Below are 72,089 nucleotides of genomic sequence, written 5' to 3'. Positions count from 1 at the left end.
CATCAGAGAACCATCATGAATGGTCGACCTTGTATCCCCTGACACTACTGTATACCAGTGAGTAAGTTCTTTCCATCGGTTTTTTCCCCTTATCCTTTTTCCGTTTCTTTTTCGAAGAAGTTGCAAGGTCAGCTTGGGGGCTCTTGCTCGGAGTTTGGTCATGCTGGCCGTGTTCTTGAGACTTGGTGGGAGTCTCGACGTATTCCTGCTGAGCAGGAGATTGAGGGTTTTCATCGGAGCGGTTGTCGTCGTAACCGGCACCGGAGATATTTTGTGAATCGTTTGACATGATTCTTAGAGAGATTTTGAGAGGTTTTGGGATTCAAGAGAGAGGGATTGAATACCAGAATTTCTGTGTGTAAAGAGACACAAGTGGGAATTCGTCCACTATTTATAGGGGTATCGAGTTGATCTGAATCGTTGGAATGGCGGTTTGACCTCGAGATAATCAACCGACAATGATTCTGGCATTTATGACACAATCAGCGCATGTGTTTTCTAATTATTGTGATTACATCATCCTAGGTGGTTATTTAATACGCATGCCAGCATTAATTGTGCAACGGATTTTTACTCAGCGTTAAGAATTTCAAACGTTTGAAATTTTGAGTAGTCAGTTTTACGTAGGAGAATTATTCGTGTGCTTAGTAACTTAGCTCAAGATAATCACTCAGTATGTAAGTCTACTCAGTATGAAGTGATTTTATATTATGTTTGACTCAGTATGCAATAGTTACTAATTTGGCACAAATCACTCAGCATGGTAATCACTCAACATTCAATTTAAACATAGAATTTTATTGAAGAGGATTAGACATACCAATTGCTTCCCTTAGTATGTTGAATTGCTCACGAGCCAAAGTCTTAGTGAAGATATCCGCAAGCTGTTCATCTGTTGGTACGTAGGTCAGCTTGATCTTACCCTTGAGTACATGATCTCTGATGAAGTGATGCCTTATGCTAACATGTTTCATCCTGTTGTGTTGGATTGGATTCTTAGATAGGTCAATGGCACTCTTGTTGTCACATTTGACCTCTATTATTTCCGTTTTGACTCCATAATCCTCTAGTTTTTGCTTAATCCACAGGACATGGGCCACACAGCTTCCAGCAGCAATGTACTCAGCTTCAGTTATAGACAGGGCCACTGACGATTGCTTCTTACTTAACCAAGATACTAGACAGCTTCCTAGGAAGTGACATCCTCTTGAAGTGCTCTTACGTTCTAGCTTATCTCGTCCATAGTCAGCGTCAGTGTATCCAATGAGTGTGAAGTCATTTGTATTTGGATACCATAAACCTGTATTAACTGAGCTCTGCAAATATCTGAAAATTCTTTTTACAGCTATAAGATGAGATTCTCTGGGGTCAGCTTGATATCTTGCGCAATAACATACTGAGTACTGAATGTCAGGTCTACTAGCAGTAAGATAGAGTAGAGAGCCTATCATACCTCGATATAGCTTGCTATCTACTGACTTACCTTTCTCGTCAGCACAAAGGACAGTGTCAGTACCTATTGGGGTTGATATGGGCTTACATTCTTCCATATCGAATTTCTTTAACATTTCTTTGGCGTACTTGGACTGACTAATGAAGATGTCGTTCTTCCCTTGCTTGATTTGTAAACCAAGGAAGAAGTTGAGTTCACTCATCATAGACATCTCGAACTCAGTTTGCATCTGTTTACTAAATTCTTTACACATAGATTCATCAGTAGAGCCAATGATTATGTCATCTACGTAAATTTGTGCCAACAGGGTATTTTTACCCTTTTTCTTAATGAATAAGGTTGTGTCAGCTTTGCCTCTGATATAGTTCCTGGTCAGCAGGCGATTGGTCAACCTCTCGTACCAAGCACGTGGTGCTTGTTTCAGGCCGTATAGGGCCTTCTTGAGTTTATAAACGTGGTTTGGAAGTTTTGGATCTTCAAACCCTAGAGGCTGACTAACATAGACCTCTTCGTTTATAAATCCATTAAGAAAAGCACTTTTGACATCCATTTGATATAGTTTAAAGTTCATATAGCTAGCATATGCACACAATATTCGTATAGCCTCTAACCTAGCAACGGGAGCAAAGGTCTCACCGTAGTCAATGCCTTCTTGCTGACTATAGCCTTGGGCTACAAGTCGGGCTTTGTTTCTGACCACATTGCCTTGCTCATCTAGTTTATTTCTAAAGACCCACTTAGTTCCTATGGTCTTTTGATTCCTAGGTTTTGGTACTAGATCCCATACCTCATTTCTTTTGAATTGATCAAGCTCCTCTTGCATAGCATTGATCCAATGTTCGTCATGCTCAGCTTCTGAGAAGTTCTTTGGCTCATGTACTGAGACGAATGCAACATTGCCGAGATACTTTCTAAGCTGGTCTCTTGTCATCAGCTTGTTGTCAGCAGCATCAAGAATGGACTTCTCCGAATGTCCTCTTGGAATTTTTATTTCTTTAGATAATGTTGAGTTGTCTGGAATAGGTGTTTCTACAATATCTGCAGGAGTAGACTGGTCAGTAAAGGTAATTTTGGTTTTGTTTTTACCTTTGGTCAGCCCTTGTATTGATGACTCAGCGGCTCTTGTTTGGTCAGTGGAAGTTGAGCTTGATTCATCTTCGACGGACTGTGTTGTCTTTCCTGCAGGGTCAGTTTCATCGAACTCGATATGGACAGACTCTTCTACAACTTGAGTTTGTTTATTATACACCCTATATGCTTTACTGTTAGTTGAATACCCTAAAAAGATCGCTTCGTCAGCTTTAGCATCAAATTTTGCAAGGTTATCTTTTGTATTGAGTATAAAACATTTACACCCAAAGGCACGAAAGTAGCCAATGTTGGGCTTTCGTCCTTTCCAAAGTTCATATGGGGTTTTCTTAAGAATAGGTCTAACTAAAGCCTTATTGAGTATATAGCATGTTGTGTGGACAGCTTCACCCTAGAAATACTTTGGAAGCCTATTTTCGCTCAGCATTGTCCTAGCAATTTCAACTATTGTTCTGTTCTTCCTTTCAACAACCCCATTTTGTTGAGGTGTCCTAGGAGCAGAAAAGTTATGGTCAATACCACTGACTTCACAGAATTCATCAAACTGTTGGTTTTTTAATTCTCCGCAATTGTCACTTCTAATATGAGCTACTCTTAGGTCTTTGTAATTTTCAAGCTTTTTAATCAATGTTGTGAACATCTCAAAAGTTTCATCCTTGCTACTCAGCAAGATGATCCAAGTGTACCGAGAGAAATCGTCTACAATGACTAAGGAAAATTTCTTACCTCCCAAGCTGAGTGGCTGGATAGGTCCGAAAAGATCCAAGTGTAGTAATTCCAATGGTCTCTTGGTTGAGACAATATTTTTACTTTGAAAAGACTTTTTCGTTTGTTTACCTTGCTGACAAGCATTACATAATTGATCTTTTTCAAATTTCAATTTGGGCAATCCCTCAACTAATTGCTTTCTAGCTAATTTGGCAAGGAGGTCCATGCTTACATGATCAAGTCTCCTATGCCATAGCCAGGAGTTATCCTCTTTAGATACTAAGCATATATTTTTTGAAAATTGTTTTTCTAAACTCAACATATATACGTTGTCAACACGAGGGGCAGTTAAAATCAAATTGTTTGTTTTTCCCTCGAGTATCCGACACTGAGTAGCATCAAATATAACCTGTCTACCACTGTCACACAGCTGAGCTACGCTCAATAGATTGTATTTGAGACCCTTAACTAAGGAGACTGACTCAATAGTGGGATTATCTCCAATAGTACCTGATCCTACTATCTTTCCCTTTTTATTGTCTCCAAAGCTTACGTTTCCACCTCGTTTAAGCTCAAGTGTGATGAACTGAGTTTCATCACCAGTCATGTGCCTCGAGCATGCGCTATCAATATACCATAGTTTTGATTTCTCCACGCATCTCAGGCTCACCTGCATTTTAAACTATTCATCTTTAGGTACCCAATTCTTTTTGGGTCCTCGTTGGTTAGCATAAACAGGTGCTATATCATGTTTTAGTTTGTGACGACATATATTTATTGTGTGGCTAGCTTTACCACAGAAGTCACAAAATGTTACCCTTTTGGGGTGACTTTGTTTTTGGTCAGCACCATTGTGGTGAGCATGCCAGAATACCTTAGTAGTATGGCCTTTCTTTCCGCAGAAGTCACATTGGACAATCCGCCGATTATACCAGCACACATCTATTGTGTGACCTTTTTTCCCACAATAGTCACACTGAGTGGACTGTCTACGCTGACCAGTACCTGAGTACTCAGCGTGGGATTTTTTAGTTGAACCTTTTATTTGGTTCTATAGGGTTGTTGTTGGAAATTAGGCTAAGGTATAGCAGCGGAAATATAAATTTTTTAACCTATTTCCATTTAACCACAAGATCTGTTAACCGTTATTTCATATAAAGAAGGATAAGAAGAAATACCTTTTAGAAGTTCTATCTACCGTTGCAAACCCACAACTTTAAAAGAGATAGAAACTGTCTACCAATCTTCCCCTATCCGAAACAGACCTTCCAGACCTCCGAACGACAATCCCTTCGGTGGAAACGTGGAAGAATATGTCTAGAAGCTCCTGTCTAAAAATTGCAACGATCCGACGGTTCAATCTCCGGGAATCCGCGAAATCGTGAATTGACCTGATGTAGGAGTAGTAAAACGAATTTCTCCCTTTTGTTTGTTTTTCTTCTTCGAGTTCCCAAACATGAAATAAAACACGGGAAGATTAATTTAGTATCAACCGTTGAATAGCAACCAAAGTAGATTGCCTCTAATTAATCAACACAAGATCAAGGATAAAAGAAATAGATGAAAATCAATTGATCAAACGAAGCCGTAGAGAAATCTCGTCCTCGAACTAGGGGTGTCGAATTTTCTCTCTCTTGGACTAGGTGAATTTCGAAAATCACAAGTAGGGTATGGCTTGCTTGGATTTCGAAAATCTCAAGGGAATGGGTATTTATAATCTCTTGTATCTAATCCCTAGTTAGATAGAATTAGGTTACTGAATAGGAATTCCATTCGGAATAGAATTCCTAATTATTATCTCACTATATATCTAATATATTAAGGATAATAATAATAACCTTATTGGATAATAATAGGAGTATATTAATCTAATTAAAACTCCTAACTTAATTATCTCTTAATTAATTTAATTCATATTCCTAATCTAATTAGGATTAACAAAATCAAATTAATTATTCATGTATATCACTACATGAATTTCGACCCCCTTATGTCCATGGGCCTTATTGGGCTCAATTGGGTTTCTATCAATTAATTAACATATATCTCTCTTTTAGGTTCCAAGTCTTATGTGTGATCCATTAGGTTCTTATTGCTTCTAGCTGTATGCAATGTTATTAAATTAATTTTCAAAGAATTATATTTAATCTTTGCATAACGGAATGATGTACAGAGTATGTGATTAGCAAGTCCGTAATCATTCCCCCGGAGCTATAAGAAGACAGGTTGATTATGTCGTTAACCTTTCCGTATTAGTTACAGTATAATTCGATCCTTTATCAACTACATCCTTGAACTGAATCTTATGACTATGGGTGATGTCAAGTCACATATAGCGAGCCGTTCGTTTTACTTGTACAGGCCGAGTCAACTCAAAAAGATAGGTTAAGTGAAATCTGTATTTCTTACTCTTAAGCTATCACCTTGCAATGATTTAGAGTCGAGTCTTCCACAAGCGATCCATGGATGTATCTCCCATTTATCGGGAGTGATAAATGCTCAATCCAATATATAACGACTCTGCAATTACTTCCTGTGATACCCAACGTCTACTGTTCACACCCCAAAGTCATCTCTGTTAAGGATCGTGTTACACCAGAGTCAAAGCATCATATTCCGTAATCAAGAATACCAATTAATATTCCTTTGAGTCTGAGGATTAGTTATACCTATTAATACCAATGAGATGAACAGGTGACAAGGATGAATCTACCCATCCTGTTATCTCAAATCGGATCCCCAATCCTAATGAACAACGTTTCATCGGATCTATGTAACTGTCCAGATATCTGTATATATGAAGCTTGTGAGATCAGTTTTCTATCGGACAGAAGACATTGTTACATACAAGTCTCAACAGTGATATGTCAATCCCAAACATATCACTTGACTTGGGGTGGTTTTAAGTTTATCAGTTTACTATAAAGTTTTGTCTCACTTCATGCTTGTATGAACACTTTATAATCACTTTAAATAAACTTACGGATTTCCTTTTATTAGACTTTATTTAGTGCTTAAAAGGGATTGCCTTTATATAGTTATAAAACATATATCTCATTAAACAAATGATATAAAGAACAATTCATTTACATTAAGTTTGTATCCTAGAACAATTGTCTATAGGACACTAAACCCCAACAGTTGTGACGTCCTTTCTCAGTTTCTTTGAATCTGGTTGGACTTCCGAGACAAACTTGTGCATAATTTCTATGTTGTCATGCAAAGTTGAGTTGTCTTGGAGAAGATATCGAAGGTCACTAAGTTTGACCTCTTCAATCTCGTCACAACGCCTGCTGAGTGCTTTTATTTTCTTATTACACTTTTTAGTCAGTGTATATAGATCACTCTAGGCGTTAATCATTTCATTTCTAAGCAAGTGTAAGGATGTTACCTCATAGGGGTTGTTCCTCTTCTTCCGATTCCTCTGAAAGGTCAGCTTGCTCAGATCGAGTGTGGTCAGCAGCGTCATCGGCCATGAAACAGATATTTGCCGACTCAGTGACTTTAGCTTCTGATGATGTTGAGTCATCACTGTCACTCCATGTGGCCACCATTGCCTTCTTGCTTCCCTTCTTTTCTTTCTTTAGATTAGGGCAGCTTGACTTAATGTGCCCAGTTTGATGGCACTCAAAGCATGTGACGGGCTTAGAGCTGTCCTTTTTGTATCTGCTGTCACTGGACCCAGCTTTGTACCCGTCGCTTCTTTTGTATGGCCTTTTGCTGTTCCTGTCATTCTTTCTGAACAACTTCTTCATTTTTCTTGTAAACATGGCCATCTCCTCATCGTCTGATGAGTCAGCTTCGGTCGAGTCAGCTTTCATGACAAGAGATTTTTGCTTCTTGTCTTCTGACTTGTCTTTTGCTTTAAAATTTTTCATGGAGATCTCATGAGTCAACAGAGATCCGATCAGCTCGTCATATTTATATGTGGTCAAGTCTTGAGCTTCTTCCACCGCTGTCTTCTTAGCTTGCCAGCTTTTGGGAAGACTTCTCAATATTTTCTTCACTTGTTCCTCTTCGGTGAAGTTCTTTCCGAGCCTCTTGAGCTCATTTATAATGTTGGTGAACCTTGAGTTCATCTCCGAAATGTCTTCGTTCTCATTCATCTCGAACAATTTGTACAACCTCATATGTTGGTTCACCTTTGATTCCTTGACCTTGCTTGTACCCTCGTAGGTTACTTCCAACTTCTTCCATATCTCCTGAGCTGACTCGCAACTTGAAATTTTATTGTACTCTGCAGCATCTAGAGCACAGTGAAGCATATTGATAGCCGAAGCGTTGTTTTGTAGTTTCTTAAGGTCATCTTCTGACCACTCAGTTTCACTCTTAACAACTTTCTCATTGTTAACAGTCTTATAAGGTACGTATGGACCTTGAACTATTGCAAGCCATGCACTCATGTTCGTGGCTTGAATAAAGTTCTTCATCCTATTCTTCCAGAATGTATAATCTGAACCGAAGAATAGGGGAGGCCGACTAATTGATAATCCCTCAGGGAGTATCTGTGTTGTTTGGTTCCCTGGAAGGAAACGAGTGTTGTTCTCAGCCATTTATCAGGATCAGCTCAAGATAGTTATATCTTTGAGTAGTGGACTTTATGGCTCTGATACCACTTGTTGGTCCCATGTGATTAGTTTCAGGGGGGGTTAGGAACTAATATAACTTTTTTTTTGCTTTAATTACACTGACTTAATTGAATTCCTAAAGTATCACAACTAAGCTTTGGTCAGCACGGCCGAGTGAGGCGCAAGACGGCTTTAGTCAGGTACTGACTAGAACTGTTTTACTTGTGAGTTGGGAAATGACACTTTTGTGGTCAGCTTCCAACTCAGCACTCTGATTTACTCAGTGTCAGTTCAAACAATTTATATACTGAGTAAATATAGCAAGCAACACATACAGATATATATTGAAAGAGAGTTAGAGATTACTCAGCACGACTTATCCTGGTTCGGCCTCTCCGCCTACGTCCAGTCCCCAGAATCCCTTCGGCAATCGGCAAAGGATCCAAGAAGTATACTTGTCCTTTTATAGTTGAAACCTATAGGCACAATCATTTGAATCCGGAATTATCCGTTGGATTCAAACGGCTCCTTTCGGTGACATGTTCTGGTCAGCTTCAGATTTACAGGCCAATCCTGTCGTCTGAATTCCACAGTCGTCAGGCTTGTCTTCTTCTTGCAGGTTTTGTCTTCTTATGCCGGTTTGTCTTTTAGCTAACAAACAGTTGACCCATGCATCTCGAAACTGTATCCATGCATAATTCCAAGGCTTCTGAATTGGTGCAGACAGTTGTCGGATCTTGTCTTTTAGCAAACAGATCATTCGCGCTGTCCTGAAGATCACTCAACTTGACTTTGATAGTTGTTGTCTTTGATTGTTGTCAATTCTGATATCGAGTTACCTTTCACTCAGCTTCCACAGTCAATTTCGTTCTGTAAGATATAGTTCTGAAGAAGACTTCTCTTCTTTTATGCTGAGTTGCTCTTCACTCAGCTTCTGCGGTCAGCTTCATTTGTAAGCTTCGGTTTTGAAGAAGACTTCTCTTCTTTTATGCTGAGTTGCTCTTCACTCAGCTTCTGCGGTCAGCTTCATTTGTAAGCTTCGGTTCTGAAGAAGACTTTCCTTCTTTCGTACTGAGTTATTCTTTACTCAGCCTGTGCTATGTTATCATGCTGACTACGTTCTGTCTTAATTTGATTCATGTTCTTAAATATTCTTATACTCAATATTGAACAAACGCATTAGTACAATTAAATCAAAGCACTTAAATTTAATTGTCCCTTAATCATGGATTATCTTAAATAATTTTGTCAAATCAAAATCATGTGGAAATGTGTTTCAACAGAAGCAACTGTAGAGCAAATTCATATTAGTCATTTGAATTTCCTCCGCAATTGCTTCTCCTGCGAAAGATTTCTCATGACTGCGAAAACAATTGAGTGGAAAATTACCTTTACAGTCTCAAACATTGCGAAGGAATTGCAAAAACTGTGAAGACAATTATCTTAACAGTTTTATGATATGTTTTACGGTTGCTTCAACTTCGAATAGTTTTAAGCTTAATTGATTTCGCAGTGCGAATGGTCTTATTAACTACGAAATATTTTTGTTTTTTTTATTTGTTTCTTTCACACTAAATTCCATTTTTTTATGGGAAGGTTTCAACCAAGGATTTTTTTTAAACTCTTGATGATAGTACTAAAAGCATCAAATAAAATAAGCTTGAATACAAAGGCATCAATTACATTAAGAGTCGGCATTGAGGTAATGAAGAAAGTCAAAAGTAAATTGTCAAAAGAGGAAATGGAATTGTTTAAGAGGACTTCTTTTGGGCATTTGATGGATATGGAAGTGTGCATGTTATCTATTCCTATATGCCATGGTGAAATAAGTAGACAGATTACTACACCAATCCTAAAACATCAAGAGATGTGTCTCAACATTAAAGGACTTGATTCAGAAGATATTATCGTCTACGAAAGATGGAAAGTTAGAGCATACCAAAACACCACTAAAGTTGTATGGGAGTTAACACTACTACATTCGGGCTTATAGTGGTTTCAGGACCTTGAAATATAAGGTATCTATCAAGAAATAGAGGTAAGTACACACAATCTTATATATGTTGTTTTGATTGATTATCTTCTATATGCAGTTAATTGATTTATCTTATTTTTTTTATTGAATTAGCATATTGATGCATTTCTTTGGTTATTAAGGCATTGGCCTGTTAATATTGATTTACCTACGAATTGGACTACAACCAATAGCCAATTCACTGGATGGATGCTCGATAAAGAACTTCAATTGATTTCTTTGTGGGAACCATCAAGGGCAAAGACTCCGATTACATAAAACCATGGAAGGAAGTCAAGAAGGTATACATGCCTATCAACGTCAAAGAAAATCATTGGATACTTAAGGCTTTTGATTTGGGGGTGATGCATCTGTTGAAAGTTTGATAAGTATAAAGCTGAGTCCAGCGACAGCAAATACAAGAAAGACAACTCAAAGCCCATTACATGCTTTGAATGTCATCAAACTGGCCATATCAAGTCAAGCTGCCCCACGCTGAGGAAAGATAAGAAGAACGGTAAAAAGGCAATGGTGGCTACATGGAGCGACAGTGATGAGTCTTCATCAATAGAAGCTGAGGCCACCGAGTCAGCAAAGATATGCTTCATGGCTGACGAACTTGCTGAGCCATGCGTCTCTGAGCATACTGACCCCTCCATTGCATCTGACGATGAGGAGCAATCAAATGAGGTAATATCACTTTCTCAGCTCAGAAACAAAATGGGTAATGCCCTGAGTGACCTCTATACAATTGTCAAAAAGTGTAATAAGAAAATTATAGCACTCAGCAGGCGCTGTGACGAGGTTGAAGAGGTCAAGCTAAGTGACCTCAGATTCCTCCTTCAGGACAACTCAACTTTGCATGATAATATGGAGATCATTTGAAGAGGTCCCTTATAACGTTACAAGTATAGTTCCAGGGGGGGGGGTAGGAACTATTTAAAAATTTTAAGCTAGGGCAGACTTCTTTTTCGTGAGAAAAAGGTTTGGACAACGGCGCTGAGTGACTAGCAAGATACTGGCTTAGTCAACTAGTGACTAGGTCAGTTTCTTTACTTGAGTCAGGAGATAGCACTTAGAGTCTATTCCTGAGCTCGGATATTCAACGCGCACAACTCAGCTTGACCTCTTTACTTGGTCAGTTTTTGTTTAAGCAAGCAATAAATATGTAAAGGAGTTAAAGGTTAGAAATATGTTACTCAGCAGATTTATCCAGGTTCGGCCTCCAAGCCTACGTCCTGTCCCCGGAACACGTTCCGAGATTTCGAATTCTCTACTGAGCTCTTTAACGGTAGAGCATCAAACCTTTTACAATCTTAGCAACTGAGTATAACAAGAGTACCTTCCTCTATACCTCTACTCAATCCTAATCTCTCGCTGAGTACTATAACCGAGTACTCAGCCTCTCCTTTCTAATCTCTAGAAATGATAAGTGTTTGTCCTAAACAATGATTGCTAAGACACCTTAGATGATTGAATAATCACTCTAAACTTTTACACAAAAGATATGAAATATAGTGTAAGATTGCTTTGCTTTTGCTTGGAGAACTTTGCGTAGAAATTTGGTCAGCGTAATGGCTTGATCAAGTTCTCTGTTGAATGAAGCAACTGATGGCACTATTTATAGAGACGTCTGAGGCATCAGTCATTTCGAATTTCGAAATAACCGTTGGAGGGAAACGGCTTCTTGTTGTTGTCATCCTGACTTGCTTAGAGCTCTCGGCCAATCAGATTTGAGTATCTTCTGTCCTCGGTCAGCTTTTGGTTAGCTCGACAGAGTGTCTCTCCATTTATGGTAATGTCAACTAGACAGCATACTGTGTCTTCTGAATTTTACCCAAAGTAGAAATACTTTGTCTGGAAGTTGTTCTTAGCCAGTTGCTGTCTTGTACTGTTTGTCGAATCAACTCAGCAGCTTCGTCCCGAAGTTGTTCCTTGAAGGTCTTCTAGATCCTTCTCTTGCTGAGCTGCGTTTTGTACATAACGACAGCGTTTTGACATACGCGGGCCGAGTTGCCTTAAACTGTTTGACTTGGGCTTTGACTTCCGTATTGGGCTTGGGCCTTTTAATCTTGTATCTTATAAACAATTTAACTCAACATTGAACAAACACATTAGTAGAATAAATCAAAGCATTTAAACTTAGTGTGTTTAGAATATATTTTAATTATACTTAAACAATTTTGTCAAATGAAAATTATGTGGAAAGGTGTTTCAACAAAGCTTGACATTGAGAATGTACAACATTATTTATGACAACCAAATACAACATTAATGATTTTCTAATTAATGGTATTGTCCCCCTATTTATTACCTTAGAATTGTAAGCTCAATTTATAATCTTTTAGGATTGTAAGCTCAATTTGTAAATCCTTAGGATTCGAAAATCAATTTGTAAATCCTTAAGTTTTTTTTTATTTCTTTAAGCATTCATTTATTTATAAACAATCATTAAACTTACAATTTCTAGAATTCATATAATCTAATGCCACATTAATGACAATAATAAATGTGTAATGTCATCCATTTAGATGTCATATCAAACACTACTCCCTCTATGCAATTGATTTATATCCTCACACAAACGTAACGTAACGTAACGTAACGTAACGTAACGTAACGTAACGTAACGTAACGTAATGTTACGTAACGTAACGTAACGTAACGTAAACATCACTGAACAGAAACATTACTGAACTCAAACATCACTGAACTGAAACATTACAGAACTGAAACAATACTGAACTGAAATATTACTAAACTGAAACATCACTGAACTGAAACATCACTCAACTGAAACATCACTGAACTGAAATATTATTGAACTAAAACATCACTCAACTGAAACATCACTGAACTGAAATATCGCTGAACTGAAACATTACTAAACTGAAACATTACTGAACTAAAACATCATTGAACTGAAACATTACTGAACTAAAATTTTAATAAACTCAAATATTACTGAACTCAAGCATTACTAAACTGAAACATGACTGAACTGAAGCATCACACATCTGAAACATTACGCAACTGAAGAATCACTCAACCGAAACATTACTAAACTGAAACATTACTGAACTGAAACATCACTGAACTGAAACATTACTGAACTCAAACATTACTGAACTGAAATGTTACTAAACAGAAATATTACTGAACTGAAATATTAGTGAACCGAAACATCACACTACTGAAACATTACTGAACTGAAATATTACTAAACTGAAATATTACTAAACCGAAACATCACTAAACTGAAATATTACTGAACTAAAATATTACTGAACTGAAATATTACTAAACTGAAACATTACCGAACTGAAACATCACTGAACTGAAATATTACTAAACTGAATATCACTGAACCGAAACATCACTGAACTGAAACATCACTGAATCGAAACATCAATGAACTAAAACATCACTGAACCGAAACATCACTGAACTGGAATATCGCTTAACTGAAAAATCACTGAACTAGAATATCATTAAACTAAAACCTTACTCATCTGAAACATTAGTGAACTGAAATATCACTAAACTGGAACATTACCGAATCGAAATATTACTAAATAAAAACATTAGTGAACTGAAACATTATTGAACTGAAACATTACAGAACTCAAACATCACTAAACTGAAATATTACTGAACTAAAATATCACTAAACTCAAACATCACTGAACTGAAACATTACTGAACTGAAACATCACTCAACTGAAACATTATTGAACTGAAACATTACTAAACTGAAACATTACTGAGCTAAAACATCATTGAACTGAAACATTACTGAACTAAAAAATTACTAAACTGAAACATTACTGAACTGAAACATCACTTAACTCAAAGATTACTGAACTGAATATTAGTAAACTGAAACGTTACTAAACTGAAACATCACTGAACTGAAACATTATTGAACTGAAATATTACTAAACTGAAACTTTACTGAACTAAAACATCACTGAACTGAAATATTACTAAACTGAATATCATTGAACCAAAAAATCATTGAATCGAAACATCACTAAACTGAAACATCACTTAAATGAAATATTACTAAACTGAAACCTTACTCAACTGAAATATTACAGAACTAAAATATCAGTGAATTGAAACATTACCGAATTGAAACATTATAAAACTGAAACATTACTGATTTGAAACATCACTGAACTGAAATATTACTAAACTGAAACATTACTGAACTGAAAACATCATTGAATTGAAATATTACTAAACAGAATATCACTGAACTGAAACATCACTGAATCGAAACTTCAATGAACTGAAACATCATTGAACCGAAACATAACTGAATTGAAACATCACTTAACTGAAATATCACTGAACTGAAATATTACTAAACTGAAACCTTACTCAACTGAAATATTACTGAACTAGAACATTACTGAACTGAAATATTACTGAATTGAAACATTACTAAACTGAAACTTTACTAGGCTGAAACATTACTGAACTGAAATAGTACTGAACTAAAACATCACTGAATGAAAATATTACTGAACTGAAATATTACTGAACGGAAAAATTATTGAACTGAAACATCATTGAACTGAAACATCACTAAACTGAAATATTACTGAATTGAAACACCACTCAATTGAAACATCACTAAACTGAAATATCAGTGAACTGAAACATTAAAGAACTGAAATATTACTAAACTACAACATCACTGAACTGAAACATTACTTAACTGAAACATCTCTGAACTGAAATATTACTGAACTCAAACTTTACCGAACTAAAACATTACTAAACTGAAAGATTACTGAACTAAAACATCACTCAACTGAAACATTACTGAACTGAAACATTACTGAACTGAAACATCAATGAACTGAAACATCACTGAACTGAAATATTACTGAACTCAACTATTACTGAACTGAAACGTTACTAAACTAAAACATTACTACACTGAAACATCGCTCAAAACATTACTGAACTGAAACATTACTCAACTGAAACATCACTCAACTGAAACATTAGTGCACTGAAACATCGCTTAACTGAAATATTACTGAACTGAAACAACACTCAACTGAAACATCATTGAACTGAAATATTACTGAATTGAAACATTACTCAATTGAAACATCACTGAAATGAAATATCACTGAACTGAAACATTACTGAACTACAACATCACTAAACTAAAACATTACTTAACTGAAACATCTCTGAACTGAAACATTACTGAACTCAAACTTTACTGAACTAAAATATTACTAAACTGAAAGATTACTGAACTAAAACATCACTCAACTGAAGCATTACTGAATTGAAACATCAATGAACTGAAACATCACTGAACTGAAATATTACTGAACTCAAATATTACTAAACTGAAATGTTACTAAACTGAAATATTACTGCACTGAAACATCGCTCAACTAAAATATCACTCAACTGAAATATAACTCAATTGAAACATTACTGATCTGAAATATGACTAAACTGAAACATCACTCAACTGAAATATTACTGAATTGAAACATTACTAAACTGAAATATCACTGAACTGAAATATTACTAAACTCAAACATTACTGAACTGAAACATCACTGAACTGAAATATTACTAAACTGAATATCACTGAAATGAAACATCACTGAACTGAAACATCACTGAACCAAAATATCACTGAAGTGAAACATCATTGAACCGAAACATCATTGAGTTGAAACATCACTTAACTGAAACATCACTAAACTGAAATATTACTAAACTAAAACCTTACGCAACTGAAACATTACTGAACTTAAACATCACTGAATTTAAACATTACCGAATTGAAATATTACTAAACTCAAACATCATTGAACTGAAATATTACCAAACTCAAACATCATTGAACTGAAATATTACTAAACTAAAACATCACTGAACTTAAACATCATTGAACTGAAACATAACTAAATTGAAACATTACTGAACTCAAAGATTACTAAACTGAAATATTACTGAACTAAAACATCACTGAACTGAAACACTACTAAACTCAAACGTTACTAAACTGAAACATTGCTGAACTGAAACATTACTAAACTGAAACATCACTCAACTGAAACATCACTCAACTGAAACATTATTGAACTGAAACATTACTAAACTAAAACGTTATAAAACTGAAACATTACTGAACTGAAATATCAATGGACTAAAATATTACTGAACTGGAATATTACTAAACTGAAATATTACTAAACTAAATATCACTGAACTAAAAAATCACTGAACCAAAACATCACTAAACTAAAACATCACTTAACTGAAACATCACTGAAATGAAATATTACTAAACTGAAACCTTACTCAACTGAAACATTACTGAACTGAAACATCACGGAACTGAAACATTACCGAATAAAAATATTACTAAACTAAAACTTTACTGAATTGAAACATTACTGAACCGACATATCACTTAACCGAAACATCACTGGACTGGAACATCACTGAACCGAAACATCACTTAACTGAAACACCACTGAACTGAAATATTACTAAACCAAAATCTTATTCAACTGAAACATTATTGAACTGAAACATTACTGAACTGAAATATTACTAAATTGAAACATTACTAAACTGAAACATTACTAAACTGAAATATTAATGAACTAAAATATCACTGAACTAAAATATTACTAAACTGAAACATCACTCAACAGAAACATCACTGAATTGAATCATCATTGAACTGAAATATTACTGAATTGAAACATCACTCAACTGAAATATCACTGAACTGAAACATTACCGAACTGAAACATTATGAACTAAAACATCACTGAACTGAAACATTACTGAAAATAAAAGAGGGAAAAGTGGGAGGTGGTCGAATTAAATAGAAGGGATGGGCGTAACGTAACGTAACATAATGTAACGTAACGTAACGTAATGCAACGCAACGCAACATAACGTAAGATAACACAATGTAACATAACGCAACGCAACACAAAGTAACGTAACGTAACGTAACGTGACTTATTCTAACTTAGTGTAACATATCTAAGTGTAATGTAACTTAGCCTAACGTAAATTAGCTAACATAACATAACGTAACTTAGTGTAATATAACTTAACTTAACTCAACGTAACATATCATCCTGAGAAATTGAATTTTACATAAAACATTTGAACTTTTACATAAATTCTTTAATTTTATACATAATTTATGTAAAATTGCATTTTAAAAAAATCATTAATTTTGCAAAAAAAAATCAAATTTTACGAAAATCTTCCATTTTGAGACATAATTTAAGTATAAGCTCGATTTATAAGTTAGTGTAATAGCGTAACTTAGCTTAGTGTAATGTAACTTAGCGTAACGTAACTTAGCGTAACGATCCCTAACATAACATAATTTAACATAATGTAGTGTAACTTATCATGACATAGTGTAACTTATGATAACGTAACTTAACGAAACTTATCGTAACATAACTTAACAGAACGTAACGTAACATTACCTAAACAATCATTGAGCTTACTATCCCTAATTTAACATAACGTAACTTAATGTGACATACGTAACGTAACTTAACGTGACATGACGTAATGTAATGTAACTTAACATGACGTAATGTAATGTAACTTAACGTCACGTAACTTAACGTAATGCTAATAAATATAAGCTCAATTTATAAATCCTTAGCATTGTAAGCTCAATTTGTAAATAAAAATAATGTGAGGAGAGGAAGATGGAAATGAAAAGAGGAATGAGAAGAGTAGAAGTGAATATGATGAAGATATATAATGATCTGATGATTATTCGGGAAAAAAACTCTAAATCCATTCTCTATCCTCCCAATCTAATTTATATATTACTATAATATCAAATAAAAGGATTTTGGAACGGACTATATATCAAATTATAATTATTAAATATAAATAACATTCAATTATATTCATGAGCTTATTCACGAGCTTCTATCGAGCTTGTTTATGAGCTTATATCGATTTTATTTATGAGCTTCTATCAAGCTTGTTAACAAGTCTCTAACCGAGTCTGCTCATGAGCTTTGACATGTTCAATCTCGGTTCGTTTACGAATCGAGCCTCTAAATCATGTTTACGAGTGGCCCGTTTATAAATCGAGTCGAGCTCTTATTGAGCCGACCACTGAGTCGCTCATGAGCGGTTTGGCTCATTTACAACCTACAAATAACCAAGAAAAAACGTAAGAAACAACTCTAACTTATCAATAAACTTGTTTGGAAAGCTTATAATAGCCAAATATTTGTCAAACCAGTTTGTTCAATTTTTTTATTAAATATGGGTAAAATTGAATCTTGTTTAGAAAAGTTATGGTAAAATTTGTACTATTTCATACGTTAAGGTCAAATATGCACTTCTAAAAAAAATCAAATTTGGTTTTTATCTCACTTTTTAATTAAATACGAGAGGAGAGTTGACTGCACCAAAACATTCAATCGGCACTGTTTATATCAATGTGCATAATTTTTAAAAACTTTGTAAAGTATGAAATTCAATAGGAATATGTAGCAATAATATGAAAAACATTTGTAATGAAAGATATTATAAATATATTTTTTTTTGAAGCAAAAGATGTTATAAATATAGATAACAAAATTAATTAAAAGTTATACAATCAAACACATCAGCAATTACTATTGATGTAGCCAGTTGTTCTTTATACAATATAGAAGTATTTAATTATTTGAATAAATTGATAGAAGGCAACAATAAAAACAACGTTTTTCTCAAAAAATAATAATAATAATAATAATAAAAACAACATTATATTTTTGGTCTGGGTAAAGACTATGTTTACTTTATTTTTGACAAAGTAAGTCTTACTTTGTGTGTTTTCACCATTGGATTAATTTTACACTTCATCATCCAATTGTGAAAATACACCAAGTAATGGTACTTTGTCAAAAACAAAGTAACCATAGAAGGCACCTTTTGGTCTGATATCCAAGTAGATTTATTGATAATTTTATGTACCAATTATTTTTATATGAGAGTAAGTATTTAAAAAAAGATGGACAATCATTTATTATAGAGAGAGAGTTTCTTAAAAAATAGAAAATGAATTTATGATGGAGAGAGAAATATATCTTTAGTAACCTAATAACCTCTTGGTAACCTGCTCTAGCAGGTCATTTATTCAGAATATAATAGTCTCCATGGATGGAGACTCCCCATTGAGAACCCTTATATATATATATATATATATATATGTCAGTCATCATTAGATCTAAATTTGTTAAAATCATATGGTGGAAATTAAAACAATCGTATGACTTAGATTTACACCTTCTAGATCTAACGGTGACTGACCAAGTGAAAACTACTGATATCAGTATATCTTTTTAATGGTTAGAAATTGGTTTAGTTATTTGTATTTATCTCTTAGAGTTTACTCTAAATTTGTAACTAGTCTATCTCAGTATATTTATACCCTAATCAATAGGCTTATCCTAATAATAAGGGAAATATAAATCTTCTTGTTTGCAATAATAATTAATGTTTATTGAAATAACTAATTACATTACTACACCATATTCAGAGTAGCATCAAGCATTTGTTAGATTCAAGGGCAACAGTAATATATTAGTAGATGTCTTTTCTAATGGTAGTTGTTGGGTGAAATAACCTAATTAATCATATACTAAAATTGGGCAAATATCAGGTAACTACTGTTACTATACTATCAAAATCCAGAGTCTAATCAAATTAAAGGCATTTGTATTTTGCAATAAATAGGTGAAGGTGAAGGTGAAGGTGAAGTTCAAGGTTCCATGAATCTTCATTCTTTTCCAAATAAGTCAATGATCAACTATACTATACATGTTTATTTCACACTCCAAACCCATTTGCTTTTTTGTTTTTCTTTCTATCATTTCTATAAATTAATAAGTTTTTTAAATTTCTTATCCCATAAAATTATAATATGAGATTATATTCAATTTCAAATAGGGAAACGGGACTGGAGTAACACCATAAGTTTATCAATTGCTAAATTACTTTTATTACAAAACTTTAAAATCCAATATTATGATCTCTAAACTTTACATTTTATCAATATAATACTCCCATTTACTATTGGCCAAGTCAAACTGATTCGATGATGGTTTCAAAATGATAAAATCTAAAAACTAAAATTATCTAGAACTATATTACCTATGAGATCATTATTTTTCATTTTCTAAATCACAATTTGTTAACTTTCTCTCTAAATAATTATTTTTCTCTAAACAACACCTAAATAACTAAAAGCTTATTGGATTCAATGATACAAAAAAAATCATTATACTAGTAAAGTGCTAAGGACCACAAAATTCAATTTTAAAATTGGCTTAAACAATGACAGATCGACGATTTTGTGTATAGATGATCTGAATTAGCCAACTATAAACGTATGATGAGTTTTTAAAACCAACTACAAGTGTGTGATAAATTTTTCGTGATAAATTATTTTACAAGTTTAGAGTGCCAGTAGACAAAAATTACCAATTTTAAGGGTATAACATTAAACCTTCAAAATTGAAAGACATAATGAAAATAAAAATAAAATAAAAGGATGATAGAAGTGATTTAGCCGTTTAAGAAACAAAGCCAAGAATTGATGAGGAATGTAGCATCTAAAAAGAGAAAAGATAAGATATTTTAAATGAAAAAAAGGCCCACATCACAAACTCAAGTGAAAGAAGAAACTTATCGTTTGAGCATGTGCACGTGTGCAGCAGCTACCAAACACGTCACTAATAATGCATATAACATTCATTAACCCACCATATCATATTCATATTCATTCCCATATATATCCCTATGTTTCATCACTGCTTTCTTACCTCATTGCGTTATGTTAATTAGCAAAATTACATTTTCATTTTGGGACCACTTTCATTCATCAAACTCTCACTCCATAACCACCATTTGTATTTATTTGGGTTCAAGAATCAACCATATCATCATCACAGACAAGAAAGACAAATGCCCTGCCTAACCCACATTTTCACAAAATTAAACAATAAACTCACCTTTTATTTATTACAAAATAAAGTATATATTTTCCAGTATTCTACAACACCAGAAAACGTGAAAATTTGGTGAATAGCTACTATTTCAAAAGAATAAAAAAATGTAATAAGGTTTCAAATGGTTACAAAAAATGTTTTGCTCTTTTAAAAAAAATAAAGCATTTCCTATATATTTTTCTATTGACTAGCTTAAAAATTTTCTAAATAAACAAACACTGAAAAATCAGAAAAATGTTTTTCTATGCAATACTTTCGGCAAACAAACAAGGCCTAATCATCTTATTCAACTATATATGAATAAAACTGGGAAACAAAAACCTGTTTCTAATTGTCAATAAATTTTCAATGAACAATTTAAGTTTAAGATTAAATCACAGAATTAACAGTGTCATCAGCATTTGAACATTTAAATTGATCGCTCAAGAAACACAGGAGCAAAAATTGAACTTTATTCCGAGAGAAATTATAGAATTCGAATCCAGCACCTTTAATTGTAAAAGGAAAAAAACTTTTCTCAGCATACCTAACAAAAATGCAGACTTTTATACTCAAAATACAGTGAGGTGAATATAATATACTTAAGAGTCATAAATAAGAGAGCAGAAACTAGAAAGAGGCGAGTCTTGAAATTCAATAATAAAATAAATTACTATGAAAAATGACTGAACAATGGTACGTTTATTTTATAACTCGCATCATCTCACTCAACAGCATCCTTTTACCTGAAATTCAAGAACTAGAAAATAATCTATGATTGGGGGAAAAAATTTAAAAAAAAATTAAAAATGATGATACTAGCTGGGGATTATGGTCTCAAAGGTGTAAAAGAGATTTCCTGAAATCAGCTGATCTAAGATGCCCAATAATAATTCTTCTGTCTTTTTCCTCTTTCTTTTCAACAACCCTTTAACTGAAAACTAGACCTTATCATCCACCTCAGCAGATTTTGATAACCCATCATGTTTTTGTGATTTGCTTCCATTAATTGAAAGGCTACGACGCTCTTTCCCTCCTGGTTTTGAGGAGGCATTGCCATACCATACCATTCCAGCTACTGCAATGATCATGCCTATAACTACTTGAAGATTAAGACCCTCTTTCCCAAAGAAAACAAATCCCAATACCAACACGAGGATCGTCTTCATATGACCCAGTACTTGGAAAGAAACAGCAGTAAATCGCCCAATACAAATGAATTGGCTCAGGTTTGTCCCAACAGCAATAGTACATGACAGGGTAATGAACAACTGCAAATATGGAACAAATATCAGTCCAAAATCATTGTAATTGTAAGAGCAATGAAGCATAAGTTTGTTCAAGCTATGTACTTTGATTTCCTGGCTTCAACTTTTAGTTTCACTAAAGTCTACTACCCCTCTAACAGTATGTCATGTGAATCTTCCAAGTTATGTTAAAACACCAACAGGGTGAAAATAGCTGCCACGTATAACACATCTTTTATCGCAAATTTTCCATTAACGGAATTCTTCTGTTAAAATTGTCCAATGTGGCAGCTATCTTCGCCCCACTTGCGTTTTAACAAATCGCGGAACCATCAGAGGGATGCTAGATTTCATCACATACAAAAGTTTAAAGGGTGCAAAATAACCAATTTAAAGTACACAGGCCTGAAGTCAATACAACGCTTTTTGGAACCATTGAGGTATGTTACCACTTTCAACCTACACGTTTCAGCTCAAAAGTGAAACCCACACATGCAATAACATAGAAATCCATGTTATGAATGCACAATTAAAGGCTTGTTGTTCCATAAAAGTTGTCTAAACATGTAGAAACAATAAAGAGCATTCTTTTCCACAGTTTTGCATAAACACAAACAAGAATCTCATAACTCAATGAAAACCTAGCTTGCTTTCCATAACAATTCTACTCTCTAAACAGGGTTGGCCATTCTAAGGCATTCTTTTCTGTAAGCTTTTCTATATAATTAGTGCCAACTCATTATTCATCACTTTATCTTTTTAAAAAGACTTTGCATTTTAAATAATCATTTAAAGCCATATATCTATGCATTAGATAGAATAAATAAGGTTAATTGGCATTTGAAAGAAGTTATATAGCTTTCAACCTAATCCATTCCACTATGAAGCCGACAAAAAGGAAATCAAAGGTGAAGTTTAAAGACTTTCACAATGTCTGAAATAAATATGGAATTCAAATAATTTGCAATTGTTATATATAATTGGTATAATATTTATATTAGGTGTATAGTTAAATTTCATTTGCAAATGCGACCTACTTCATTGAAAAGAAAAAGTAAGAGAGACTAGATATCCTTTTAAGATGCTCATCTATCTTTGTCATCTCCAAATTCTGCTTTAATATTGTCTTAAATCTGCTTTCTAAGGGGGGAAAAATGAGAGGAGGAGTAAGTTGTTTACAGAAAATATGTTGAATGCAGAACAAGATTTCCCAGTCAGTGGTTTTGTTCTAAAAAATTACTAAATAGTAATTAATTTGGCCAGGTGGAATAAATTTTCCAATGATCAATATAGTCTTGATCTTTAGTGAAAAATGGATTATTTATACCAAAAAAAAAAAAGAGCCTGTTAAAAGATGATAAAGACTCAACCTCAATCTTCCTTAAAAATACTATTACGATAAGCTTAAAGGATTCTTTCGTGAAGCTAAAAGTAGCAAATTAATAATGTAACTATCTACTTCCTGATTAGCATTTAATTTACAAAAGAAAACTAAAATATAATGTGATGGATTTTTTCAGAGGAACATGTAAATTCTACATAAACTTTACTAGATCAGCCTTCAGTCAGAAAAATCCCATAATTCTAAGCTCACAGGAATTCACTAACAATTCATTCTTAAACAACTACATCTCCTTATCCATTATCCGGGTCCCAGAAGTAAGACAATTAGCATGTAGTTTTCTTTTCCATCAAAACTTTAGATACGTGTAAATATTTTTTCTTTTATGTGGGCTTGCTCGGCTGATAGAGACTATGAGGCTTGATCATCCTTAATGGGCCAACTTAAGTACTAATTGGAATGCAGTTCATTTTCTACTATAAAGGGATGGCGATTATCAAATCATTAATAATTTAATTTCAGCTATAAGCAAATTCACCACGATTGGTGAAAGAACAAAGAAAGAACTGAATGAGATACTATTTTTTCCATTCAGCACAATTTGGAAAAAAAAAAAAAAACCGGAAAAGCTGATGGATCCTATACCCTATATTGAACATCAATTCCTACAACATATTGCTAGGAAGTTCTTTTACTTGAATTTGCCTTTTTAGTTTAAGGAATACCAGCATTCCACATGCTACAAGTTAGAGGGCCACTATGCCTTTTGAATTAAAAAAAGCAAGTAATAGGTGACGCATTTATGCTAATGCCATAAAAGTACATATATATGACTTGCTAGTAATTACATGCATACTCAATTTTGTGCCTGAATTTCATGAAACTAAATTAATACCAAAGAGTGACATTGAAAAATTAGAATTTGAAGCATAAAAAACATAGTACATTAGTTAGAACTTCACTAAGTACTCTCCAGCCCTTCAAGGATTATAGTACATTAGTGAGATTGATGAATATATTTAGTGTTTCTTTTCTGGTCTAAGCCTTTGAAATTCAGTTTGAATCATAATTGTCCACAAAATTATTAACCATATACTATTTCAGTAAATTTATGAAGCATTAAAAGTTGTTTTTCTAAAGAGAATTGTTCGCATTATATGCCTATATGAATTCAATTCAATTATGGACATTACTAGTTACTAACAATAATAATAACAAAAAAAAAAAGTGAAAGGAAAATAAGAACCAAATTTGCTATCATTTTTAATTTTTGTAGAAATAAAAAGTAAAATATTAATGCATAATTTTTCAAATCACAACTAGGTTGACTCAAAAATTACCTGCAACCTGCAGCTATTATTTGTGAGGTGGGACTACCTATTCGTTTGACGTCTCTAAATCTTAACTATACCATAGATTCTACAAGCCTATTATCTTAATTTTCACTGACAATAGTAACAAGCACCAATTTGAATTCAATGTAGACTGAAATAATTAAGACTCCAATCTGGGAACATATCAAGTGAATGAGCACACTAATTGATGGATTCTAAGCCGGTGCAGCATTTGAGAAGATGTCCTTTATTACCTCCAACATGGAAATGGTGAGAGTAAAAACTAGCCAAATTTCACTCATATGGTTGATTAAGGACTAGAAAGGGAGTTTCAAGATGAACTTGGGTACGAATGGTACTGGAACAGGTTGAAATGAGACGGGTTTCTCAGTACCAATTCTTGTTCCATCACGAAACAGGAAGAGGCAAAACCACATTAAGGACACAAGTCTAGCAAAGACATCCTTGTCTTATTTCATATACTTCATAAATTATTTTAAGAATCATATTTTTGTACTTTATTGTTTCTTGCAAACAATAATTCCCTTTAATTGAAAAGTAAAATCATGCCGGAGAGTTCACCAGTCTAGAACAGAAAGCTTACACTAATACATCAAGTATTCAGAACCCCCTAAACAGGAGATATCTCCTGAAACTTTGCTAAGACTCAAGATTTGAGATTCATCAGCAATATTGGTCTCACAGGTCGAAAAATAGGTTAGTAAAGCAACCTACGTATTACACCTCTAATCTCTATTCAAAGCTAGATTAGTTTTTCAATCACTAGAACATTGTTCTCAATGTTCTTCTCCACCCAAAAAAAAGCCTCCTTTGTTCTCTCCTAACTGCCTCAGAAATCTACAATCCTCAAGCAACAAAAGCACTTCCACAATAATCTATATGTTCGTATAACCCAGGAAGCAAGAAAGCGACCCAAAACCAGATCTGAGAAAATAATCCCTTATGGAAAAAGAGGACCTACATCCTGAAAAGATAGCCACAGGGCCTGATAAACAAAAGAAACCAAAAAGGGAATGAGAGACCTTAAAGATAACAAATTGTCACAGGCTTCTGCCAGTGAATGGTGGAGAAGTTCACTGACCGTTTCCATTTCAACTCAAAGAGAGATGAAGTAAACAATGACATTTTTTCAGAGACTTGCATTAAGCCACAGAAAGATTATACGTTATCATTAAACTAAAAGCATAGATAATAATTTTCAATATTACCAATATTGGACAAAAAAATAATACATAACAAATGGTCGATCTATTAAAGATGTGTTTTCATATATATGCAACTTGGAAGTCGCAGAAATTAAAATACAACAACAACAACAACAAAGCCTTAGTCCCGAAATGATTCGGGGTCGGCTAACATGAACCATCATATAAAACCGTGAAAATCAAGTCGTGTCAGCGACACAGATTCGCTCCCTCCACTCCGTCCTATCCACTACCATATTTTCCTCAATTCCCAATAAACTCATATCACTCTCGATCACCCTCCTCCAAGTTTGCTTAGGTCTTCCCCTACCCCTCACCACTACATCCCTTTGCCACTCTTCGGTTCTCCTAACCGGCGCATCAAGCGCTCTACGTCTCACATGGCCAAACCACCTTAGTCGGTTTTCTCTCATTTTATTCTCAATAGATGTGACCCCTACTTTTGTCCTAATTATTTCATTACGCACCCGGTCCTTTCTCGTGTGACCACACATCCATCTCAACATACGCATCTCCGCCACCGACATCTTATGGATGTGGCAGTGTTTCACTGCCCAACACTCCGTACCATATAACAATGCTGGTCTAATTGCCGTCCGGTAGAATTTTCCCTTCAATCTATTAGGCATGCCGGGATCACAAAGGAAACCCGTAGCACTCTTCCACTTCGACCAACCAGCTTTAATCCTATGAGCAACATCTCCATCTACTTCTCCATCCGTTTGGATAATAGATCCTAAATACCGGAAGCAATCCGAGGCCTGAACAACTCTCCCATCTAGGGTGATTGTCCCTGCCTCCCTACTCCTACGGCCGCTAAACTTACACTCCAAATATTCTGTCTTACTTCGACTCAACTTAAAGCCTCTAGATTCTAGAGTTTGCCTCCATAGTTCCAACTTCATCTCCACTCCTTCTTTCGTCTCATCAACCAACACAATATCATCTGCAAACAGCATGCACCATGGTATACCATCTTGAAGTGAACTTGTTAGTTCATCCATAACGATGGCAAAAAGAAATGGGCTTAGTGCGGAACCTTGATGCACTCCAATCGTAATAGGAAACTCTTCAGTCTTCCCAACACTAGTACGTACACTCGTGCATACTCCCTCATACATGTCTTTTATGATGTCAATATATTTCCGCGAAATGCCTTTCCTTGTCCAGGCAAAATGGAGTATGGACCAAACCATCCTCAGACTCCAAATTTAGGTGGAGTAATATTGCTAACCCACCTAAGCACGGTAGAGAAGAACTTGAGTCCCAAGATATGGACGAGGTAACATAAATGAGAAAGTAAACTTAGAAATTCCAGTTGCTTAGGGAGTGGATGCTTATGCAACTGGCTATCTCCATTTTATTATTAATAAATCACAACTTCAATTGGCATACCATGCAGACATACAACTGAGGCTTGCAATGATGACATTGATTACAATCACCAAAACTAGTGGTTACATATAGACAATGATAAAAGACAATTAGGGCATCCACCAAATAACTCTTAGAAATGATACCCACACCAAGAGAAGCACATGGTATGCGTGCTTGCAGATATAAACAGAAAGGAAGATACTACAGCACATGGATAACTAGAGAGATCCACCAACTTCAAATTTTGAAAGATTAAAATTGAAACAGTATTGAGTAGAACCCCTTAAACTTTCAGTTTCAAGGATTTTTATTTTTAACTGAAGCAACATCTTTAAGGGAAAAAAAGAAAAAGATAAAGAAGCAAACATATAAGGAATCTCAGGATATGACAAGCAGTAAAACCATTGCAAGAATTAGAGAGATTACTTCAGAAAAGAATGAAAGAAAAATAACAAAAAGATGTACACACAGAAAGGAAAAGGAGCAGTTAAAACAGCACAAGTGGACATAAAAAAAAAAAAAAATAAAACAGGAAAGTTGAATGAAGTTTCCGGTGAGTTCTTCAAAAAAACGAAGAAATAAATAAAAGGAGGGTCAATAATCCTTTTTGCTTCCACAATATCATGCCTCTTCTTACACCACTTGTAATGGCTATATTATTTCTTTTTTGTCCTTTTCCCAAATTACCTTTTTATCAAGAACAAGGTCTAAAAGTCTGCATGAAACTTTGGCAATCTAAAGTTGGCCTCAGTTGTATATTTAAAATATGTAGCCATCTTCAGCTGTTAAATTGACTCAAAAGAAGGCCTAACAGACCAAGTTACCAAAAGGTCCAAAACCTACAACTACAAGTTTTCTGCAATAATCCCTAACAAATCAAGTATTGATCCAGGTTGCTGCGATTAGAGCTCTTGACCTTTGTGGAGGAAAAGGCCAAGAGGACCTAGCTGGAGGCCTTGTGCACTTACTATGAGCTCTATGTATGCAAACGTTAATGTATACATATACCTCATTCATTTATTTAATTCTAGAGCATCTAACAGAAAATTTTCTCCTAATGATCTTCAAATTCCTCCCTATGATTTACAAGTGTTAACTACTCCTCAAGTCCTTTGCAGCAAATAATCCAACATAAGAGCCTAAAAGGTCAACAATCGACACAAATAGACAAAACATAGATTAGTCCATTTCATATCCTCCAAGAATAGAGCCACTTTTTCTCAAGCCTCTTACAACTAAGCCAACCCAAGAACCTAGTATGCTAACAAAAATTCACAAAACTTATATTAGTCCATTCCATATTATACACCTAACAAGTGTGGAATCTTAATTCTACCAAAAGCCTCAACCTAGACCCTTCTACCATTTTACTTCCCAGTATTTCAGCCTGTCCCGCACCCTGTTTTATTAAATACAATATTATCAGCCGCTTATAATTACTATATCCAACATTGGAGCACCAATCTGTTGCTCTTGCTCTTGTAATCAATCAAAGTTGTGGCGAATCATGATAAAAGGCAAGGGCCCCTTCAATCTACAGGCAGGCTTACTATGAGATGATTCAGGTGGTTATGGCCATGATTTAAATGCGAACTAAAGTATACGATATGCAAGAGCATATATAGAAGCAGCAATATAGCATAAGTCGATGGGTGTGTAAACCCAGATAGCTTAATGAATAATAAAGCATGTGAATGTGTATATTATGGCTCAAATGTTAGCTAGAGCTCATGCAATTGATTAAATAGCTACTTACCACAGATACCAAACTATACGGATATGCATCAACTCTTAAAGTTGTCAACCAATAGTCCAAAAAGGGCCCTACTACCAGCAGGGATGCAGCTTGTGCTGGAGCTGTGTGCCCTAATAAGTTGAAAGATCCTAGAGAGTACCTCCGTTGAAGAAAATGTACATACTGCACAGTAAAAGAGTCCAACACTGTCATAAAATTCATTTGTAAAAATATCAGAAACAGCATATTCATATATCCTCTAGAGACATATACCTCCCAAAAGAAAATGTCTGCTAGAATTATAGTTGTGAACACATGCCCAGAAGAATACCAGATTAACTAATTATTACCATCAAGTCAAGTGACTGAATAAACCTAACAAATTCACCTTACTATCTACGCATAGTGCTTAAAAAGACGGAATATATATATATAACCAAATTATGTACAATTCAACTATGAAGCTGGAATTAGAGGGGAATTACTCACGTATTGTTGCAAGGAAGTGCTCCAAACTGCAATTACTGCAGCTACAAATCCTTTAGTATTGACACTAACATCTGTAACAGTACAGACTGCAACACCAAGGAGCACTACTGTTATGCTAAGCTTGGTATCTCTGGAATACCTCACATTGTCCAAGACCACTTCCAGAAAACAAGATACTGGGATCATACTCAACTTTGCAATCTGAAAGCAAGTTCCAAATAAAGAGTGAAAAGTTTAATCTCTATAGTCACTAGAACAGTTGAACAGATGTTTGATGGCTCATTGGAACTTACCTGATAAAATCCGACTGAATTCCACATTAAACTCACATTCATGCCAACAATAGAAAAGTTTGCGAATAGAACAAACTTTAGAAGTTCAGGTAATGGTAGATGAGATGGCTGGATATATCCCAGCGCCCTAAGAATAAGAGTTAATAACGTGGTGGTGGCAAAATGCAAACCAGTTAACGTTGTAGCTGCATGACAGGTGATAGGGCACAAAATCAGAACAATGTAAATAGCAATTTATTTCAAAGCTTGTAGAAAGCTTACAAGAAAAACTCTTAAACTTAGTAAATCCACATTATCTCCTTTCTTCAGTGACATTCTTCACTAATGGCCCCCAGTGAGCATGAGTTATGATCTAACCAGAAAATATACATCATGCAAATTTATTCTAACTCTTGAATAGAATTGCTTAAACATATCATAAAAGTACCTTAATTTTTCAACATGCTGCGTTAAACTAAAAACACTAGAAATTATAATCTTGGAGCCATGCATCATAGCAATGCAATAGACAATAAAGATTAAAAAAATTAGATCACTTAGAACATAACTAGTGGTTTTAGATTAATAATCTCCATATATAAGAGGTGCGAATAAGCATGAAAGTACTTCAACATAAGAAGACACTAAATTTTAGATGGAGTTGACGAAGAGAACATACCAAAACTAAAGCCATAGGTAGCCATTAATGCTTTATTGACAAGGATAATTCCAACAGATGTGACAACATTGAACATCCATGAGGCAGCATCAATAGCTGCCTTCTGATCAGCTTTGTTTGATGAAGACATTTTGTTCTACTTTTTCCAAATAGCAACAGTGAATCTTCACTATCTGCTCTTCATATGCGTAATTATGCTATGTATCTTAAAGGCTGTGAAATATAAGGTTATATCTGTATCCAAAGGAATTCATACACAATTATAATAGATCAAAAATAAGAATAAGCTTTGTCAAGAAATACACGAGCAACTCACCAATTCAAGCATAAAGTTGAATAAGAAGAAAATGATAAACATAAATTAATACATACAAGTGTACCATAGAATGAATTTTCATCTGTTAAACAGGGATAATAGGTACTTTGAAACCATAAAGTGAATAATATTAAGTGCATATCTGTTAAACCAATTTGCAGACTGACATGTGCATGCCTATTACATGGTGCAAAAAGGAAACAATATATGCCATGATGACCTATTTCCTTAGTCTTCTGCTATCGTTTCTCTTGTCTTAATCACTACAGGAACTAAATGCCAGACAGTGATCCTTTGTGTCTTTTCTTGCAGTTCACTTTTTCATTTTCAAATGGCTTTTCTTAGTTTTGTTTTCACCTCTACCCTTAAAGATTTTTACAGTTGTAACTCCTAGCATTGATTTGAGCTTCATTGACCTATCTATTGCGATTTCAGTCCTGTAGGATCTAACAAACCTTCAAGGTCAAAGAGATTGTGCAGGCTTTGGTGGATTTACCACGAAGTATCTCATACAGAAAGTCAGAGGTTTCTTGGTGGGTTGAAAACTACCCAAGTTTGGGATTCATTGTTTTGGTGAACGGGCATCTGATTCCTTCAGTGGAAGTTCTAGCAAATGATATTAGATGTGCCATTCTCTGGATCAACATTAATACGCTACCATGCATGAGATTTCAAACACTTGAGACTACATAAGATTCACATCTATCATTTATATGAGACTTTGATCACTTATGAAAACTTTTTACGTATTTAAAACAAATAGAAACTAACATCGAACACGGCTCCAAATTCGTATTATATTTTCAGAACTCAAAGTAATTCAATAAGCTTTCAGCTTTAAGCAAAAAAGAAAAAAAAAATCATTAAAAATAGATCAAGCCATACGCCAACTAAAATTGAAATCCCTTGGTTTCAGTTTCGAATTAAAGTTCATCAAGTAACACCCAAAACCACATACGAATGTACAAATTCGTATGTGATAATAAATCATACGAAGCTAGTCATATCCTACGCAAGACGATCCCAAATTAGCAATCGAATTTCAGATTTCGCAAACAGATCCATAATTTCTTCAACACTAACAAGCAAAATCAAATGCTAGAAACACAAAATGAAGCAAGATGGAGAAAGAATCACAGATCATAGACAACAAAACAGAAGGAATCACAAATACAATTTAATTATTTTTTCATAAAAAAGAAATAGCAGGCACAGTGAGAAAGTAGCATTGCCATACCTGAATCAAACCTGAAATTGCTGGTTTGATCCCCTTATCCTCCTCTTTTTTTCGGCGAAACAAATAGAAGAAAAAATTGAAATAGGTAGCAGCAAATCCAGTGAAGGAAAGAAAACCAAATTACAAAGAAAAAAAAAGGATTAAAGGTAAGAAATAGAGAATGCTAAAGAAGAAGGAAAGAGAGAGCAAGCGGAAAAAAAAAATAGAAGGAAAGTGAGATATAAGAGGAAATGAAATTCCAAAAACAGTTGTTATAGTCTTTAGTGGATTTTGAGGAGTTCCGTTCTCGCCATTAAAAGCAACTTAAGACTCTTTAGACCCAAAGAAAATAAAATTAAAATAACAATTAATTAATTAAATTCATTGAAAATATTCCCTTTTTCAAATAATTAACTAATTGATTCAAAAAAAAAAAAAATTGTTGTTCCTAATTTTGGTCACATTCCATGAATCAAAGGCATTATTATTATTATCGGGAGATCTTTTCTTTTTACAAGTACAAAGTAGCAATCAAAGATTCCACTAATGTTTGATTAAAAAAGTAGATTTTGACTAATTCTTTATTTAACTAAATGATATGTTTGATTAGAGAAGTAGGTTTTGGTTCTAATTTCTTTTTTTCCAGTCCATTCCTTTCATTATTGTAATTTGTATGCATAATAATACATTTATTTTGTACTCTACCCTTCATTTCCAAATGTGGTATTACTTGGTTTGGATGTTGTTGTTTTATATATAAAAACATTGCGGTTAGGTTAGAGTTATGTTATGCTTATTTTGTTTTTGTTTTTTTTTTTTTTTTGAAGGTATGCTTACTTTGTTTTTAATAAAATAAGTTTTACTTTATTTTTTTCACAATTGGATGGTGATGAACTTTGATAAAGCTTACTTTGTCAAATACAAAGTAAACATAGAAGACTCGAAAACATTATACTTCATTCCATATAAAAAAAATAACAGTACAAACATGAATAAAACTCTATATAAAATTCAAACGAAAATCTAGTATAAAATTTATAAAGAGAAGAAAACAATCCATAAAAACTATAAAATTCCATGGAAACCTAAAATAAATAAATAAAACCATGAATAAAGTGAAATATTAATAATTTTCACAAATATAAAGGCACGGAAAGACAACTCCAATCTAAATTTTATCATTAAAATCTTTCGAGATAAACGGATATGTATTGATCCTGCTAAAATCATGTAAATTTTGCATTGATAATGAGCTGTTGAGATAAATAAAGACAGTGGTGGCGGTTACAGGTGACAAAAATATATATGATTCAATTACACGACACGATGTAATTTTAGATTTGAACTTAGCTTAGTAGGTAGTATGTCATTTTGGGATTGGCATGCAAATTTTTGGTTTGTATTAGGGTTGACATGATAACTCGAAAATGACATGAAATGACACAAATATTTAAAAATATTGTTATTTTCTTTCATATTTTTACATGTTTTTACAATAAAATTAAAATTCTTATTGTTATAAACACATTACTTGACACCCCCCCCCCCACCCCACCCCCACACACACACATGATATTGGCGGACTTTGGATAGTTAGTGTTGATATATTAATAATAAAAAAATGACATAAAATATTTAAAAATAGTATCATAACATACTATACTTTTAAGAGTTAGCATTAATATACGTACATAGTTAAATTATATGTGACTCGAAAACACGACACGAAATCGACACTAACTCGATTGGGTAAACACAATTATGATATGAAAGTTTTTGGGTTGGGTTAAGGTAAATTCATTTTGACACTAACTCGAAATTGACACGACACAAACACGAGAAGAACACGATAATTGCCACATGTAGTGGCGGTTGATTTCCCTTCTAGGACTAGAAGCGACTTGAACATCTACACTCGATGGGGAATGATGTAGATTTTGGAATTGCACTCGCCTTAGGGACCATAACTCTCTATTTATAGATAAAACAAAAAGGTTAAAATTACTATTCTGCCATCATATAAATTAGAATATTACAATCAAGCATAATATGCTCACACTCATTATATATACGCCTTAATCCATAAACAAAAATAGATCACTTAATGGAGTAATATATGATAGCTCATAATTTATAATATTATACATGTAGAGCCTATATTATGAATTTTAATCCAACAATCTCCCACTTAGGTGGAACATGTATATTCCTGTAAATTATGAAACATTTATAAAGTCAAAACATGATATCATACTTACTATAAGCATATATCAACAATTCTGTCAATTAATCATGCCAATATAGAATTAAAGCAGAATCAGTCACATTTAATGTAACCTTACCAACAATGATCACATATATTAGCACAACCAAATGATATGAATTAAGTATGGACGTGTAGCATGAAAATTACATGCAATGTGATTTCTAACATGCTTATTTCCAACTAGTCCATTTTTGGTGGAGATCAAACAATAACATATCACAATAGAGATAAACAAAACTTTTTTTAACTCAATAAATAGAAAAGGCATAATGTGTCAAATACAAGCTCCAAAAGCATAAACTCTCACCGAGCTCAAATTTCATCAAAAATCACAACACTCATTCGAGTGGTATGTTCATGGAAGGCATTGAATGGTAATCATTTTGATAGTTGACCATTTTGAATTCTTTCTCTAACTCTCAAATACTTGATATTTATATGCTTATTGTCACAATATATCTTAAGTGTTCTTTTTATACCATTCACAGTATGCAGTCTGGTGAAAATTTTTGCAACCATAATGCATGATCAGATCCATCGTAGTGTACCATATTGATATGGAGGAAGGAATGAGCTTTTTCTTATCACTTTTCTAAGAAAGGGCTCCTCCAACCAATAAATAAATGTAAGAAGTGGACTTAAGGGTATCTTGACATCGACCATGATCAGAACCAGTGTACCTAATAATCTCCAATTAATCTGATTTTCTATATATGAGCATGTAGTCCTTGATGGAGTTTAATAGTGGAAAACAAAATCAAAACATCAAATTCGATTCTCAGGGATCATACATCTAGAATAAAGGATAGAATTACAATCATTTGTCACCGAGGAACGAGAGTTTATCCCTTTGATGTAGAAGTCGATATTAGGATCACAATTAGCAATTCATCTATGGATATATGGATTCATGACATGTTTTGCAAGAGACCCACGAGTCTCAAATTCTATGTTGGGAACACAAGAATTTAATCTGGATGGTTTACTTGGCCCAATATGCTCATTGTTGCGCGGTTGCGATACTTCAGCAACAATTGGTCGCCATACTTCAGCAACACTTGGTCGTCTTACTTCCGCAACACTTAGTCGCCTTACTTCCGTAACACTTGGTCACCGTACTTCTGCAACACTTGTTCGCGGTGTCATAGAAATATGTAATGGCATCACATCGGGTTTATTCCATCGACAAAACTCTACGAATCCAGCAATATCATTGTCCTCCACTATGGAGGCTAATCTTCCAAAAAGTTTATTTGGTTCGTATGTTGTGTGCATTGCCATATGTATGTCATGTGAGGTTGCATCAATGTTCAATGAAGCGGATATTCTCTCTCTTAAACTTTGATAATCAGTTGGCGTTGAAAAATGGAGCACCTTCGATTGATCACCAACGTATATCCTTGTGTCCATGGGCCCCTCTTTTTTCCATTCTCCATCCCAAGAAAGCATATACAAACAAATATTTGGGGTGGACATATTTTTGCATTTTTCATAAACAATGAATTAATTATATATTATTTGTAACTTAAAGAAAGCTATCGAAACATATCAATGGATATAACATTTGGAACTATAACTTCGGTCGATATTGTATTTGATATCAACACATATCGACATATATCGACATTGAGGACTATAACCTCGGTCGATATATGTCAATGTCAAATACAATATCGATAGATAACTTCGGTCGATATCATATGCAATATCGACATATATCGACCAATATCGCTACAATGCAATCTCATCATATTTGTCGATATTGATCAGAAATCGACAGATATCGACAGAAGACCAAGAGACGTTTTTTAAGTTCAGTTATTTAATGATCACTCTATATAGAAGTTCAACAGTTTTTTTCGAATATCAATCTATCATTAAAGCTGAGTGTTGGTTGTTGAGATTCCCCATGAACATTGGTGTTTTCTCCTATAAATATACGATGTGTCTGTTCATAATTCTTCATTCTAGTAACTTTCATTTTACCCTATAGAGTTTAAGATGGAAAGAGGATCATCTTCTGCGCCACCTTCTTCACCACCTCCACCACATGCTGCTGATATTCCCGAGTTTCAAAAACTCATTTCTGACTTCGAAGATTCCTTCCGTGATGGTGACACGGACGAAATCATCAGGTTCATGAGAGGCATGGCAAAAACCATGTCTTATGTCTGTGAATCCATGACTGACTATCTTGAGTCAGTCGAGGATGAAAAGAGACGCCTGAAGAAGAAGGTGAAGAAGCTGAAAAGGCAGTTGGAGAAGGCCAAAAAGGACTATGCTGATGTCCTTATGGGTCCTGAATATAACTAGTTTTTGTTTAGTTTATGTATTTTGTTTTGTGTTGTTTTTTTTGTTGTTATGTGTTTATGTTTTTTTGTTATTATGTGTTGTTTTGTTTTTATTAATATATATAAAAACTACAGTTATCAATTTGAATCTTATGGGAACACAACATATATTATTTGGAACTTCAGTCGATATATGTCGATATTGTAAATGTTATCGACAAATATCGACATATATCGACATTGAAGAATATAACTTCAGTCGATATATGTCGATATTGTATTTGATATCGACAAATATCAACATTGAGGAATATAACATCGGTCGATATACGTCGATATCAAATACAATATCGACATATATCGACCAATATCGGTATGATGCAATATCATCATATCTGTCGATATTGATCAGATATCGACACTGTCGGGGAAAATCTGAAACTGCTGTTCCAAACAAAATGCATTTTCAGACAACAATGCCACTGTTTTTGGGGTCCGCATGACCAGGAAAAGCATGTAAAAGGAAGAGAAATAATATACATTGGGTTGTAGAGAAACAAAATGCTAGATCTTAACGATGAATGGACTAAGCTTTAAATCTTTTCAATGGAACTAAAAACCAATGAAAAACTTACATGATTGTATAAAATCTTATTGTATGAACTGTGGGTTGGATTGATTGTTGTAGTATTCGTAGTCGTTCTGTAGATTGTTTTATTCTTTAGAGAGAGAGTGCACACGTGAGAAAGAGAAAGTGGGGGAAAGATACAAAGTTATGTTTATGAAAAAGACATGAGCAAATTTGGAAGTTACATGTTGAAATATGCTAGTTTTGGTGATTTATTTAATAGAAGCTTGAAATGTAAACTAATACTTTAAAAAGTGCTAGTTTAGTAATTTTCATTAAATTTGATGATACATGAAGTTGTAATTTTGTAGTTAATTATGATATTGATGTATTTGACCCAACTTAAAATAGATTGCAAAGTGCCGACCCATTAATGTTAAGTCGGTTCGAAACTTAGACCTTGTTTGATAAACCACTTAATTGCTTAAATTAAAATGTTAAGCACTTATTTATTTTAAGTGCGTTTGATAACAGTTGTTTCTCCACTACTTAAATTAGTTAATTAAGTTAAAAACCACTTATTTTAATAAGTAAAAATATTTAACTTAACATTTTAAGTTAAACATTATCAACTAATATTTTTATATAAATTAAATCATTCAATATTTTCAGCACTTATAATATTCAGAACTTATTTATTTTTTTAGCACTTAATTTTCAGTTTCATCAACACCTTAGTCCAATTATGGATAGTCAGTCATTCATATCAATTCAACACAAAAAAATTCATTCCCGCCAACGTTTTCCTGATTTTTTTTTGTTTGATTTCAAAATCTCTGGCTCTTCCTCTCTTCGGCTTGTAAGGTTTCGATTCAGGTATGCTAATGTCCACAACTTGAAATTGATTCAATATTTGAAGCCTTAGATCTGCTGCAGCCGAACTTTCTTTTCTTTCTCCAATCGCATTTCCTTATTTTCTTCTTCTTCCTCTTCTATCTTTCCTTTGGCCTAACCCTAACTCTTGCTATAATATTTTTTACAAGTTCACTTTTATATAAGTTTTTAACCTTTCCTTTCTCGGTCTTCCTGGGGTTGGGATACTAGGAATTTTTAGAATTAGGTTTTTGTCCTTGATATATCGCCATATCACAGTTCCAAATTGAGACAGAGATTTGGAGTTGCAAGAGGTACTCTGGTTTCTTTTCTTTTATTCTCTTTTGGATTTGGGAAATTCTGATTTTCTTATTCATAGCCTGAACGATCTGTTTAAAATTTTATTTTTTTGAAAAGAGACCAAGTAGAATTTATATAGTTCTTTTGCTCTGTTTCCCTCCTCTTCAATAAAAGCATAACCTATTGTATTTGCTGCATCTTGTTATATTCCCTGCTAGCTATTTTGGCCCTTACAACTCTGTGCAAAAATCATTAGCATGGCAACTCTTTTTTCCTCATGAATGCGATTCTTCCCTATTGTTACTAAATGTGTTTTTTTCTGGAAAAAAACAGCAATTTCTAAAAGCATGATTTATGAAATGTGGTATTTGTTCTGCAAGTTTGTGGCAATTTTTTTCCCTACAATCTTCAATATTTTAGAGGCTTAGGTTTAAAGGATTATAGTGTGAGACACAAGAATTGACTTATCTTCAATTTTCTTCATATTTTGAAGGGAATCTGGACTTCCATGAAGCTTTCTAAAAAACAAATTGCAAAGGAGTCACAATCTCCTGCAAAACTTAAAACTGGTGTGGTTCAGATTCATTCTGGTAAATCTACTAACAAAACAAGGGGACAATGTCCTAAATCAGCAGGTTTGATCATTTAATCAAGTTTCTTGTAAAAGTCATTTCTTTTCCTCTTCTCTTATTTAGTTTTTGGATTTTGAACTTATTCTTATTATTCCTATGTTTTAATAAATGACTTTCCATTCATGATATCTGTTATTATACATTGTTAAGTTCTAAACATTCTCTCAATTGGGCTAGGTGAGGAATTCTTTGTTGAAAAGTACAAGCATTCTTCATGTTCTTGGTCACTTGACGTGTTATGTTCCTGCCTTGTTGACAAAAGGAAATGTTTTGCAGAAAAAACCAAAAAGATACTCAAAATTGAGCCAGTTCCAGAAAAGACGTTACATCCTTCTGCCAAGATCAAGTTGCAGCTTTTTCCAGTAGATGATGTCACTCAGAGGGCATTAGAAAAGGTAAAATCAAACATCTGTAATTCACAAAATGTGAAATTCATTTTAACATAAATATGTATTTGACAGTTTGGTTTTTCTGCGCAGGATGGATTCCATCCATACTTGGAACTCACTTTAAGTGCTAGGAAAAAGATATCTTCTGTGGTTAAACATCTAAATTACAAGTGGGGTGGTTCCAGCATTGCTCATGGAGAACCTGCTCTTTTTCCATACATATCATTTGAAGATTTTGCTAGTCACAGATGGACATTGATTGATGATAATGTCACTGCAGGAGATGTTTATATGTCTATAGGGAGCCCTTCCACTTTCCGATTAAGGTTTATCCTTGTTCTTTTGTATTTTGGTGTTCAGTATTTACTTTGAAATTCTCACCCAGTCCTTTTCTTTTTAAGGTATGGTTGGTTGTCATCTGACTGGGAAAATAAATCTTTTGTACTGTCTTCAACTTCAACTCCCTTCAAATCTATTTCACAACCTGAAGGAATGCAACATGGTTGTTGTAATAATTTAAAAAGTACATCTAGCAAACAGAAACAAGCTGAGGTTACCAGTGAAGATTTGAACCCAACAGTTTTAAGTGGATCTGTAGCAGAAGATGCAAGTGGGGTTGATAAAATGCCTTCCGATGGATTAGTTGAGCCAATGGTACCATATTTCACTCCCGTTTTTTCTGTTCTTCATTCATTATAATTTGCTTAAAGTAATTTATTTGATGGGTTAAACATTATATATAGGGATAAGGTGCAAAAATACCCCGAACATTGATGACTAGTAGCAATTTTACCCCTGATTTTGGCAGCCAAGAGCAAATTTCCTAACGTTTGGCAAATTGGATCAATTTCAGACATTATTATAAAACACACATATTTTGTTTCTTATTCTGTACCAGCTACATATTAGTTAGTTCTAAAAAAAGATTTCACATTTGTTGTGATTTAATAATAGAATTGGACATTAATAATTTTAAGTTCGGCGAAATATTTGGATTGTTTTTGTTCAACTCGTAAAAATTACAATATTTTTTTTTTTCACTTCTATTTTGTGTTTTTGTGATCTGTTACTAATGATTTATAAAAAGATGCACATCTGAATGTAGATGATAAGATTCATTACTTAGAAGACAGTTTGATGAATTATTTCTCAAATTGACCCACTTGCCAATGTTAGGGGTACCTTTTCTCTTTGCTGCCAAAGTTAGGGGGATGTTAAAGGTATTTTTGCACCTTATCCCTTATATATATATATATATATATATATATATATATATATATACATACATACATACATACATACATACATACATACACACATGTGTGTATGCCAATACGTGTTGCAAGTTATGAGACTTTATCGCCCCAAAACAGAAGTATGGTAAATTGTTCAGATGCCAAACTTTTTATGCTTTTTATTAGAAGTTCTAAATAAAAAAGTTTTCTTAAATGTGCTTTCGAAAACTTGCTTATATGGATTTATGTAGCACAATGAAGTGAAGATGCATGTTGGCATAGGGCAGGCATCATCACTATGGGATGATAGTCTAACTAACATAAGTATTGGAGGCCTGCTATCTGAAGCATCCTTGCAAGGCAGGTTCAGCAATTGTAATAACCCAAAATCAGATGGAAGCAATGCAGGGTTGCAGCCACCTCAGTTAAACGATTCATTTGATGCTTTTCTCATTACCCAATCTTATTCACAAGCTCCAAGGCTACCTCCTCATGGTTCAACCTCTTCCATTTTGGATGCTGAGGACACCTGTCATGCATTTCCTTTTCAGAAAAACTCTTCCACAGGCCTAGATGCTACTGCTTTGGGTGGGACTGCTTATTCATACAACTGCAGTCAGGATTCTGTTTTCAAGTCTTCTAAACATCCAAATATTAGTGAGGTACTGAAGTTTCCGCTGTTTATTTAGTACTTTGTCAGTCCAATTCAGTATCTAATATTATTTAATGAGCTGATTCTATGAATTAGTTTCTATGTACAGTTGCTGTTTGATGTTGTTCCTTTTGTGGTACATGGTGCATAGTTGGACACTATTTGTGCTGCTAATGCATTTCTTTGTGGTGTCATATCATATCAGATATGTGGCAATCAAATTTTTGTTAAGAACATGTGCTGGGATAGTTTTTGGGGTTATTAGCTTGTAGTGGACTTATTTCATATAGCCGTTAATAGCTGTGCTGTCATGAATGTGAGAGTTCACAGTCATATGTTTCATTTTTATTGCAGGTCAATGTTCAACCTAGCCTTTTGCAAGGTCGTGATTGTCAAGAATCAGAAACAGACCTGTCACTTTGTTCCCGAATTTATCAGGATGAAAGCAGCCTTGGTCTTTCAGGGATCAAATGGGTACTTACTTCAATCTATCATTGGAATATTTGCATTCTGGAAATGGTTACTGCCACCCTGATCATGCATACATAAATGGTGATTTTTGGAGTGGGATTAACCATTCCCATTTTGATTTTCTATACTAAACCTTATAGTTAATTTATTTTTGGTGGCTTGATGCAGACAGATTCTTTGGGACCTTTTGATCTTTTGCCATCTTCTTCTTCTAGAAAGGTCATTAATGGTGACAGTTTAAGCATGAGCAGAATTTTTAGCTAGTGATCTGGCTTTGCAGAAAGATATTCTTAAATCTTGAAGATGGAATGTACAGTGTACTGAAACTGGAAACTGGGGAAGCTAAATCCTGATGGCCACCGAGTAAATATATCAGAAAATCAATTTTAGAAATGTTCATATGTCCAAGTTTGAGCAAGCTACTAGGTTGAGAGACAATTGAAAGTTACAGCAAGGTCGGAATTTCCTATTGTTGATTTTGAGCTGCGAATAAGTAGAGTGAAGTTAATCTACATTATTACTTGTCCATTAAGATGAATTTGATGATGAACTGTGTTTTTCCTTTTTTTTTTTTTTTTTTTTGGAAAAACAAATATTTCCAACTGGAATGTTTGTTTTCTTATGGAAAGTTGATCTGCTTGCAAATTGTTCGTTGATAAATATAATACCTGGACTATCAAATTATTAACTGAGTAATCGACTTTTAACAGTAATATATGAAGACTATCAAATTAAATTATTGACCTTTATGAATGATACCACCTTTAGAAATATGTATGCTATGAAGTGGGTCCCTCAACTTGGTTATCCCCGCCAAAATCGGGAGAGAAAGAGCATGTATGTAACCATATTATGATATCATTGATAATGGCTAAGGCGGAGAATGCTGAGAATGAAGTAAGGCTAATACAATCAAATGCCGGCCTAAGGACGGCTAATACAATCAAAGGCTAATACAATAACTTTCCCAAGTCCAATCAATTTGCGCATTTATCTGTACTATGTCACCTAGCAATCACCGTAGTCCGCCAAAAGTTGAGAAAACAAATGGGTTGTGTATTTTCCAGTGCTTCTACAGATAGATTGAGACAGGAAAAACCCGATCCTGCTGGTAAGTTGTTCAGGCAAGATGGTGGAAACAAGAGAGTGGTTGTAATTAATGGTTGTAATGTAGAGAGAGAAAATGGAGCTACTGGTAATCTCTCTCAAAGAATTAATTTGAAGAAGATTGGTGCAGATGAACTTGTTGATGGATGGCCTAAATGGCTTGTTGACAACATTCCCCCTCAGGTTTTGGCTGGTTTGGTTCCTAAGACTGCTGATTCTTACGATAAACTTGCTAAAGTTAGTGCTTTTTCTCTTTCTCTTCCTTTCCCTTTTCTTTCTCATCTATATATAACACAACAAATTCCGCAATAACATTAACAAAATAAGAATATCCGAATCATGAAGAGGAGGAAGTATACATTGTTGAAAATTGGTTTGGGTGTTGCAGATAGGCCAAGGAACTTACAGTAATGTATACAAGGCTAGAGATAGAGATACTGGAAAAATTGTTGCTTTGAAGAAAGTCAGGTTCGATACATCAGAGCCTGAGAGTATTAAGTTTATGGCAAGAGAAATATTGATACTACAGAAGCTAGACCACCCCAATGTCATCAAGCTTGAAGGACTAGCCACTTCAAGGATGCAATATAGTCTTTACCTTGTCTTTGAGTTCATGCTGACAGATCTAACTAGAGTCATCTCCCGTCCTGGCCAGCGCCTCACTGAACCACAGGTTCAAAATTCTTCCTACATTATATTCAAATCAATCTTTAGTTTGAGTGTTCCGCTTGCATTACATATGTTTAAGGATTTCAATCATCAATGATTTGAGGTCTTTGATACAGGTAAAATGTTACATGCATCAACTGCTTTCAGGACTTCAACACTGCCATGAAAGGGGAATTTTACACAGAGATATTAAAGCTTCGAACTTGTTAATAGACAGACATGGAAGCCTTAAAATAGCAGATTTTGGGCTGGCGAACGTTTTCATTCCTAAACCAAAGCGACCTCTTACTAGCAGAGTTGTAACTTTATGGTATAGAGCTCCAGAGCTACTATTGGGTTCCACAGATTATGGAGTAGGTATTGATCTTTGGAGTGCAGGATGCCTGTTGGCGGAGATGTTCGTTGGAAGGCCAATTATGCCTGGAAGAACAGAGGTAAACACCTTTTACCTTGTTCATATAAAATTTGTTGTGGTTTTTAATTTTGCACAAGACAAAGTAAAGTGATGAACCTAGGGATCTTACAATCCGGTCTTAGCTGAAAGAGAATTGTAATATGGTTAAAAGCAGTTCAGAAATCCATCAAGTTGTACTGACCTGGGATTATTCAGAAACTTTTTTCGAACTTACCCACAAGGTACCTTAAAGGGAGAATCGCCTTAGACTTATAAATATGACATTACCTCTCTGTCTGGCAATATGGAATACTTGAAATGCTCGGGCTGGATATCCGGAACATAAAATTTGCAGGTAATCTAACGTCGAGCTAGGTGGCTCTCTTACCATGTTAAAAACTTGAACTTAACTCATCGCCAAAGGTAAAGGAAGGATCAACTTGCGCTTATAATAGCCTCTAAAGTTAGCCAATATGGGATACCAAAAGGTACCTTGAAGGAGAGAATAGCCTAGAGACATAGCCTTTCTAACTAACCAACCAACCACACAACATAGCTCAAATAATGAGCTATCAGTAGCAGGAATACATAATAGTTCCTGGAAAAGCTTGGTTTCCAAGCCTCAATTGGTGGCAGTTTAGTAAGAATGGGTTATATTGGATGCAGGTGGAGCAACTTCATAGGATATTCAAGCTTTGTGGGTCACCATCAGAGGATTATTGGAAGATAATGAGGCTAGCGACAAGCTTCCGTCCACCACAACATTACAAACCTAGTTTTCAAGAAGCTTTCAAGGATTTTCCTGATTCTTCTTTTACTTTCTTGACCACTCTTCTTTCTCTCAACCCTTCATATCGTGGAACTGCTGCTTCTGCTCTTCAAAATCAAGTAATAAGAATTTCTTATAAAGAACTTTTTTGTTTGTTTGTTGTGTGTGAGTGTGTGATTATTTACGTGTGCTGAAGCTAGTTCTTTGTTTCTCCTTTTTCATTATGGTTACAGTTTTTAGCGCTTTCCTCTTTGTTTCTGAAGTTTAGGGAACATTTCATGATTTAAGATATATTCTTGAACTTAGGATAAAGCGCCTTATAGTCTCTTTGGCATCAATGTTATGTTTTTGGGTAGATGGATCTGATTAATTAGTTTGAGTTGATTAACACTCGCACTATTAAGATCATCTGTATACACTAAGAATTGAACTTGAAACTTAGCTTAAACAATTAAAAGTTTTTTTTACTCAAGTCAGTCTTAATTGGTCTTTTGGCATCAATGTTAAAATTCCTTTGCAGGGTAGGGGGTGAGTTTTAGATTTTAAAGTAGTAGTTTGAAATTGATTTTTACCTTCTCTTTCTGAACATATTTTATGAAAGAAGTGCAAAACATGGTAAATTCATCTCAAATACTTAAGAAGACACCTAAATATGTAATGTCAGTCGACCATTTTTAGCATAAAACTAAAAGTAAGAACCTGAGGAAGAAACAAATATATGCTTAACATGATGTATTATTGCTGATATTGTTATTATTATCTACTTCTGATTATTTCTTTGTGGTTACAGTTCTTCAGTTCAAGTCCATTAGCATGTGAACTTTCAGGTTTACCAGTGGTGCATAGAGGGGAGGATGAGGAAAGTGAAGCAAATGATAGGAAGAAGTATGTTGTCGTTTCGAAATAAATAAAATGCATTGTCCATTAATTGATCTGATAGATATTTGTTTTCCATCTGACAGGCGTAGGAGAGTGAAAAAGCATCCCTCTGGAGCAAATCATGAAGGTCATGGGAGAAGTAGTAATTTGAGTAGTCAACAAGGCAAAGAAGATACTGAATCTTCAAAAGAGGTGACACTGACAATCAATGATTCTCCAATTCAAATAATTTTATTGCGTGAGCGTGACTTGAATAATGTTGAAATGATAGGTGGATAGGAATTCAGAATCATTTAGTCAGAAAGCAGTGAAGGAAAAGCAAAGGGTGGTGCGTCCATCGTTTTCGCCTATTCATCCATCTGGCCAAGATAGAAGAGCAATGAGAACAGAGGCTCATCCTAATGCATCAAAGAACATACAAAACTTCACTCTCTTACAGGCCTCTATTACAGATATAATTAATCCCAATGCAGGGAAAGGTATGTCAAATTATCGGCGCTCTCATTCTACTTTAGATTTTCGCACTCTTGATCCCGAGAGGTTATCCCAACTCTTTGGAGTAGAGAAGGAATAAATGATTCTTTTCTGGTTTGGTTATTCACTTACCAATGCAACTTCATGTTTAGGAGTTGGTCTTTGTGTATTTAATTCTTTTAGCTCTTTATTTGTTTGTTTTGAGTATGAGTATGGATAATTTCACTTAATATTTAATGATCAAGAGTTTAATTGTTTTATCTTTGAAAATTTGCAATGCATTTGGAATATTTTGCAAGTACAAGTAGTAGAGATAATCAAGGCTATTATTGGAGCCTACCCATCAGTTTGACAACTCCATTTATTGGCTTAATTTCACCACAAGGCAAAGGCAAAGTAGACATATGTGAAGTTTTTAATTTATCATTCTCCTAGGACTAAAATTTCACTCCTAAAAGGTGCTTTTGATTTTGTATGTTGTATGCTAAATACTATAAATTCAAAATTAATATTCCTACAATAATATTTTCCAATATTTTCAAACATCATATGAATGCATACTAAAGAAAATAATGTCATATTCTTTCTATAATAAAATTCAAGCTACGTACAAACCCTTAGTAAAAATGGCATAAAAAAACATTTTCAATTCCAATCTCTCTATTCAAACTATTATTCGACAACAATCTACATTCTTTAGCTTGATTCGACTTCAAATACATCACAGAGGTATTTGGACGGAAAAAAACAAATTCATCAACTATAACATCATAAATATTTTGTATTTGAAATTATTAAGAAATTACTTTGATTTATGAATAAATTAAAAATCTATTATAACTTATTTGAAAAATATTGAAACTTTTGATTAATGTTCAATAAAATTGCAAATGAACTTCAAAAGGTAACATTGCTATTTCATATTAATTTCATCCAAGTTTGTATATTTTGAAATCCATGAAAAGTGGATGAAATTGACTGAAATTGAATACAATCCACTAAAATCATTATCAAACTAATGGAGAAGTAAAATTAAAATTAAAAAAAAAATGTTTGAAAAAGTTACATGAGTATCAAAAGTTCGAGAATGACTAAAATAATAAAGAAACATAAGACCGAGAATGACTAAAACAATAAAGAAATATAAATTTCAGGAAATCAACTAAAAACTCATATCACCCAATTTTACATCTTCTAAAATCTAGTAATATCGAATAAAATTGAGTAAAATTGGACAAAACTAACCGAAACTCATTTCAAACTTATTGACCAAATAAAGAAACATTAAAGGACATGTTTCAACAAATTTGGTATGAGTTTCAAAAAGTTAAAATACAATTTCAATCAATTTTGCACTGTCTAAAATTTAGAGAAAGTGGAAGAAATCGACTGGAACTTATATCAAACTCATTTTAACAATTAAAAACTAAAAAAAAAATGTGTAAACAAGTTTCTCATGCTTTTCGAAACTAGTACGTTTCAATAAAAAAAATATAATACAATATATTTTAATTCCATTCACAAAAGAAACTATAATATCAATGCATTAAAAAACATTGTTCACAATAACTATCAATTTATCATCTTTAGGGTCACGATCATTTAACCTATAGTTCTCACTCTCGTATCCATCCACATGCTTCACAATAGTGGAACAAAGTTGTTAGCCTAATGCATATGTAATGATTTGGTATAGGTTTTTGCTCCAAAATATACTTCACAATCTCCATTATGAATACTTCACACTGTAAAAAGAAAACAAATAAATAAATAACGTACATAAAAAAATGTTAAATTATATATAAAAAAAAAAAAGTATATTACTTGGATTCGTACTGAGGTAGGCATTTCATCAAATTCTAAAGGGTCATTTCAAGATTTACCAACATATGGTTCAAATTGCAAAAAATATGGACAATTTTCGAGAATAAAAAACCATGAAGATACATTGTCAAAATCCGGCATATTTCATTGTATATTTTTTTTTTGTATATTTATTATTCAATGAGTTATAATATACATCTTGTGCTCACCTTTTGAGTATATTTATAATAGGGTAAATTTCAAATAAAACCCATGTGGTTTCACTAATTTTTAGATAAAGGACTGTGGTTTACTTTTTGTCAAAACGAGGATTGAGGTTTTCAACTTTAGCAAAATAAGGACTTTTTCGATTGATCCTATTTCAAATTATACCACTTTTTGGTACTCCTGCAAAAAAAAAAAAAAAAAAAAAAAATTCTTTAGTTATTATTTATTCTCAAAGCATACAAATATAAAAACAAACATAAATAAAATAAAATTACATATTCATTTTCTTCAGGAATACTTCAAAACCTAATCATTGACTAACTCATGGACAAGTCAGTCAGGTAACTCCCCAAGTTTGTCATCCACAAGAAAACAAACTACAGATGAACCAAATTGGGTTTTAAAAGGTTAATTTTTAAAATAATCAAAAACAAACTTTCTCTCTCTCTTTTCTTTTGATTTTACTCAAATCTTCACTTCATTGCCACCAATCTCAGTTTCTAACCATAATTGAAAATAAAACTTAAATAACATACAAAAAAAAACCCATTACAAACTGATTGAAACATTTTATACTTTTCAATAACTTTTTGATAATTTCAGGTACTTTCAGACACTTTCAATCAATTTCACAGCTTCTGAAATTGACTGAAAGTAAATGAAATCTTATAAAACTCATATGTAATAAATTAAAATTACAACAAAATGGATACAAATAACAAAAACATCATAAAAATAATACTCACTCAACCGCATGATCTTCAACTTTCCCCTAATAAAATAGGATAAAAAAAGTCTACAAACCACTCACCCTCACCATAACTCCAAGAAAAAAAACACACGAAACAAATAGGTTTTCGTAAAAAAAAAAAAGAAATTGATGTTCTTACCTTCAAATATTTAGAGCTTTCACTATTTGATATTCACTTGAATTAACATTTTTCTCATCAACATCGCCCTTTCAGTGATTCAAGGACATTGTTTATAATTTTATCGGCTTTTTCAATAATAATATATCGATCTTGATAGTCGGAGTAATAAAAGAAAATGTGATAATAGGATTTGCAAAAGAGATCGGCAATAAAGAATCACAACATAATCCTCAATAGGGACATGAAATTTCCCTAAAGAAATACTAAACTTATTAAAATCATAATTTCATGGCAAAAAGCATAATTAAATCTCTAAACTTTATAGGTTTTAAGGATCAAGTTCCTGATCAATTATTTTTCCATTGAAACTTTAATCATTGATTATGTTATGGATTCGACTCTTATTTAACTTTTCCGTCAAGTTTGAACAACACGGGCCTTTGAAGGATTCAGCTTGTTGACATGGACATTTTCACTTCTGCGTGGACAAATAAAAAAATAACTTTCTTAACTAGGAGAGAGAGAGAGTAAAAAGTAAAAAAAGAAATTACAGAAATCGATTTCCACTATTTTAAGCTGGAAGCTTGAAAGAACTTGTTAGAAATGGATTTTGGTATTATGGGAGAAGATCGATTTGGCAATTCTAATGTTGGAGATCGTGAAATGGGAGAGGAGAAGATCGAGCTTGAAAGAATATACTGGAAATTGATTTATGTATTTTTTTTTAATTTTCTACTCTCTATCTATCCTAGTTAATAAACTCTTATTTTAATTTGTCCACATTAATAAGTAGAATCATCCTAACGATGCGTGTCGCTCAAACTCGATAGAAAAGTCAAATAAGAGCTCAATTCATAACAAAATCAATAACCAATGGCTCAATGTGGAAAAATAATTGATCAGAAACTTATTCTTAAAACATGTAAAATTCAAGAGTTTAATTATGTTTTTTTTTTCTTTACGTAATTTCATCTTTAGCCTCATTGCCACTATCAATATCACCATTATTATTTTTACGGTTTTGATATATGCAGCCCTTCGGGCTGCATATAAGCATTAAATACAATTGAATATTCTTTTGTATTTTCAATATGTATATTTATTATTGCATTGAACTTCTAAATACACCAAAAATCATTTAATGCAATCATAAATTCTTTTATATTTTCTATATCTGCATTAATTTTTTATTTTTTGAAAAGATATCTGCATTTATTATTTCGACAGGTTATTTGTAACTGTATTAGTAACAGAATAAAAGTTACAAAAAAACTCGTCGAAATAACACAGTTACGAATAACCTGTCGAAATGATATTATTTTTTGAAAAGATATCTGCATTTATTATACATTGAACTTCTAACGTTTTTTATTTCAAAAAAAAAAAAACTTCTAACGTTTTCTAAAAAGTGCAAATTTACTCCTAACTATGAATTTGTGCAATTTTACCCCTAACAATGTCAAGTAAATTCAATTTTATCATTACACAACAGAAAATTTGAACTTACTGATTTGACAGTTATTTGACTATCACATCAGATATTCCAAAGAAGTTCGTCAATAAAATAAAGCAATTAATTGTATTTTGACGGGTTGTATGCAGTTTTTTGTGTGTAACTTTTATCTGTCAGACTTAAACATTATCATTTCGACAGGTTATTCGTAACTGTGTTATTTCGACGAGTTTTTTGTAACTTTTATTCTGTTACTAATACAGTTACAAATAACCTGTCGAAATAATAAATGCAGATATCTTTTCAAAAAATAAAAAATTAATGCAGATATAGAAAATATAAAAGAATTTATGATTGCATTAAATGATTTTTGATGTATTTAGAAGTTCAATGCAATAATAAATATACATCTTGAAAATACAAAAGAATATTCAATTGTATTTAATGCTTATATGCAGCCCTAAGGGCTGCATATATTAAAACCGTAATCAACAAGAACGGATCTAGGATTTTCAACTAACGAGGGCAAATTATAAATTAGAAAAGATTAAACTAAAAATAAAATGTCTACAAAAACTTGTAATAATAATAAAATTGGAGAAACAAAAATGAAGTGAAAAATTTAGGAATATTATCACCGATCAATTTAAACAAAGATTCCTTATAAAAAGAAATACTAAATTTTATTCCTTTACTACCTTTTTAACCATTTCAAAAACAAAACGAACAACGAACAAACAACAAATGCACACACAAAAACAAGGAACATAATACAAATAGAAACCTAATATAAAAATCAAACAAAACGAAAAGCAAATGAAAGCAACATAAATCAATAGCAAAAGAAAGTGAGATAGAAAACGGTATTTAAGAAATTCAAATTAAATAAAAAGCACGTGCAAAAATAAAGGTAGTTATCGACCAAAATATAATATCCAAATATAACATAAAATACCCCAATACAAACAGCATAATAAGAAATTTAGGAATGAATTCACAAGTGATGCAGAAGTTAAGGGACATTGCTGATTCTTCAAAAGTGTAGATACACAAAGGAAAGGAACTACATCAAGTATTTACAAGAAAAAAGCTACTGTAAAATCATCATCTACTGTTTTATCACTGAGAATTTCATGGAGTTAATCAAGATGATAAGTGCCTGAAAAAGTCAGCACCATCCTCAACCTCATCAGTTTTGATGCTTCCACTTTGAGCCATAAGTACCCTGTACACTCGCTTCGAACAAATCCGCCCTACTCTTCTTTCACCACCAACTATACCTTCTGCACTCAAGTCCTCCAGAAGAAACTCCTTTTCATGCACCTGACATATAATACCAAACACAAAACTCTCCACGCTGAGGACTGAAGTCGGATATAGAAAACATCTTTTTTATCCAAATAAAATCAAAGCAGTGTTCATGTCTTTCCCTGTGAAGCAATTGCTTCATCAGTGTAGTTTGCCTTCATTCAAAGTTTAAGATACATTGGACAAGCATAGCTGAACATAGTGCAGATGCAAAAAGCTACAACTTAGAGAAGTTTGAAACAATCAAGTTTTAGAAAAAGCAAACTTGTGGTACTATACTTCCCGGTATTTTCAATTGACAAATTTCAAATTTAATTCCTGCATTATAGATTTTATCATAGGCAATAAAAAAAAAAATTCTTTCATATTCTAATAAGAAATAAGGTTCAAATTTGCTCCTAGGTTTTGGAGAAGATCAATTTTCCCCTCATCGTACAAGCATGGTGATTAGTTATATAACTTATAAGAAGTGAAGCCAAAAAAAATCGTTTTCCTTTTCACTTGCCTAGTATCCCATGAAAATATTTAAATGCATAATTAAAACTTAAAACAATCTTGCTACAGAAGCCAAACATTTCTACAAGGCCTACTCATTGTGAACAAGTATAAGCTCTAAAATTAAGTTGTGTTTTCATAGTACAGTAAAACCTCTATATAGGAATACTCTATATAAGAATAACCTCCAATTTGTTATAAAAAATTTCGGTCCCAACTTGGGCCGGTTATAAATAAGAATAACCTCCCAAATGTTAATTGTTATACATAATCCAAGTCCCACCTTTAGAAACTATACCTCTATATAGGAATAATTATGTTAATAATGTATATATGTATTAAGGATTTAAACAAAATTTATTAAAAAATTTAAAAATTATTGAGATTAAATATGAGTTGGCACACAAATTCCAACTTTAACTATAAATTCTTACCATTTTCCCATAAAACTCTTTTCTTTATGTATTGGAAACTAAACTCAAAACTCTTCCAATTCTTTAGGTATTGGAAATAAAACTCGTAGACTTGATATGCTAAACATTAAATTTATAAACTTTAAGTGTTGATTTTTTTTTTTTTGGGTACCAAACTCTATATAAGAATAACCTCCCAATTGTTATACAAATTGTCCGGTCCCAAACGTATTCCTATATAGAGGTTTTACTGTATCAGAGTTCATACACTGCATGCTAGATGGGCCTAAGCATACCATTAACCCAAATTTCCTTTCACCAGAGCACCCAAGGTTTTGAAATGACATGAACATTGGTGAGCTCTGAAACTTAATTACTTGTAGACATAAACTCTATTATATGCATGCAAAAACTAGGTAATAATCTGCAAAAATCATGTAAACAAGAATGGTAGCCATAATCATGCCAACAAATACAAATCAAAATCTTTATAGTTAGACATCCTTTTGAAATGAAAGTGCCCCAGTGTGCTTTGCAATGTATACTTCTATATGAGGCTAATGCATGAACACATCTGCAGGTGGATATGGTTGACTAAATTGCATGAAATCCCTAATTATGATTCGTTTAATGTGATAAAAGTTCTGTAAGACTGTAATAAGCAATTCCAACAACTAGGCGGGTAAGATGCACCTAACTGTGTGGAAACATGTACATTAAAGATGGATTAATATCAATTAAATAAGTGTAAGCATCAAAAGTAAAACACATATACTGTCATTCTTACTGGTAAACTAGGATCCATGTAAACGCGCAAGAGAGATTTCATGGTAGGATACTTCTTCCATATAGCAACAGCAAATCGTGGCTGCACCTTTGGGATAGCTACCAAAGCTTTTAACCTGAAATTAGCAAGAAAAAGTACAAATTATATTTCACGGTTACATGAAAAATAAATGAAGGCAGACAAAAGATTTGGCCACATGATTTGCCATTCCTTATGGAGTCTAGATTGAGCAGATATTATATCTGGTCCCAAATCCTTGGTGCAATTTAAAGGGGGAAACTCAATTTCTTTCTGTAACTCAACAATTGTCATTGCAGGTATTATCTATTTCAGATTTTCAATTTACTATATACATGATTTTAAATAACAGGCAGAATTATGAGTTTGTATTCTTTAATTTAGACGCTTTAGCACAACAATAGATAGAATATTTCATAAAATGATTGTAGTGGAGATGAGATGTTGAAATGGATGGGTGAATATACAAAGATGGATGGAAATAACTGCATCCAAGAAAAAAAGGTGTTCTGACCAAGTATAAAATAAGAGGGCGTTTGAGGTGATTTTCATATGTCCAACTCCAAACTACACATGTTTGGCCTATAAAATGCATGGGAAGAAAGAGAAGGAGAAAAATAAGAATGCCTTTGCATGACAATATTAAAATGAGCTAAAATTGTTATATTTCTCAAAAGGTAATACTTTGAACAGAATTGCTTACTGAACTAGTTTAGTTGGCATTAGAATTTGTTATATTGTAGCTGTAAAACAAATAATAGATATCACATAACGTGCTAAGGAAAGTGTTACATATCAGCAGTCCCAGTCACCAAAACAGGAACCAAGTTAGATAAAAGGGTACCTTTGGCCAAGCTAATAAGCATTTTTCTCACAGGAAAAAAAAAGATGGATCTGTTTGGGGCTTCCTTCATCTACGATTAGATATGCTAAATTTGATTTTGTTTTAGTATCTATCTATTAGGGTTTTTAAAGTTTCTTAGTTGTTATTCAAACTGGTTTTTCTATGAGAATTACTTGATTGGTTTAGTATCTATCTATTAGTAAATTCTAAATTCTTATGTCTTGTCTTAGGCTTGTAAATTCTTCTAAATGCATAGTTTTGGGGAAATGGAGGAAGTCTAATTTCTAAAACAAAATCCAGGTTCCTGATATCCTTAATTTCCCCCTTAAGTTATTTTATTTCTTTTTTCTTACAAAAAAATGTCCAAGACAAAATGAATAGAACCAAAACTTGTAAATACAGCTTATAACCAAGGGTGTTGGGTTTCAGGGTCTTATAACCAAATCCCACGAAAGGGTTTGTAATACAACAACAACAACAACAAAGCCTTAGTTCCGAAATGATTCGGGGTCGGCTAACATGAACCATCATATAAAACCGTGAAATCAAGTCGTGTCAGCGACACAAATTCGCTCCCTCCACTCCGTCCTATCCACTACCATATTTTCCTCAATTCCCAGTAAACTCATATCACTCTCGATCACCCTCCTCCAAGTTTGCTTAGGTCTTCCCCTACCCCTCACCACTACATCCCTTTGCCACTCTTCGGTTCTCCTAACCGGCGCATCAAGCGCTCTACGTCTCACATGGCCAAACCACCTTAGTCGGTTTTCTCTCATTTTATTCTCAATAGATGTGACCCCTACTTTTGTCCTAATTATTTCATTACTCACCCGATCCTTTCTCGTATGACCACATATCCATCTCAACATATCTCTGCCACCGACATCTTATGGATGTGGCAGTATTTCACTACCCAACACTCCGTACCATATAACAATGCTGGTTTCTGTTGATTCCAATTCTCTCCTAAATTCTCCCCAATCCAATTTAGATTTTCAAATGTTTCCCCATTTAACATTTGCCTTCTCTCTTTCTAGTTGGGAAGGGATGGAAGAAAAACATTTATCATAGTTCTCATTACTTTGACGCGTTTATTCAAGTGATTATTTGGTAGAACCAAATACGAAGACTAGAATTTCAGGATGTGCAGTAAAGTAGCAAACATGTGTGGTAACTGGTAAGTATGTTCATGTAAGATTCATAACATATTTTTTATAACAAAGACAGAAATTACAAACAGAAAGAACATATCTGCTAAAGGTAAAATAAAGAAGACAATTGATTAAATTAGGAAAGGTTTGATGGTTGAAATAAATAATATTTTATTTATCTTCAAATTAGTAAATCAACGAATAATCTGCAAGATTATAATTCGGAACAATATTATTATATTACTCACCATGGACTTTTCTTTATTAAATTCTTGTCAGTAGAGTCCTTCGGAATAAGGGACCCATTAGCATTCACTGACAAACGAGTTAACTTATTTCTGCATTTAAACGAAAAATAAATTCAGAAGTCTGTGAAAGCAAATCACGCAGGAGGCCTTTGATGTTGCCAACTTTATGACAAGTAAAAGTAGAAATATTCAGAACCTGAATTGGCAAGATGCCAAGCTACACGTCAAACCAACAATGTGTTCAGCAATTTCAGCTTCATCTATACAATTCCTGTAATGAACCCTGAGAAAATGAGTGGTCAATTTGGCCAGCGCCTGCAGGAAAAAGTTCAGATGGAGGACAATCACAATCAACCACTTCAAAAAATCAAGAAATTGTCACACTTAAACTTTTACTATCCTATGATGATAAAGTCACTAAGTCAGTAATTTGACCTCTTCAACAGGTGGACGTCTCCAACCATTATCATTTCCTGGGTTCTTGTACTGTTCCTTTTCCCTACACATTGTCAAATATCAATGTTCCAATCTAATGTAATACAGCAAAATGAGTACTAACAGGGAGTAAAACTTCACAGCAACTACAAGGTTCCCACAAATATAGATGGGAAATTTATTTATTTTTTTAAAAACAAAGAAAAAAGAACAAAAAAACGTAAAAAAATGTGTAAGTTTCGCGGCAGGCGGCATTGAGAGAGAAGAAACAAACTACAATCTGTAAACAATATAGGCCACAATATTTCACTTTCAGAGAAATGTCCACGGTTCAAATTTGGCTGAAGTTGGCATTTTTCCAACAAAGTGAATTGATTAAAAATGTAGGAACATCATAAAAAAAAAAAAAATACTACAGTACTATTTATAGTAAGGGGACGTTTGTTTTGGGGGTTTCAGGAAAGAAGAAGCTTCATTCATTTTGTTGGTGTTTACGCTAAGGTTTTCTATTCACTTTACTTCCTTTACTACCTTACACCAATATACTCTTCATAAAATTCTATTGTTGCCTCTATTTTACTTTTTACTTTTTGTTTAGGTCCATATAGGTCCATATGCTTTACTTTTTTTTTTATCCCTGGATTAATTTCACTTTTGATCCTTGCACTTATATATTTTTATATTTTTTTCTCCAAAAATATTTTTGACCAAATTTTACTTTTTAATTTTCATTTTGGTCTTTATACTTAATTATTTGTACTTTTTTTTATCCCTAGACTAATTTCACTTTTGATTCTTGTACTTATTTATTTTTACTTTTTGGCCTGAAAAATAATTTTGACCAATTTTTTTATTTTATCATAATATTCAGTTTTAATATTTACTTTTAATTATTTTTAAATGACTATTTTCTTTTTAAAATATAATTTTCAATATTTACTTTTAATTGTTTTTAAATGACTATTTTCTTTTTAAAATATAATTTTCAATATTTACTTTTAATTATTTTTAAATGATTATTTTCTTTTTAAAATATAATTTTTATGCATTTTATTTGATTAATTTTATTTTAGTTTTCTCTGTTTCACACGCTTTTGGTTTTATTGGTTGAAGTAATTGATTTTAACATGTGATTAATATGTTAATGCAGAAAATGTATTTATAAAAATTATTGTTAAAAACAATCCACAACTCGTGGTTTATTAGTGGTATATCATTCCCTTTCGGGAAACAAAATAAGGGAATTTAGGGTCTTTCTATTTCTTTCCCCTTGTTTCCGTTTCTGGATTCTATTCCTTTACCCCTGCGCGCGAACCAAATACCTCCTAAAACTATAACACAACTAAAACACTGGTAACAATATGGACAATCATGGAGCAGATTTAATTATACCCCTGCATCAGCTCTTCACGAGTTCAAATAATCTCCTCCAGTCCCCCTCAAATCTAATGGTTCTGGAAGCAAGACTCTGTCAGGTATTAGCTGACAGTATGGGATTTTTAGAATTAGAAAGATAGGAAGGGAGAAGAAAAGAGAGAAAGTTGAGAAGAGAAGGAAAGAGGAAGGTAATTTCTTAATTCTTGATTGATACCCAAAAACGTACAAGGCCTGAGCTAATAAAGGGAATAAAGGTACTGCTGACCTCAGCTAGTACAACCTCACAGCTGTGCATACCACAGCTGTCCATTCCTATAAGGGTTTGCAAACAAACTTAGCTAGCAGACAAAAAGCACAGAAAAAATTTAAATAGCAATAACAGAAATAACTAAAATACTTCAAATATCTATTTTAGTCCTTTTCCTACCTGATATGTGACAGACTCTTGGCTTTTTCTTTCTTGTTGATCCGAAAGGAATAAGCATGATATGTTTTAACTTCAAATAACGCAATGAAACCAATTAAAACCTCACCTTCATACTAAATAACTATTCCTTGAAATCAAACTCACAATTCTAACAATCCTCAAGTGCCATTACTAATTTTTTTCATGAACTCTTCCGTATCGAATCAAATTTCACCTAACTGCCATCAGCTATATAATGAAAACCTTGATTAAAATAAAAATAAAAAAAAAAAATTCCAGCAAGAGTTTAATCAAGCAAAAACCCAACTGCAGCTGAAAAGATATGGCTTGAGGTTGTGAAAAATATGTGACAATCAGATGCAAAAAAAAAAATGACAATTATAATGCACTTCGTGGTTTCTCACCTTTTATTGATATATGCCATCAGTCTATTTGTGACATAGCATACTGTATAGTTTGAATAACAGCGCCGAACTCTAGAAACATGATCAAGAAGTGATTGGTTGATAACGAGATTGCAAAATTCCTCTGCCTCATACACAAGTAAAACATATCGTATCTCAGTTCCTTCGGGAGACAGCTGCAGCAAATTTAGAGAGACATCAGACATTTTGAAATATAATTACAGAAAAGGCAACCTTAATATGTTATCCAATATCCAGAAGTTGAACCTGTAATTAATTTTTACTAGAGAAGAAAACAAACAAAACAAATATTTTCTATAATCTTGTTAATTTTCTTGAACTTACTCTACCAACAAGAAGAATTAATTACCTCTGAAATATTTTCTGGAACAGTCATAGTCCATATGATAGACTTTTCAATTGGATTTGATTTTATGCGGTATGTAATGCCTTTTTCAGAAAACCTATTAAGCAAATGTCCTAAAATAGTAGAGTAGAACAAACAAGAATGAATATTATGATGAGAAATCTGCTGAAAGTGATGAGAGGAAAACATTTAGAAGACAAACTCACCCCCAATGGACCTCTGTTCAACTACGCTAGTGTCAATTTCAGCAACAATAGATTTTAGAGCAAACTTTCCTTTTTCCCACATTTGTTTCTCCTTATCCAATTTTTTCAGTTCCGCAGCTTCAGCCTTTAGAGCTGCTTTCTGCAACTTCTCTTGCTTAAGAACAGATTTAGTTAGCAAATTGTATGTACAATGCAATAGGCCACTTGAAATTCAATCGAATTATTAGGGCACTTACTTCTTTCTTTCGCTTTTTTTCTTCCATTAAGTGAGCTCTTTCCTCTTTTGTCAACCTCTTCTTCCCCATCACATTGTTGGCCGCCACTTTCTTTTCCACATTATCTTTGGTACTTTCCTCTTCTATAATGTTACATATCTTCTCCATCCCAAAATTTTCTTTATCAGGATCATTACCTACCTGTTTCAATGTCAATAGATTATAGATCATTAGAACAATGACCATTAATCAAAACATAGATTTATTCTTAATTGTAATGGAACACGCTAAGCCCAATACCAAATGTCTCTGATTAGAAAATTTCCTAATTATGGTAAAGGAAAATAGAACATGCTTTGAATATTAAATCTTGTATCACAAGTATGATTTTACTTGTTCCATAAGGATATTACTACTTCGTCATGAATGTTTTATTTCAGTTTTAGTTGTGTCACTAAAAAGGGAATCCCAAGTTGTCAGTAGAGGGCCATCTACAGTACAACTGTTAATTTAGTGTAAATTATATATCTGTACTAAGTTTCAAAAAGGGTCGATGTAGTACTGTGGCAGCCACTTTACAGACACTAAATAGAGCATTAAAATTTGACAAATGAAATTTAGCACACATGTTTCACCTCATAAATGTGAGGTTGAGATAATAAGTAAGATTTCAATAACATATTTTATAGCCTTTTACACTAACATCTCCAACTTTGTAAACATTGATAGAAAAGCTTTATGGGATTCATCATTTACATCTTGTTTCCTGTAACTTCAAAGTTTCAACAGCTGCATACAATTACCTCCATCACGACCAAAAAAACAAAAAAAAAAAAGTCTCTCCCCATTTTTTATTTATAATATAACCAGAAGAGACATATATGACTACATATTGATAAAAGTCACAACGTACACTATTGAATTATGCATTTTAGGAATTTCTTGATATGCCTAGACACTGGTAGTACACAGCAAATCGGCAGGATAAAGTGCAGAAATGCCGATATGTTAAAAAGAAAGAAAAAAAAAAGAGGTTAGGCATAATTTTGAGCTCAATGTATCTAACTGGATTTTGACAGTGCCGTAAACAGCAACTTAGAGGTAAAATTGTGGCTAACTTATTAGAAAAATGCCAATAACCAGTATAAGTGTAATTTTAGGGGAATAAAGAAGTTAAAAGTGTAATCTGATTCTATATCAATTTATTGATAGAAAATCCTAGTTTTTAACTCTATAATCCCTCAGCCTTCATACTAACCTCTAGTGAACATCACACCAAGGTTACATTAGACAATACCAAAGCACAATAAAGTCTTGAGATTTCAAACTACGAATCCTCATTGCCAACATGATAACAAGCTACTGAACAATGAGAAACAGGATGTACACATAATTAGCATGACAATCATCAGAATGTTCAGTTATATGTTAAATACAAGATTGAATTCGGAGCTGATTCTGCATAGTGTAATTGATAGAAAACCGTAAGTTTCATGAATATAATCGTGTAGCTTCACAATCAATATCTTGCTAGCATCACATCAAGGTTACATCAGAGTCGAACACTACCAAAGTGCAATGAAAGTCTCTGAAATTTGCAATCGAATACCTCGTTTTTCGGCATACATAAAACTAGTAATTGGACAATGAAGGAAGATGATGTATAGTTGTACACACATTAGCAAGATAGAAATGCTAAAATAGATGTGTGAAAATACATGTTCGCATTGGGTAAAGAAAGAGTGCATCTACTACAGGAACAAAAAAATATTACAGATTATGGAGAAGATGAGATAAGGGAGATTAAGATGATTTGGAGACATGCATTGTCGATTGACAAAATGAGCCAGTATTGAAAGTCCAACATTTTACAGCCGCATGAGAAACAAAGTAAGAGGCAAAACTAAGGTTGTCTGGAAGTAGTAAAAAAGGATTTGGATTTTGGAGCCCTATATGTTTTTGAAAATGTAGCCAACCTGAACTAGTTTGGGAACACCTAAATTAAAGCACTACAAACACATCATTCATATTTCACATGATCTAGGAAAAACTTTTCCATCGTGAAAGGACGATTCATCATCCTACCAGGGTAATATAATAAACCAAAAGTCAATCTATATAAATCCTCATATCTCACCCATCTAAATTCTTTCTAATAAAACCAAAAAAGCAGGCAAATTAATAATGAATGGAAGGCCCACTAGAATAAAATTAGTGTCTTCTTTTCTTAGCACATCTGTCAATTTCTCTTTTTCTACAGAAGAAGCGACGTCCAGTTTCTTTTCAGTTAATATGCTAGTCTCTCATAAGAAAGTATACTGCTCAAGTTCCCATCTTCAAAATCATATTTCAATAAATTGGAAATGCACATACTGTTGTTAGCATTATTGTCATGGAAAATTACCTGACTGCTATTCTCTTGCAAAAACACAGGCATGGAAGCATTTTCCTCTGACATAAGGGTTCGGTCATCATCACCTGATAACCATGTTTTATTTCAGATGATATAGAAGCAAAAGGACCCCAGTATTGGGGCAGTTTCCTATGCATTTATAAGAACCAGCTTAGAGTTTCGAGCAGAAAAAAATTATGTAGATGCAGATTATCATACCAAGCGTATCCATGCAGCCAAAGATTCTAGAACGCCATTCCATCTTATCTTCCTCGTCGTCGTCATCATCATCACGACAAATTGCTTCATTGTTCTTCCAGGTTTTCATTACACTGCCACTTTCTGATTCATCATCTTCGGATTCCAAACATATGAATCTACTATTTCCTTTGAAAACAAAGGCACCAACCATGTTAAAAATCTATGTAATTGGAGGATGTACAGTACAAGTCAGCAAAACTAGATCATCAAGAACTACCACGGGATAGAACCTCTACACTTACCCAAATATACACTCGGATTGCGTCCTATTTTCAATATATTAAGCAAATTCTACGATGGGAAATGCATTAGAAAGCATAAATTACTACCAATATGCACGAAAAGAACAATCATACAAGTAGTGAACTTGTTGCATGCAGGTTACTCCATATTTGTAGACGCAACCATGTAAAAACACAACCTGTTCTGACAACTTGCAAACGTAAATTTCTGAAATACTGAAGGTCACTTGCAGGCAATTCACGCAAGCCCCAATATTAACAAGAACTGGACGCCCTAAGCAAATGGTAATGAACAAAGCTTAATAACATTTCCCAAAGTAAACGAAAACGCAACCTGAGAGCTTTTGATCAGATTCAGAAACTCCAATTACAGGATTGGAAGAGCGGGCTGTGCATTTAACAATGGCGAGATCGGACATTGGAGAGTCAGGGACGAAAGAAACTGCATGAAACTAACAGTCGTATAAGTAGTGAACTTGTTGCAAGCAAGTTAACCAATATTTGTAGATCAACGGAACCATATAAAAACACGAGAACCTGTTCCGACAACTTAGAAACCTAAATTTCCTTAATACTGAGCATCACTTGTAGTCAATTCACTCAAGCAACAAAATTAACAAGCAACCGCCATAAGCAACTAGCAATGAACAAAGCTTAATAAGAATTCCCAAAGTAAATAAAAAGTATAACCTGAGCGCTTCTGATCATAATCTGAAACTCTAATTTCGGGATTGGAAGAGTGCATTGTGCATTTAAGTAAGGAGAGATCGGGAATAGGAGTGTCGGGGACGAAAGAGGAAGTGGCGGCGAAGGAGGAGGTGGGGCGTTGTTTCTGAGGCGTGGGGTCATCGTCGAGCACAAAGATAGGAGGAGGGAGGGTTCTGGGTTTTTTGGAGAGAGATGGAAGGGGGGATTTTTGGTCTTCTTCATCATCAGAAAGGATAATTGGATTGGACATTTGGTTGAAGGAGAGAGGGAAACAGAGATTTGGTTATTGTGAAAGAAGGAATATGTTCAAATTCCACAGTTTTGTTTGATTGGAGGGAAGATATTTGGGCTTCAGTTACACAGCCTCGCAAACCGCTATTAAGAAGGGAGGGAGGCCTTTGTGATTGTGAACGGAACTCAAAGAAAAAACTAAATCCACCTAAATTCTCCTAAAATAATATTTCTAGACAAATTTTAAAAAAATTTAATTAAAATTAATATCAAAATTCAACATTCCTAAAACATCAAAAATTTAGTCGCTTTCATGTTGAGAATGGCGGGTTTCGGGAAGCTGAGTTCGTGGAAGTGGTTAAAGGAAGCTTGTTATAAAACGTCGGGTATGACTTTATGTGATAGGCGGGTTGACAACTCAAACTCGATGCAGAAGTGGAGCTTGGGTCATAAAATGCGATTTCTGGATAAAACATTTCCACGTGAGCAGTCAATCAATTTGTTGGTTCGAAGTGGTAATTAAAAGGCATCAGATCAACTTTTGGAAGCAAGGGTCAAGCTTAATTGGATCCTCCTTTGAGAATAAGATTATTGGTGGCAGGGGGCTAAGAATACTTGGTTACGGGACGTTGATACAAACAACAAACTTTTTCACTGAATGGCTTCCGCACATCGTCACAAGAATACGATTTTGAAGCACCAAAGATCAAGTGGTGGTTGGGTAGATAAGATAGTTAATATAAAGAATGTGGTTAGTGATTATTTTTCTAATTTATTTGCTGATGATGAGAATATGGTGTGTCTTAATCTTGATTTCTTGAGAGCCCGCATTTCGAACGATATACATAATCTTTTGTTGGCTCCTTTTACTGTTGAGGAATTTCATGTAGCTATTTTTTCCATGCACCCCAATAAATTCCCAGAGCCTGATGATTTAAATCCAGCTTACTATCGAAAATTTTGGCTCAAAACTAGTGTCGGTATTGTTAATTGGTGTTGTTAATGGTTGAACTCATGAAGCTTTCTGCAACATTTGTTTGATACTAATGTAGTTTTGATCCAAAAGTTGATATTCCTACATCTATGAAGGATCTCCGTTCGATCTCACTTTACAATGTTATCTATAAGATTTTGGTGAAAGTCCTGGTCCTAGCTAATTATATCAAGCTTATTTTGTGTGGTACTATTTCTGATGAGTAATTAGCTTTTGTCCCAGGTCATTATATTATTGATAATGTGGTGGTTGCTTTTGAGCTTCTCCATTCGATGATAAGACGTGTGAAAGGAAATCATGGGGATGTGACTTTTAAAATCGACATCAACAAGGCCTACGACCATATTAGATGATCCTATCTATATAGATTTATGACTAGGTTAGGATTTCATCCCCGCTTTATGGATTAGATTATGTTGTGTGTGTCTTATCTTCGCTATCATGTTCAGCTTAATGGTGAAGATGTGGACCCGGTCTCTCCTAGTCAAGGTTTGCGCTAGGCTAACCTTTTTGTTAACATACTTGTTTATTTTATGTGTGATGAAGGGTTGCATATGCTTCTAAAGAAAGTATAGGCTCAAAGGATACTGCATGGGTGTAAATATAGTAGATATGCTCCTTAGGTCTCTCATTTGCTCTTTGTTGATGATAGCCTTTTCTTCTTTAGAGCTTCTATAGAGGAATGCTAATTTGTGAAGAGTATCTTGGAGCATTATGAAAGAATCTCTAGGCAATCGGACAACTTACAAAAATCTGGTATCATGTTTAGTACAAATGTGGTGGTATAGGTTCAGCGGAATATCGACTGTCTCCTTGGTGTTCATGCCCCCTCAATACTGGTGGATATTTAGGGTTGCCTTCTCTAATAGGCCGTTGCAAAAGATTAGTTCTTAGTTACTTGCGTGAGCGATTATGGTAGAGACTGTTCAATTGGGATTGTAAAATGTTATCTTAGGCAGGAAGGGAGGTTTTTCTTAAAGATGTGGCTCAAGTTATTCTTGCTTACTGCACGAGTATCTTTCTTCTTCTTGTCTCTCTCTATGAGGAGCCTCAAAGAATGATGAACTCATTTTAGTAGGGGTTAGAATGGGGATAAAAGGAGGATTCATTAGGCTACCTGGAATATATTATGTCTCAGGAAGGATTGTGGACGTTTAGGGCTTTAGCATCTTGAATCTTTCAATCTAGCTCTCTTTGGAAAACAAGCGTGGAATCTATCTTCTAATAAAAATCTCTAGCTTGTCGCATTATTAGAGCTAAATAATTTTGTGAGGGTTATTTTTGGATGGTGAAGTTGGGTCATAACCCAAGCCTAGTACGGAGGAGCATTATGGAATCTAGAGCTATTCTTATGGCAGGTTGTCATTAGAGAGTGGAAGTTGAAGATTTTATCAATGTGTGGCACATTCCTTAGATTGTAAATAAGAATGAATTTAGGTCAGTTACTACTATGAAGAAGGGATAGAAGGAGATTATGGTTGCGGGCTTACGATCGTTGGATGGGAACTAGTGGGACGTGTCTTTACTTGAGGAAGTCTTCAATCTTATTGATGTGATTCTAATGTTTCCACCTGAAAATACGGAGGCTAATGATAGAGTAATTTGGAATTTTAAGAAGAAGGGGTGTTACTCGGCCAGGTCATAGTATAGAATCGTTTTTAAACAGCTTTTTGGGGAGACAGTCTTGGTTAGAGCTGGGGAATGGAGTTCGATTTGGAATTTAAATATCCTTACGGCATGATTCGCCGATTGTCATTTAATGAAACAAATTTTCCAACATTAGGGGGGAGAGAATAAGAAGTTGGAAAAATAAATTACTTGGAATGGCATTAACATTGTCTCATTTAGGTCCTCGAACAATACGATGTGAGTTTAGAGTTCAAAAGATAATACATTTACAAAATCTTGCAAATCAAATGCTAGATGCATTCACAAATTTAGGAAAAGTTACTAAATCTCATATACTAGCAGAAAATGCTCCTATTAGTATTGATGTCCCTATATGACAATCTAACATTGCAAATAATCCATGCCGGAAGCGTGGTAGACCAGTCGGTTCCAAAGATAAAAATCCTCGAAAAAGGAACGGATCAAATAACCAACATGGCCATATTATGGAGGTGGGTACTATTAAAGAGACTCAAGACGTAACTAATGATAAAACCCCAGAAGAGGTTCAATTACTTAAATGTAATGATAATAAAAAGATCTCAGTTAGTTATGTCAACATGGGAAAAAGATCGAACCGAGAGATACAATTATTGACAATGTTTTTGCATATAATATTGCTTTTAATATTTTAAAAGAGCATGAGGATCTTGAACCAACATTTGTTGAAGAATGTAGAAATATAAATGATTGGACAAAATGGAAAGATGCAATTCAAGCAGAATTGGATTCTCTCAACAAATGTGAGGTTTTTGGACCAGTAGTCCGAACACTAGAAGGTGTTAAACCTGTAAAGTATAAATGGGTTTTTGTTAGAAAGAGAAATGATAAAAATGAAGTTATAAGATATAAAGCAAGACTTGTTGCACAAGGTTTTTCCTAAAGATCCGAGATTGGTTATGAGGAGACATATTCTCTTGTTGTGGATGCAATAACTTTTAGATATCTTATTAGTTTCGCAGTACAAGAAAGATAGAACATGCACTTAATGTATATATAGTTACAACTTCTCTATATGGCTCATTTGATAATGATATCTATATGAAAATCCCTGAAGGATTCAAACTGTAAGAAAAATGTGAAAAACGAGAACTTTATTCGATAAATTTACAAAGGTCTTTGTATTAAATGAGACAATCCGCATGTGGTATAATTGTCTTAGTGAATATTTGCTAAAAGAGGGTTATAAGAATGGTCAAATCTGTCCATGTGTTTTCATAAAAAGATCAAAAACTGGATTTTCCATCATTTTTATTTATGTATATGATATGGATATTATTGGAACTCCTAAAGAGATTCCAAAAGTAGTGGATTATTTGAAAAATAAATTTAAGATGAAATATCTTGGAAAGACAACATTTTGTCTTGGCTTACAAATTGATCATTTAGAAAAGGAAATTTTTATTCACCAATCAACTTACACATAAAAGATGTTTAAAAGATTTTACATGGACAAAGCACACCCATTGAGTGACCAAATGGTAGAGACATATTCTCCTTACACATAGCTATAAATAAAATTACTGTCAGGTATTGATTTCCCATCCCCTAGACTTGATGAATTACTTGATCAGATTAGAAAAACAGATTTAATCATATTTGTATTCGACACGGAGATTAGGGGTAAATGATAATATCATTCGTAGGTGCATACCGGAAGAAGAGGTAAATCATGTGTTAAAGATGTGTCATACCCAAGAGTCGGGAGGCCATTTTAGCCCAAGTCGAACTATGGCAAAGGTCTTACAATGTGGCTTTTATTGGCCCACCATGTCCAAAGATTTCCAAGACTTCGTCAAATCATGTGACGCTTGTCAACGGAGCGGAAATATCTCCCATAAAAATGAAATGCTCCAACAGGGAATCCTAGTTTGCGAAATTTTTGACGTTTGGGGAATAGACTTCATGGGACCCTTCCCTAAGTCGCATAATAATGCCTACATTCTAGTAGTAGGAGGTAAATCATGTGTTAAAGATGTGTCATACCCAAGAGCCGGGAGGCCATTTTGGCCCAAGTCGAACTATGGCAAAGGTCTTACAATGTGGCTTTTATTGGCCCACCATGTCCAAATATTCCTAAGACTTCGTCAAATCATGTGACGCTTGTCAACGTAGCGGAAATATCTCCCATAAAAATGAAATGCTCCAACAGGGAATCCTAGTTTGTGAAATTTTTGACGTTTGGGGAATAGACTTCATGGGACCCTTCCCTAAGTCGCATAATAACGCCTACATTCTAGTGGTCGTTGACTATGTCTCCAAATGGGTGGAGGCCGTGGCACTTCCCTCAAACGATTCTAAGGTAGTAGGGCAGTTTATTAAGAAAACCATTTTTTCTCGGTTTGGGACCCAAGGGCTATCATTAGTGACGGGGCTCCCATTTTTCCAACCGGGAATTCGACCAGCTTTTGCACAAATATGGAGTTGCACACCGAGTATCCACACCCTACCACTTGCAAACTAGTGGGCAAGTTGAGGTCTCTAACCGGGAATTAAAACGCATTTTAGAAAAAATGGTTAGCACCTCCAGAAAAGATTGGAGCCTTAAGCTCGATGACGCTCTTTGGGCTTACGGTACGACGTTCAAAACGCCTATCGGGATGTCGCCCTATCGATTGGTTTTCGGCAAGTCATGCCACTTGCCAGTAGAATTAGAACACAAGGCGTATTGGGCTTTGAAGTTTTTAAATTATGATGCGCAGGTCACAGGGGAACATCGCCTCCTTCAGCTTGACATCCTCGACGAGTTTCGTTTGGGAGCATACGAAAATGCAAAGCTTTACAAGGAGCAAACAAAAAAATGGCATGATAAACATGTGCAGATTCGAGAATTCCACAAGGGGGATCAGGTCCTTTTGTACAACTCTCGCCTCCGATTGTTCCCCGGCAAATTGAAAAGCCGATGGTCAGGGCCACATACGGTCATTAGCGCATACCCATTCGGGGCCGTAGAGATCCAAAGTCCCGATGGTACCACTCAAAAGGTAAATGGCCACCGATTGAAAATCTACCGAGGAGGAGACCTCCCGCTCCATGCTGAATCCGCATGTCTCCAAGAACCTTAAGCACGCACTAGAAAGTCGAGCTACTCCGACTATAAACATAGCACAGTTTGATTCTCGAACCTCTAGTTTTATTTTCTTTTCTTTGTGTGCAGCAATAAGGCCCACGTGGGGCGCCCCTCGCCGTAAGCCCCGCGTGGACCACCACTTACATCAAAAAACGACCTGAAACTCGGATCACGCGGAGCGCCCCTCTAGGTACACCCCGCGTAAGAACATACATGTAAGGTCCTCCCTTATTTTTAATTCACCCTTTATTTTTCGTTTTGTTTTTGTTTTCTTTTATTTTCCGACGTCTTTGGAATAAACGTCATTTTAATCACGCGGAGGGCCGTGCAACCCCGCACTTACAGTTTGTTTTGCACTAACAAAAACAAAAATAAAAATAATAAACAAAAATAATTAAACTAATTTATTGGCTCATAAATTCTCTGACACACTACCTTCCTCGGAAATCAATTAAAAGTTTCGTTATTTGTCTTTCAAAGTAAATACGTGGAAACACAAAGGATCGGTCTAATTAAGAAATTTAAGTCTTGATTTCGAAACTAGGGAATTTATGCAAAGTCGAGACTCGTACTAAACAAAAGCATCGAGTCCTAACCCACGAGTTATCTCTATAATGAAATTTAAAAAGCCAATAAAGACGGGATTTTTGAAAATTTTACGGGAACTTGAAAGTACACAATTTAACCTGAAATTCATGTGAGGTATTTTTGAGCCTAAAAGAGTTCGTACGAGAACTCTATTTCTTTCACAATATTTCGAGAGCTTTGACTTCACTCAACTCATAGAGTTTGCATCTAATACCGGATTAAGTACACTTATTTTGGTAAGAAGGAAAATAGATGATAAAACGAACCCACTTAGGCTAATTCTTTCTTAATTATTTTTTCTTGTTTTTCATAAACCTTTAGGAAGCCCCCTCGAGCCTATCAACCGACTTCTTTGCTAACACCCTTTTAACATATAACCCTTTTTCCTCTTACTCGAATACCAAAACTCAAATGCATCGGAAATACCCGAAACAAGCTAAATCCTTAGCAAGTAAGCACAAATAAATCTTTGAAATCGTTTTTGTGCCGCTCTCAAATAAAAAGAAAAACAATAAAGCAAAAATAGAGAGAAAATAGGCATTCTCAAGCTCCACCCAAACAATTTCAAAATATATTTCAAGTGCTTGTTAGGACAAAACAAATGAAAAAAAACGATGCAACAACCAAAAATGGTATTCGGACTTGAGTTTCTAAAAATTAACCACTTACCACCAAAAAGCCACCGATATTACAGCCCCCTTCCGAGTTTATTTTTAATGTTGCCTAACCATAACATAGGTGGAAAAACCCGGATGAACATGCAAACTCAAGTTGATTTTGAGTAAGTACAAAGAAGAGCGTACAAACACCAACCCACCAAAGTTTGAGCGTTAAGAGTGAAATCCCTTAGTGAGATACAATCGGGTTCTCAAAAGATAATCAATCCCCGTTAATATTGCCTATTAAGTTTGATCATGGAGGTTTTGAACAAGTTTTGGTCACTCATTCGCTTGCGTAAGTACTTTTCGAAAACTTTTTCGTAAAACCTTGGTTTTGAAATCACGCACTTGGTTAAACCAACCGGAGGTTTGTTTCTTGATTTTCTCAATCCCTTATCTTTCGACTTTTTTTACTTGAGGACAAGTAAAACTTTAAAGTCCAATGAGGTTGATAGGGACATTTTGTCCCTATCTTTTAGCGTGATTTACGGTATAATTTCGAGCTTAATAAGTAAGTTTAATTACAAAAATAGTATGTTTTCGAATAAATTACGAAATAAAAATAAATTTTATGTTTTTAGTTAATTTCCTTAGTTTTTGATTAATTTCAGGAAAATAAGCATCAAGCTAATTCGGTTCTCGAGGATCGTATTTTGCAGGTACAAGTTAGAAAATAATCAAGCAGCAACTCTAGTGTACTGATAGCTCCCATTTGTATAGGGTTTTTAGACCCCTTTTAGTTCATTTTTGTTTTATTTCCTTTTAACTTTAGTATCGTTTTGTTACATTTTAGTTTAAATTAGTAATTTCTAGTATTTATGGCGTTTTCTGTGTTTTCAGGTGTTTTTAGGCCTATTTGAGCATTTCCGAACCAAACCCAAGCCTATTGGAGCATTTCCGGATCATTCAGGGACCATCAAAGCACTTTTGGGATTCATCAGGGACCATTAGAGCACTTTTCGGAAGTCCAGGGACCTAAACGGATAAAAGCCGGAGCAAAATCGCCCCATTTAGGACCTGTCTCGTCGAGACAATACCTGTCTCGTCGAGACAGGCCCTCGTCCCGTCGAGACACTCCTTGTCTCGACGAGACGAGGCGGGGAAAGGCGCACCAGCGCCTTCCCCCTTGCTGAAATGTACGGATTTGGGCCTAAAAGCCCATTAAAACACTTTGTAATGTCCTTTTTACCCTGGAGGCATTAGGGTTTCCTCCCTAACTCTAGGGAGCTAATCCTAATCTTTCAGGGGGGGATTAGCCATTTAATAAATCGGAGAGCCGCTAGGGCTTTCTCGCCTCCACAATGTAATTTATATTTTTAGATTAGATTTCCAGCTTTCTAGATTAGGTTTATTTTCAGTTTTGTCTTTTCTTTCAAGAACGATTGATGGGAGAAGCTCCTCATCTTCTATTTTTATAATCAAATCAGACAAAGCGGGTTTTAGATTTCTATCTCTCTCTTTTATCTTTTGCTTTTATAATTTATTGTGGATGTTTTCCGTTATTCATGATTTCCTCCTATTATGATTAGTTTGTCTATGAACTGGTCTCTATCCAATTTGGGATGGAGATGAAATTGATTATATGAATATGTATGATTAAGGAACTAGGACCTTTGATTGATCAGTTTATGCATGCTTAATGCCTATAAATTGTTAGGAACAAGATTTATGCTGGAATGAACATTGATAATGATCAACTAGCCTGTTTATGTATATAATGTGCTTAATGCCTGTGACCCTGACATTAAATAGGATTATAGATAGATGAGAACCTGACCATAGAATCGTCTATACCGAATCTGTATTAACCTGACTTCGCTAGAGACCACTAGGAATGAGGCTTTGTGGCTGGGCTAAGGCTTTAGCCTTAGTTGTCAATAAACCTAATGCTTTGCATGACCTAGGGTATATGCCTAATCAAGCCGTCACCCGAATGCATGTGAATAGGAAGGACAATACTGATCACATTAGTCTTTAACTTGGGATAATTACCTTCTATCATTGGTAAAACATAAATCTGAACTCCCTAAACCCATACATAGGATTTAATCAAAGGATTCCTCAGCCTAGGTTGTGTCATCCATTAATTCACCTTCTACCCTGTCAATTGTTCACTTTATTTTGCTATGTTTATTTCCTTTAATTCAATTAGTTAGTTTACAAA

At 34.0% G+C, this 72,089-nt stretch overlaps 4 protein-coding genes across 9 annotated transcripts; 2 read left to right on the top strand and 2 right to left on the bottom strand.

The window, feature by feature from the left end:
- Nucleotides 1-21,503: 21,503 nt before the first annotated feature.
- Nucleotides 21,504-32,405, bottom strand: LOC136228921 (UDP-rhamnose/UDP-galactose transporter 6). Its single transcript, XM_066017418.1, has 6 exons — nt 32,111-32,405; nt 30,558-30,791; nt 29,900-30,084; nt 29,607-29,807; nt 29,139-29,300; nt 21,504-22,127 (listed from the first exon to the last, which is right to left on the bottom strand). Exons 2-6 carry the CDS (start codon nt 30,685-30,687, stop codon nt 21,798-21,800), a joined length of 1,008 nt encoding a protein of 335 aa, XP_065873490.1. The 5' UTR covers nt 30,688-30,791; nt 32,111-32,405; the 3' UTR covers nt 21,504-21,797.
- A 5,573-nt stretch (nt 32,406-37,978) lies between these two features.
- On the top strand, nt 37,979-42,428 carry LOC136231201 (TSL-kinase interacting protein 1). 4 transcript variants are annotated; one of them, XM_066020512.1, is made up of 9 exons: nt 37,995-38,090; nt 38,319-38,401; nt 38,881-39,022; nt 39,296-39,414; nt 39,499-39,734; nt 39,810-40,062; nt 40,895-41,305; nt 41,650-41,769; nt 41,935-42,428. In XM_066020512.1, the coding sequence occupies exons 3-9, from the start codon at nt 38,896-38,898 to the stop codon at nt 42,028-42,030; spliced, it is 1,362 nt and encodes a 453-aa protein (XP_065876584.1). In that variant the 5' UTR covers nt 37,995-38,090; nt 38,319-38,401; nt 38,881-38,895; the 3' UTR covers nt 42,031-42,428. The 4 variants fall into 4 exon arrangements, with proteins under 4 accessions (XP_065876585.1, XP_065876586.1, XP_065876583.1 ...); XM_066020513.1 differs by lacking the exon at nt 38,319-38,401 and having other exon boundaries at nt 37,979-38,090; XM_066020514.1 differs by having other exon boundaries at nt 37,988-38,401; nt 40,931-41,305.
- A 222-nt stretch (nt 42,429-42,650) lies between these two features.
- LOC136230282 (probable serine/threonine-protein kinase At1g54610) lies at nt 42,651-46,320 on the top strand. Its single transcript, XM_066019301.1, has 7 exons — nt 42,651-43,110; nt 43,262-43,546; nt 43,659-43,976; nt 44,603-44,824; nt 45,496-45,590; nt 45,668-45,776; nt 45,856-46,320. Exons 1-7 carry the CDS (start codon nt 42,814-42,816, stop codon nt 46,156-46,158), a joined length of 1,629 nt encoding a protein of 542 aa, XP_065875373.1. The 5' UTR covers nt 42,651-42,813; the 3' UTR covers nt 46,159-46,320.
- Nucleotides 46,321-51,325: 5,005 nt separating this feature from the next.
- On the bottom strand, nt 51,326-63,108 carry LOC136228671 (crossover junction endonuclease EME1B-like). Of its 3 annotated transcripts, none has more exons than XM_066017115.1 (13): nt 62,698-63,108; nt 62,342-62,449; nt 61,724-61,891; nt 61,517-61,590; nt 59,134-59,313; nt 58,898-59,042; nt 58,695-58,804; nt 58,325-58,500; nt 56,117-56,180; nt 55,878-55,996; nt 55,682-55,771; nt 53,418-53,532; nt 51,326-51,737 (listed from the first exon to the last, which is right to left on the bottom strand). In XM_066017115.1, the coding sequence occupies exons 1-13, from the start codon at nt 62,963-62,965 to the stop codon at nt 51,558-51,560; spliced, it is 1,797 nt and encodes a 598-aa protein (XP_065873187.1). In that variant the 5' UTR covers nt 62,966-63,108; the 3' UTR covers nt 51,326-51,557. The 3 variants fall into 3 exon arrangements, with proteins under 3 accessions (XP_065873187.1, XP_065873186.1, XP_065873188.1); XM_066017114.1 differs by having other exon boundaries at nt 58,898-59,051; nt 62,698-63,107; XM_066017116.1 differs by lacking the exon at nt 62,342-62,449 and having other exon boundaries at nt 58,898-59,051.
- Between the last annotated feature and the right edge of the window lie 8,981 nt (nt 63,109-72,089).

Source organism: Euphorbia lathyris, chromosome 5 (genome assembly GCF_963576675.1).
Source record: "Euphorbia lathyris chromosome 5, ddEupLath1.1, whole genome shotgun sequence".
Lineage (NCBI taxonomy): Eukaryota > Viridiplantae > Streptophyta > Magnoliopsida > Malpighiales > Euphorbiaceae > Euphorbia > Euphorbia lathyris.
Note: the sequence above shows the minus strand (reverse complement) of the source record. Positions and strands in the feature narration are given on the sequence as shown.

Excerpts from the sequence above, each read along its gene's own strand:
- LOC136228921 (XM_066017418.1), bottom strand. The coding sequence starts at position 30,687 with ATGTCTTCATCAAACAAAGCTGATCAGAAGGCAGCTATTGATGCTGCC. Across the intron at positions 29,301-29,606 it reads GCACTTCCTTGCAACAATAC|TATGTACATTTTCTTCAACG; the intron begins GTGAGTAATTCC and ends TTTACTGTGCAG. Across the intron at positions 22,128-29,138 it reads CGTATAGTTTGGTATCTGTG|TTGTTCATTACCCTGTCATG; the intron begins GTAAGTAGCTAT and ends CCATATTTGCAG.
- LOC136231201 (XM_066020513.1), top strand. The coding sequence starts at position 38,896 with ATGAAGCTTTCTAAAAAACAAATTGCAAAGGAGTCACAATCTCCTGCA. Across the intron at positions 39,415-39,498 it reads CTCAGAGGGCATTAGAAAAG|GATGGATTCCATCCATACTT; the intron begins GTAAAATCAAAC and ends TTTTCTGCGCAG. Across the intron at positions 39,735-39,809 it reads CCTTCCACTTTCCGATTAAG|GTATGGTTGGTTGTCATCTG; the intron begins GTTTATCCTTGT and ends TTTCTTTTTAAG.
- LOC136230282 (XM_066019301.1), top strand. The coding sequence starts at position 42,814 with ATGGGTTGTGTATTTTCCAGTGCTTCTACAGATAGATTGAGACAGGAA. Across the intron at positions 43,547-43,658 it reads AGCGCCTCACTGAACCACAG|GTAAAATGTTACATGCATCA; the intron begins GTTCAAAATTCT and ends TCTTTGATACAG. Across the intron at positions 45,591-45,667 it reads GAAGCAAATGATAGGAAGAA|GCGTAGGAGAGTGAAAAAGC; the intron begins GTATGTTGTCGT and ends TCCATCTGACAG.
- LOC136228671 (XM_066017114.1), bottom strand. The coding sequence starts at position 62,965 with ATGTCCAATCCAATTATCCTTTCTGATGATGAAGAAGACCAAAAATCC. Across the intron at positions 61,892-62,341 it reads ATCTGATCAAAAGCTCTCAG|GAAATAGTAGATTCATATGT; the intron begins GTTGCGTTTTCG and ends TTGTTTTCAAAG. Across the intron at positions 59,052-59,133 it reads AAAAAAAGCGAAAGAAAGAA|CAAGAGAAGTTGCAGAAAGC; the intron begins GTAAGTGCCCTA and ends TCTGTTCTTAAG.